Here is a 72,089-nt window from a genome sequence, read left to right as displayed (position 1 = left end):
TCTCAACATTAGCAAAACCAGGGATTAATCTGGGGAGGGAGGGCTGGCACCAGCTTTGGCAGGGCCCTCCCAGGGGGAGGTGCTCCCCCTGCCTCACCCTCAGGCACTGAGGGGGAAGCAAGAAGCTGCTTCAGCTGCTTCACCTTCTATCCTCTTCCCTTGCCAAATCTGGCATGAGCTGCAGCAAAAAAGCTGCCACAGTGCCTGGTATTTTAACGTCCCAAAACACATCTGGGGTGCCAAAGAGTGTCACTCAGAAGGGATCTCTCCTGGGACAATGTTGCACATTTAAACTGTTGCACCGGTGGGCAGGATAGTGATCAGCGGGATGCGGGGGTAGTTCTAGTGGGCACCTAATTCAAGAAGATGAGGGGAGGGGAGGGGAAATGGGGCACTGGACTTTTGAGCGCCTCAGAGAGGTTTGGCCCAGGGTAAAGCACAATGCTCTGGCTTCTCTTTTTCTGATTGGGCAACTGAGAGTTGGCTTGTAATTCCTCCACATCCATATTTGCAGAAATAAATCAAGATGGCCAGTGACATATAAAAAGTGCTTCAGTGTACCATCGAGGATTTATTGCAAGACAGCATGTCCCCTTAGCTCTGCTTGCACAATTCAGCCTGGACATAGTGAGTGATGTGGCTGATTAAGTATCTACACATTCCATAGATCTCTTACTGGGATTTATATTGCACCAAGGCATTTCATATATGTACAAATAACACAGAGTCAAGTCACAAAATGATTTGTTCTTCTTGCTCCGTCCCCAGCAACTTTGGCTGGCTTCATAAATTCTCTTTTATCCCTTACCCATAAAAATGCATTTGCTCACCTCTTCATTGCAAAGAACTTACAAACCTATCCAAACAAACTTTGGCTACAGTGCTAAACACAGTTTCCTGGAAGTCCCATTAGACTCACTGGATCTACTTCCAAGTAAATACTTTTAGGATTACACTCCAAAGTCTTTCCTTGCTTAACCAGCTTATTTTCCATTTTATATTCAAAATCAGGGTTGGCATCATGCTCCTGGGTGCCTCCTGGCATGGTGACACGGAAAGCACCCTCTTCTTCTGTTTGTGTTGCTGCCTATCTTTCCCATTTCTTTTGCTGTCGCCTCCTTGCCAGGTCCCCCACTCACCTCCCTGCTTGTGCACCCCTCCAATTTGCCCTCCCCACTTGGCCAGTCACCCCCAACCCCCCTCTCACTGCCATCCACCACAAAAATTCCTGACTGTGATGGGTCCTTCCTCAGAGCCAGGCATTGTGGAGTCTGGAGAGGAGTCCCAAAAGATCCACTCTGCCGCAGGAGATTCCCTAGGACACCTCTCCTCTGGGCGACCACCTGTTCCCTGTTAGCTAAACTAGGGATGTGGAGAGCCCGGAAGAGCACCCATGGCCCAAGCAACACCTCTCCAGTCCTAGCAAAGCCTGGCTCAGAGGAAGCCACCAGGCATTTTGGTCTGTCTGACTCTAAAGTACCTTACTGGCCTCTTCCTCCCACCAAGAGTGCTTCAGGGGGTGGGACTCAGCAGAGGCTGGGTTCTGAGGCGGCCACTAGACCTGAAGCCCCGAATCTTCCATCTGGAGCCATGAATCTGTGGGAGGTGATCTGTCCTACCTCCCTGCTGTCCATGGACACTTGTTGAAGCAAAGGTACAGGAGCCCAGATCATCTCTGCTGCATCTGGTCCCCCTGGGTTAGCTGGCTGTTTGCCCACATGTGCTTTACCTCCTGTGGCCATCTCTTCTGCCCAAGTTTTTGTTCTGTTTGAAGTGCACAAGGACCCTTTTGGAACACAGTTACATAAATATACAGAATACAAGCTTGCCAGTAAAGCATGACATTTCCACCCACTCCAGCTGATCCTGTGCACAGCTTTGTAATATGACTCAGTGCACCTTGATACAAAGGAAATACCCTTCCACACAGAAAACTGGATATTAGGGGGAAGATTTCTATGTGTAATAAGTTGGATCTGTACTGGCCCTGAGGGCCAAAGAACATGTGCATTCCTGTGTAAAACAATGAATTCAGCATTGATTAAAGACCTAGGATGGAATGTATTAAGATGATGCAGACTTAGCTAATAGGCAATGGTAGGTGCTATATAGTTTTCAGGTGACTAAGACTAAGGAACGCAAAAAATGGCCGATTCGCCATTTTTCTGCATGGCAAAGCATATCTTTAGCATTCACCTTTCTTAGTATCATATAAATCAAGAACAGGGAGCTCTGAACAGATTGGGCCTGCAAAGTGGGCAAGAAGGGAGAGTCTAACCCATTCCTCCTGTCATGGACCCACTGAAACTTGTTCCTCCAAAGCTGCTGTTTGAATTAGGGATGAAGCATTCTCATCCCTGTGCCACAACAGGTGCATTATTCACAAGAACTGTGCGTTCTTTTTATATATTATTCATAGAACTATCTGCCATTTAGGTTGTTTTCCAAGAGGGTGTATGCTCACTTGCCGAGCAGCCAGGAGTCCTACAGGGCAACTTTGAGGTTTGCTGCTCTAACTTTTATTTTTACTGCCTCCATTTTGTCTCTGCATTGAGAAAGAAAAGAGAGAATCCACAGGCAGAACATGCTGACATTGTCCAGGATGATCAAAAGACTGCTGAGATCAGCAACACTTTTTCCCACTAACTACACTGGGTTTGGAGTGAAGGCCAAAGGGTGGAAAGTGAAGTTATGGTTCATTTCCATTGTCTTCTGCTTTTGTGCTTGTGTTCAATTGCATTTACAACACCAGAATTGGTCATGTATGAGTACATTATACTTGTGCTCACAAGAACTCATGCAATGAAATAACTCGCTGCCAAAATGTGGCTTTGTGAAGCTACATCTAAAGTTCTTACATGTGCCAGCCAAAGCAGTGGTCTGACACCCACCCCCCACCTCATCTCATCTCATCCACTGGCAGTGCTACATTTGACATGCATATCCTTGCTCTTAATGCACCCGCAAGCTACATGTCTTCAGAAGTGCAGAGGATACAGCACACAATCCATCTGAAGTGAGTGGGATAGTTTATGAGCTGGTAAATATAAAGTAGCACCTATTAAATTGTCAGCTGGGTTCATTCTGAAACAAGTGTCAGATGTCAGAAATTTATTTGAAAAAGAAAAACTCGCCTAGAATAGGCCCAAGTGTAAGATGAAGCTATGAAACACTCATAGAGGTTTGGCTGATGAAACAAAAATGACTGAGTGAGAGCAAGTGAAAAGAAACTGGCCAGTAGCTAAGCAGAGGAGAGCTGGCATGCATGGATGACATCCCTGCTAGGCAGCCACAGACCTTGATTTGTTTTACACATATACTGGAGTTCACATATCAAGCCTTGCATCCCATGGAATGCTGCCTGCCAGGAAGACTTATTCCAAGGATGTGTATACTTTCTCTGTCATCTGGCCATATGCCTGGCATATTGTGAATGAGTTCTGTAGAGTAGAGAACTGCCTTTAGCAAATTTGTGGATGGCAGGCACTTTCTGCTATCTTGTTTTAATCTTGGTTTGTTCTAGTTTACCTCTCTGAGTGGCCTTTTTGGGGACAAAGTCAGGATATAAATCAGATAAAAGAACAAACAACTACATTGCTTAAAAATGAGGCAACCATAAAAAATGGAAATAACATTTTGCACAATCGAGAGGTGGTCTCAGACCTGGAAAGAGCCTCTATCATGAAGCTTCTGCATGGCCTTGAGAAAGTTCCAGCAGCTTGTTCCCCATTCCCACATGATAAATGTCTTCAGCAATAGCCTAAGTGAGTTGTTTGTGAGTGATGCCTGAAAACCACTGGGCAAACAAGGCACATCTGCACTGGCAGAGCAGAACCACTGGTTTAATGTCTGTCTGTCTGTCTGTCTGTCTGTCTGTCTGTCTGTGTGCGGCTAACTAGGTGAATGTGAATACAAGGTACAACGAGTAAGTTTCTGTTAAAACGGTCTGGATGATGTTTGGGGGGCTCAGGGGATGTCTTCATAGGATGAGGATGACTAATACCCACTCCCCTGGTGCTGAATTGGCCGCTGGTGGTGCTGCTGGTGGTGAGACCACAGCAAGAATAGCCCTGGTGATGTGTGCTTCCAAAGTCAGCACCCTGTGTTTTGTTCCTGGGTGGATGGATCATTCCAATGCACCACTGGGTAAATTACAGGTCCCTGCTCTTCCCCATAGTAGTAGGGTCTGATGAAGTGTCTGGAGAGAAGAGAAGGAGGATGGGAACTGTCCACTCCCTGAGCGGTTTTCAGAAGGTGCCGAGAAGGCTTGCAGAGATTCCTAACCTTTTCCAAGAGACTGGAATGGTAGGATCATAGCTCGTTGGTAGACCATGTGAAGAAGGTCCTACGTTCAATCCCTGACAACTCCAGTTTTGTGGTTGTTTTGAGCATCAGATTGTTTTAGGCATGATAAGGAAAGATCTGCTTCTGCCTGAAATCCCAGTGAGCCCCTGTAAGTCAGATTTATAGTACAGGCGTGCCATTGAAGTGCTGTAGCACTGGATAGGGGTCAGTTTCCCCTGTAAACTGCCTCTAATTGGGTGCGTGCGTGCATGCGTGTGTGTGTGTGAGTGGGTCTGTGCATGCATGTTCATGTACGTGCTGGCTTTGTTATCACAACAAAATATAAGGTCTTTTTCAAAGAAAGGAAAGCAAGCCCAGAACTGTTTTGTTTCTTTAATCTCAGCAGTGTTCTGCATCTTTATCAGTCTCATTATGTACGTATCCAATGGACTTTTAGCTAAAATATAGCATCTGGTTTATGTCAAAATCAAATGCTTAAAAAAAAAAACCTTTAATCTTGCAACTAGGACAACTAGACCAGCACTTTTGATGATTCACACAAGGCAGGCGGAGGGGAGGGGGTGTTTCTTTTGGAAAAGAAGAGAAAGAGGTCCCATTAATATATTTCTAAATAAACTGGGAGTTGTAATAAGTGCTTTAATCTGAAGGGGAAAGTTCCTGGGCTGGAAAAGAACCCCTATGCGCCGGCCAAGCCCTTTGAACCCTGAAAATAGTTAATATGATTATTTATTGAAATTCTGGCTGCCAGCCAAAATAAAGCCCCAAACCTGTCACAACCTTATTCGTTTTAAAACAGGATTTTAATAATCACTTAAATGATACAAAGGAAGGATGTACTTGGAATCACCTTTGTCTTTGAAAAGAAGGCTGACAATGAAATCCTATTCCCACTTACCTGACAGGAAGCCCAGCACATTCTGCTGGGCAGACATGTAAAGATTGCACTGTAATGGCACCTGACATGGAGGACGGACTAGGGGTGGACTTTAATCAGGACAGCTCTGGAGCAGAAGATACACACTGTGGTCTCAGGGTTTTCTGCATAAAGCTTTTAGCTGCCACTTCACCTGGACCTCTGCTTCTGGATTCTCTCTGGGATTAAGACTGGCTCCTTTATCCCATTTTCCCCTGGGGTTTTTATTTCTCTGCAGCTCCCATGATGGGACAACAGAGAGGAACCTCATATGCAACATCCTCTATAGTGGGGCTGCGTTTGGAGCTTTTCCACACAGAAACCTATGAATCATTTAGGAGACTAAGCAGTCAGGAAACGAGACAAAAACTTTATGTTATCTCTCTTAAAGAAGCACATAACAGTAATAGGAAAACTCCTGACACCACAAGAAAATAGGTCCAGTGCCACCTAGTGACTAAACCATTAAATGGCATCATCCACTTTATTGAACATAAATGGTAGTTTTTAAAAAATCAGTTTGATATCAGAATACCATCATTTGCTACCATTATTTGCTAAAATAGCAATTGTACTGACTGCATATTCACTACTAGGTTTCTAGAATTTGGTTTATTTTGTCCAATATTAAAAGATAATACTAATAATTCCAGTTAAATGAGACTTTGAATTTGTGCTTTCAAATAGCAACCGTTCATGTCACACAGCAAGGTGCTTTTGAACCTGAGGGGATTCAAAAGCAGTTTGTGATCTGGCATTGTCTAGAACTTTGAACCCTCCTCCTCAGAAGAAGGGACCCCTGAATTAATATTCTAGGGACAGGACTCATACAGAAATGCATCCAGGGACTTTCCCGGGAAAACCCCAGAGACCTGCCCCAGAGATGGTCCCCTGCCCCCCCTTGAACCCTGAGGACTCCAGCCATGAAGGCATCGGCACACCACAGCCACACCTACATCATTATGGACTCAGCCTGCTAAAATCGCTAAGTCCCTTGATGAGAAAAGGCCTTCATGTGCAGGCAGGCAGGGCTAACTGACCTTAAAAGAGTTGTAGGGTTCAGGCCAACTTTTCACAAAGTATAGCATTGCAAGATGAAATATTCAGTCTCAGAAAGTTTACACAAAGGAGAGGATGGTTTGGTATGTATTGTTGCAAAATCAAGGTTAATCAAGGAGTTTAGTTAAGTGACTGGTGAGAATCAAACTGCCTCTGGTTTGTGGAAGGGGACACACACTGAAGAACAAGGAGGGTCTGAGAGTGAGAATGTGAGTTCATCAACTCAGTGATCCATTATCAAGCCAAATGAGCAGACCAATTAAGTAATGTCCAGAGTTCCTACTATCTGGCTCTCAAGCAGCATGAACCTCCTTGAGGGTGGAGCATAGTCTTTTTTGGGATAGAGGAGGGAGTCTTCAGTTTTGGAATCAACTTCTAACATGGGCAGAAGCTTCTCCCTTAAAGCACAGGGAATATTACTTTGGTTTATGTTACCTGTCAACAGCTTCTTTATTACTTTCTCTCTACAGCATTGAGTAGGCTAGCTTGAATACAAGACTGTGCTTTTAGAAGCCTTTCATCTTGAACTGCTGGAAAAGGGAAAGTGGGGAAAGCAACAAAGCCAAACCTTTTTTCAGTTTTTCACACATACACAGAGAACAAAGAATGAGCATCTTACATAAGAAAGAGGAAGCTGATCTTCAAAACAAAATGAAACAAAACAAAACCAGGCAATTCTTATTATCTAAAACACCATTCCCAAAAAATGCTCTATTAATAATGTCAGCAGGTTTTGGTTAAAATTCTCTTATATTGTCCTGAGAAATTAGACATTTAGAACAGCTGACTTAGCAGGCCTCAGACAATGCATGCTGAAAATGTAATCGTTGCCCTGAAAGCATACCATGCTCTGCTAACCTCTTGGTACTCCCTTCCCAACCCCCGCCCCCGCTAGTTAGGAATATAAATTAGTTTCAGATTGGTCAGTGCAATTGATCCACTTGGTTAATATATGTAGGAGTCATCCAAGTGAATTACGGATGGGCTATTCCTTTGGGGCTTATTATGTTTTGGTTGATGTATCAGAAGTACATATCACACGCAACTCTATAGTAATGCAATGTATAGTAGTACAATATATATTGAAAGGGTGACTACACTTCAGCTTACTATGCAATCCTATGGCATCCCAAGATTGTTTGGGGATCCTGTGATCTCAGATCCCACCAGCTTTGTAGAAGGAAATGCACCAGCTTGCTCCCCGCCCGCCCCACAAGGTTGCAACTGGCCTTCGGGGGTTGAAGGAGCTGTGCATGGACGGGGAAGGGAGAAGACTGGGACCAAGATTTATGGCCATACCTATTGGCATCTCAGCTTCCTTCCCTTCCTGGTGCTTTAATAGGATGACCAAAAATAGCAATCTAAATAAAATACCTCGTACAAGGCACAGTGGTGACAGAAAATTCACATAAGCCTCCAAATCCATCACAGGCATGGGGCATAGGGTTGCTCCCTTAACCAGGTAAGATAGAGGTGGTGGTGGTGCAGGTGGTTTTCTGGAGCACATCTCCCCCTTTTCCCTTTCCAGCAGATCAAGACAAAGGGTTTTTTAAAGGAGGAAGATTGGCTATGCAATACAGAGTGAAATAATGAAATGTTGTTAACAAGTAGTATTTATCTAAGTTATGATCACTCCGATTGATAGAGTTATTATGTCAGAGGGCTGAACTAGCTCTTGCCCTTGTCAGTTGTTGTTGTTGTTAGTCACGAAGTCATGTCCGACCCATCGCAACCCCACGGACAACATTCCTCCAGGCCTTCCTGTCCTCCACCATCCCCCAGAGTCCACTTAAGCTCACACCAACTGCTTCAGTGACTCCATCTAGCCACCTCATCCTCTGCCGTCCCCTTCTTCTTTTGCCATCTATTGTTTCCAGCATTAAACTCTTCTCCAGGGAGTCCTTCCTTCTCATTAGGTGGCCAAAGTATTTGAGTTTCATCTTCAGTATCTGGCCTTCTAAAGAGCAGTCAGGGTTGATATCCTCTAAGACTGACCGGTTTGATCGCCTTGCGGTCCAAGGGACTTGCAAGAGTCTTCTCCAGCACCACAATTCAAAGGCCTCAATTCTTTGTCGCTCAGCCTTCCTTATGGTCCAGCTTTCACAGCCATACATTGCAACTGGGAAAACCATAGCCTTGACTATACACACTTTTGTTGGCAGGGTGATGTCTCTGCTTTTTAGTATGCTGTCTAGATTTGCCATAGCTTTCCTCCCCAGGAGCAAGCGTCTTTTAATTTCTTGGCTGCAGTCCCCGTCTGCGGTGATCTTGGAGCCCAGGAAAATAAAATCTGTCACTACCTCCATTTCTTCCCCATCTATTTGCCAGGAAGTGAGAGGACCAGATGCCATGATCTTAGTTTTCTTACTGTTGAGTGTCAAGCCCTTTTGCACTCTCCTCCTTCCCCTGAACCAAAGGCAGTCCCATTCTCTTCAGCCACTTGGCTAGTCTCACCTTCATGAACCTTGGCATTTCAATAACACATGTCAACTCCTCCTCCTCTTGGTCTAGCTTACCTTCCAAGTGAGAGCTTTCTACAGATAATGATGTATTTTGAGAAAAGCAGACCCAAACACTGCAGCAGTGGTGGTGAACTCAGTAAATTGTCTAGCTAAAAATATCTGGTCAGGAAATATTAGTCCTTAAGGAAAAATGTGCTTCCAATGGCTTTATTTTGACAGCTGTCTAAAGGAAATGGCTCCTTAAACTCAAAATCTCAAGAAATGATGAAAAAGCTGGAGGACACTGAGAACTACCAAGTCCACATTTCACAACTAAAGAGTATCACTGTAAAGAGAGTGATGTACTTGGCACCCCCTTTGCCATACACAGATTTTTGTGGGTTTGCTTTTTGATTGACAGATCACCACTTAACAGCTGTCAAGTAAGAAGCAAAGTATTTTATTTATTTATTTATTGAAAGCGTTTATATGCCTTCCTATTATATTAAAATCTCAAAATAACTTATTTGCAGCCTTGCTTGGTCAACGTGTACGGCTTGTACCTACTGCTCTTTGACAGTTAACACCTATTCTGACACTAAGCAGGCAAAACTTTTCATTTCAGTCACCATCAACTCTGTATTTGTGCACTTCCAAACTACTGCTCCCCCCCAAAAAAAAACTTTAAAAGGAACTGAAAACTATTTTTGCACAAAGGACACTCGTATATAAGTAAAAATAGGTTGGGAACCAGTCACAGCAATTCCAATGTATCATTTGGGCACTTTTGAGGGGCTGTCCTTGGCTATCACTGGCAGAGATCACAGTAAGATCACAAAAGGAAGGGAAAGGGGGAAAGTTGCAACAGTGTCTAAAAGGGAAGCACATGCAGAGCAGGTAGAGGAGACCAGATGCCTTCAGCTTCCTACTCCCTGGCATACCAATGAAAGGTCTGCAGGGAGTGATGGGACACAATCCATAGTAAGCCTAATCATACTATGATCAACACACACAGCATAAGTTATTTGGTGGATTGATGTGTCATGTAAACTTATTCAGTGAGTTAGCAAGCCATGTTCATGATGGTATTATTGACATACAAAACCATATTTGGGACCAAGAAACCTGAGGGCTTACTTCTTCCATATCCTTCTGCCCTTTCATTGAAATGTACAGATCGGAATTTCCTGGGTATTTTGTTGCCTGAACATGCACATCAGATGCAACTAAGGGGAGGGTCTTTTCTGCTGTGGCACCCCACCTTGAGAGCTCTCTGTCTCCTACAGTGTGACAAGCACCAACCCTGACAATGTTTCAGCCTTTGTTGAAGGCATGTTTGTTTAACCAAGAATGTGCTCATTTTACTCACCCACTTGGTTAGATTTTCCAGTTTAGACTTTCCATCTTAGTGTTAAACAGTTTAGTAAATATTGCATGCAACCCTGTAATTTGTTAATGAAGGCCACACTATATACATATTTTAGATAAAAACTATTAGAAGGAACAAATTAATTATGAGCTTGCAGTATTGACCTGAATTTTATCTCAGTTATTCAACTTTAAACAGAAGTTCGCAACTGAATATCAGAGACATTGCAACAGCTTTATGGTGTCTAAACACTCTTTGCCAAGGGAATGCATGCATAAGGCTGTACAGGGAATTTTCCCCTCCCCCACTCCTCTACTGAACAAACTGCTAAAAGATAATATAAAGCTCCTCCAGAGATAAGACGCCCTAAAGGAGCTGCAGCAGGTGTTGACTATTACAGTACCATCTGGACCTGTCCAATTCCAGTCAAAACAATTTCCGCAGCACTTCACTGAATTGGATAACCAGGATGAAGGTGAAAGAATAAGTTCAGATTCAAGACTAAAGACTGCTGGTTTGTTCGTATTTACAAATGTCTATACAGGCTTCCCTTCAGCAAAATAAATGAAAATTCCAGGATAATTCATAATAATATATGACAAACCTATCATAACATAATCTTAAAACAATAAGCCAAAAAGGCAGTGGTATAAAGAACACTGATTTTTTCCCAAAATGACAGGTTATTAGTTGTTTATTTCTATCAGAAATGGGCATAATATAGATCAGAATCTGCTGGTAGATCCCTGAGTGATTGGAAGTAGATCAGCCAGAGTTTCTGGCTCCCCATCATTTAGAAATAACCAAAGCTCTTCCTTCCTTTGCCACACTATCATTGTGGATGACTTTGGGGTTCTTTGAAAGCAAAGAAGATTCCACAAACATAAAGTCCTCCCACCCCAACTGACATGATTAAATGTGGAGTCCTGTTCATGCTGCCAGAAAGGCGATTGTGCCATGGGATCACTGTCCTCCACCTTCATGCTTTCAGTAGAACATATGGCAGTTGAGACAAGACCTCCTCCTGCAGCCAAAATCCGCTTTCCCTCCTGTACCCACACAGTCATTATATCCTGCTTGATCCTATGAACATGGGCATATGGCAAAGTATCCTAAGTTACAGAAGAAGTTCTCTACTTGGAAGGCCCAGCTCTTTACCTACAAATAAACAGAATCCAATTGTTTATTTGTAGGTAAAGACCTGGGCCTTCCAAGTCCACCTTAAAGTCAAAGAACCCTAAGGAGGAAGAGAAGGGACTTTTGCTTTACCCATCCACATCCAGACCAGATGGCAGATGGAGCAGACAGACAGGTCACCTGATCAGCCTGCTTTCCCTGGTGTTGGGCTGCCTGCAACTTCTCCAGCTGTTGGATCTGAATTCTGCCATTGCCTAAATACTGAGTGACTGACTAATACACACCTCACCTTGCAACGTAATCTAAACTGCTTCTGTCAATATTATTGCATGACAGTATATCCCTTTGGATCACATTTCCTTGTGTATGTTATTACATGAGCTGCAGGAAATCTGGGGAAAGACCAAGGGCATCTTCATCAGTCTGTGAAATTTCCTTACAATATATGTCTTGACAGCCCTTTCCTGCTTGATTGTAAATAACATGCTTGTTCCCTACAGTTTTCCTTCCCTCATTTTCCCATGAATTCCTAAATTTTGTGCCAATACCTCCACACTGTCAAACTGGATTAGACAGTAATCACCAGCTATTATGGAGTATCCTAGCTTGTATAAATCGTGGGATGAATCTGACTGAACACGCTTACGCGCTCACTATCGAGCCTATGCTGTGGCGATGAGGGTGGCAAAGAAGAAATTCTTCTCCACTTCCACTGCCTCCTCACAGTGCCATCCAGCAGAGCTTTTCTGAGTGGTACATGGGCTAATACATCCAGGCCCTTAAAAAGAACCTGTGCCACCATCGATTGCCTGCTGTGACAACTTTGCTCGGCACTTTAAGGAGAAAATTGCTGATTTGTCACGAGCTGGACTCCACAGTTGATACAGTTCCTTTAGGGGAGGTGTCCAGAACTCCATCTGGTCCAGCTTTATTGGATGAATTTGAGTTAATGAGGCCTGATGATGTGGACAAGGTGCTTGGACAAGGTGCTTGACCCCTGCCCTTCATGGTTACTTACCAAAGCCAAATATGGGATCGGTTCCTGGATCCAGGAGGTTATTAATGCCTCACTGAAGGAGGGACGGGTCCCCGCTTCTTTAAAGGAGGCGGTGATCAGGCCTGTCCTAAAGAAGGCATCCCTGGATCCAGAGATGGCCACTAATTATAGACCAGTGGCCAACATCCCGTTTCTGGGCAAGGTGTTGGAGCGGGTGATGGCAGGACAACTCCCAGCACTCTTGGATGAAACTGATTATCTGGACCCATTTCAGTCCGGTTTCAGACCTGGTTACAGTACTAAATCTGCCTTGGTCACCCTGTATGATGGCCTGTGCAGGTAGAGGGACAGGGGGAGTGCATCCCTGTTGGTTCTCCTGGACGTCTCAGCGGCTTTCGATACCATCGACCATGTATGCTTCTGGATAGGCTGTTGGGTCTGGGAGTAGGAGGCACTGTTTGGCAGTGGTTCTGCTCTTACCTTGCTGGCCGATTCCAGAAGGTGGTGCTGGGGGACTTTGACTCTGCACCATGGCAACTCTGCCATGGAGTACCACAGGACTCCATTTTGTCCCCCTTGCCATTTAACATCTACATGAAACTGCTGGGAGAGGTCATCAGGAGGTTTGGGATGAGCAGTCATCAGTATGCTGATGACACCCAGCTCTACCTCTCCTTTTCAACTAATCCAGGTGAGGCAGTGGCTGTCCTGAACCAGTGCCTGGCCAAGGTAATGGGCTGGATGAGGGCCAATAAACTGAAGCTCAATCCAGAGAAGAAGGCATTCCTGTTGGTAGGTGATTTGAGTTTCCGGGTAAGTGACCTGGGCCCTGCCCTGTACAGGGTTGCACTCCCTCTAAAGGACAGGGTCTGCAGCTTAGGAGTGCTCCTTGACCCGGAACTGTCCCTGGAAGCCCAGGTGATGGTGGTGGCGAGGAGCACTTTCCTTCAACTCCGGCTGATCCATCAGCTGTGTCCTTACCTGGAGGAGAACTGCCTGGCAACAGTGACACATGCACTGGTTACCTGCTGTTTGGACTACTGTAACACACTCTATGTGGGGCTGCCCTTGAAGATGGTCCGGATACTTCAGATGGTGCAAAATAGAGCTGCCAGGATGGTGTTGGGGACTGGTCATTATTCTCACATAACTCCAGTCCTCTATCAGCTCCATTGGCTTCCCATTGAAGTTCGGGCTCAATTCAAGGTGCTGGTTATTACCTATAAAGCCCTAAATGGCTTGGGACCAGAATACCTAAAGGAACGCCTTTTTTCCTATATGCCCTCCTGCCCCCTAAGATCAGCAGCAGAGACCCTCCTCTGGGAACACTCTTTGAAAGAGGTTAGGAGACAGAGTACTCGGAGGAGAGCTTTCTGCAGTGGTGCCCTGACTATGGAGTACGCTCCCTAAAGAGGTCCGCCTGGTGCTGTCATTATATGCTTTTCAGTGCCAGGTCAAAACCTTTTTATTTAACCAATATTTTAAAGTTACTTAATTTTAATGGCATATTTATTTATTTAATTTTAACTATGTTATTTTATGCTGTTGTGGTATAGCCAATTTATTTATTTGTTTAGGATTGGTGGGTTTTAATGTTTGTAAACCACCCGGAGAGCCCTCTTGACTATTAGGGTGGTATATAAATAATAAATAAATAATATATTCATGTCCAGGGACTTCCACTGCTACATTGCCACACCCCTCCCATCTGGAGTTCTACGGTAGGAGTGCAGAACCTCAGGCCAGATCTGGTCCCCTCCGGATCCCAGTCCTGCCCTCCGAATTTCTCCTTTTTCTTAACCACTTCTCATGTCATGGTTCCTAACACACAATAAATATATACAGTACCATGAAAAAAGTGCAACATATTTTAAAAGTTATGCTATAACTGCCCTGATAAAATCCAAAACATAAGGACAGAAGTAGCATAAGGTTTGGGGTATGCATCATGTGACATACACCTGTGCCAAGCATTACAATGCTCATAGAGATCCATGGTATAGATCTCGCACAGCTGTCTCTCTATTGTCATTGTCTCTTGTGGGATTTGCAGAGGCCCCACCTTCCAGGTTTGAGAAAATACCCTCGAGGGGCTCACTCCCTCAGGGTGCACTCCAAGTGTGCAGTGAAGTCTTCCTGCAAGGCATATTTTGTCAAGTCGGTTCCTCATTTGGCACTGTTAGTTGGCAATGATCTTGGCTAATGGCTGCTCATTTCATTGGGACAATGCAACAGGCAACTAGCTGATTCCCTAAACTAATTCTTGCAAGCTAATTATATAGACTCAGGTCCTCAAGCCCCTCCATGCAAGAACGGTAAGATTCATATAGAAGGTTGCCTTTAGAAGGCTCTGATAAGGGAGCCAAAGAGATCTGGGCTGCAAACCTTCCTTTGCTTTCTCTTGTCCTGTTTCTCTTTTGGCGTGGTCCATAATGCTTGCTCCTGCATGTTGCTCATGGCTAAACTTACCTGATGGTTCTCAGTTCAAATTCTCTGTGTATATTTTGTAGTGAAATAATTTGTTTAGGGTGCGAAAATCACTACTAAATCATGTAGTAATTTATCAAGTAAAATGATAAATCCTGCCTTTATACAAAATGTAGGACCAAATTTCTTCAGCTTCCACTCAGAGCTAAAAGCATTCTATACTAGTTCATTACTGGTAAGGTTTTATTCTTCAAATGATATACCTATCATTACAAATGTAATTAAAATATTTCACGGATGGGGAATCTCTAGCTTGGAGATGAGGAAGTTCTGGCCCAGCTCTCTTTACCCTTGCCGATAGGACATCATTGCCAGCATTTTTGGGTGTGAGGGGTGGCAGGTGCAGGGAAGAAGGAATTTAATCATATCCAGTCTCCAGATATGAAATACTTCAGACATCTGACTAGTGCGATGCTGAAGAAATTATGTTAGAAATTTTTAACATGATTATTTTGCTATAGAAATCCAGACAAAATGATCACCGGTCTTCTGGGTAAAGGAGATAAAGGAAGCATAAATGGATTTAGGGTAAGGAACTATATTAAGCAAGACGGCCTCACATCGCAGATGTGCACTGCATACCATGTGGAGGAAGACAATTGTTTTAGAATTTTCATTCACCATAATCAAAGAATTGTGCTCTGCTGTGCATTACTGAATTCTGTAAACAGACAACAAATGTATCTGTTCAGCTCCCTCTTTAAAACAGCTGAGAAATCATAATCTAGTATTCACACGCGTGACTATTTTTATAGTGATGCAACTGCGGTGTGGTCTAGTGTTGTGTATATTTCAGCAGTGTTTAGACAATTGTGCTGGATTTAAAATTTAGTTTCAGTTTCATGTAACTACTTAACTACAGTCTAGTAGACTGCAAACATGAATACATAGCGTAATGCTGCGTTCTTATTATAAGCCTTTTTGTATATGATAGAAGTGGACAGAGACTACGACAATGATGATGATGATGATGAATATTTAGTTAACATCTTTCTTCCCAAAAACGCATTAAATAAATTTCATAGCATTATCTTTACTCACTCCCTCTTATAGTGAATTTAGTTGGCACAAAAACAACAACCCAGCCCCATGAGATACCTGATGACTACAGAGTGTCTGCTTTTGATCTGAGAAATGGAGCAGAAGAACTGAGACGAGGGCTGTCTGGAACACTGAACAGGAGTGGCCCCTGCTAATATATTTTGTTATAGGCCTAACTTGCGCGGTACAATATATACTCCCCAATTTTTTTAAACTGGTCTCAGGGCTAAGGTTATGCCAGGTCCTCATTCTCTGTTCTCAGTACACTGTAGCCACTTAAAATATATGAAGTAATCATAAAGCAAACCAGTGAATCCAATGTTTGTGATGTTTGATGTTTGTTTGTTTTTTAGTGTTACTTTAAAATTTTTAATAATATATGTATATAAAAAAATAAAGCAAAGTGCCTTTCAGCATATGCAGATATGGGGAGCTGGGTTTCCTTCTTCCTTTCAAACAGACATTTTATTTCCAACATACAACCAGCAAACTAATAGCCAACAGAGCAAGAATCTCTGAGCATACACAGAGTGGTTTGTTGAACCTAAACTAGAAACTACCAAGGGTGCAACAACTGTATTGGCCAAAGAGTCCACTTGTATTGCTGCACATGCCATCTCAATTTCTTCCCGAAGTACCGCCAGTGTAGCCAGTTTTCTATGGCACACCACATCCTTTAAGGTCCCCCATAGGTAGAAGTCAAGGGGTATTAAGTCAGGAGAGTTTCAAATACCACTTCAAAATGGTCTTGTGCTCCTGAAACGACAACTATGCTTCCGCCATTTTCTTTGACTGCCCTGCCTGTCACATGGTGATGCTTGCATTCATTTGATCAATGGCATCTTTCAAGTGAACGTCATACTATACATTGCTACTGTAATTCAATTCAACTTCAAAAAGTAATACATAGATAACATCTCTTAAAATTTGTATACATTTTTGGCACCCCCCATATTTTTAAGAACCCACTTTTCAGTAACTCAGGGCTCCACACCCCTAAGTGTGTCTCACTGGAGTAGGGCTAGATTCCTAGATATACATAGTTGGCTCACCTTTCTCTCCTGACACCACACCATGGGTTCAGGGATTAGACAGGCCCCCCTCGCTCCTCTTCCAAGTCCCTTCTCAGCACTTCCAAACTCTGTCAGTTCTCAGATTCTGTTGGAACACCTGGAGGTGGCAGCCTTGACATAAGCTCTTCCACATCTGCATATCTCATTCCCCATCCCTCATTGTCCTCATCTGAAGAGCTGGTACTCCCTGGCCCTAGAAAGTGTGCCAAGAATAACAGCCTCTTTCATTCCCAACAGCAAACTACTTCTCTTTCATCACTGACCTCAGTCTTTCTCACACAATTTAGTTAAAGATATAAGTTTTTAGGGATGTTGGCATGTCCTCTAACCAGACTGGACTGCCAGCATCTTTCTATTATATGTTAAGCACTGAAAACTCCTAATTGTTCCCAAGCACAGAGGCCTTTCGACCAGGGTACCAAATCTTTTTTGGGTCAGAGATCCCTTTGAGTTTGGGATGACCTACTAGATGGGGAGATTCCAAAAAGTGCCATGGCCAACTCAGGGACAATTACTTTAATATATTTGTTTTAAACACTATGTCTCTATTTTAGGCAATATAGATGAATTTCCTATAATATTTTACTGATAAGAAAACCCATCTTTCCAATGCTAGCCACATATATGTAACAATCAACATGAAGATGAAGATCTCATTTGGTTGCTTTGATAACAGCAAAACTTCGCTGTCAGGAGTTCATAGTAAGGCTAGATAAGGATTTACAGTATGAGGGTTCTTTGCCGGAAATAGAGTTTTTCTGACACCATCTGGCCACTGCAGCATCTGCAGCCGGGGATGTGTGAATAGGTCCAAATATCTCTCCTAAGCCCCTCAGTACAGTGTCTCCTATTCCTCACCATTTCAAAAGATATCCAGAACTAATACTGCACAATTAGTTCTGTCTGATAATCTGTCATCCCAGTTAAGAATAAGAAACCATGTCTTGTTCACATTTGCTCCTGAGGGGATAAACAACATGAAAGATAAACTGTGAAAGTCTTTGCACATAGGGTGCCATGACATGAAAGGAGTATGTTGGGGGGAAGTCAGGATTACACCTGCTGGCCCTTCCCAAGACCTGCAGATTTGCAACAGACTTTAACTATAACTTCCTACGCCAGACTTCCCCAAGGTTGCATCTTTAGATGATTTGGACCTCAACTACCATCAGCCCATGTGAGAAAGTTGAAGTACAAAACATCTGAAGAGCAGCAGGCAGGGCTGACCCAAGACATTCTGCTGCCTTGGATAAAATGACCCCACCACACCATATAAAAGCTGACTGGACTGGCAGTTGAACGTGATTGACACCATTCTGCTTGTTGGCATGAGGCAGAATCCAGGATTGGCTGTATGTGTATCAGGTCTGCATGCATAATTTGGGATGGGGCAACAGGGCACAATTCCATCCTCCCTATCCTGAGCATTCTTTCTAAATGTCATGTCAGGTGAAAAGGACCTATTGTCTTCTTTGAAAGGAAAGTCATTGTTTTGATGTTCAAAAGAAGCAGAAACAAACCATATAGCTTCCTATGTTGCAGATGGAGCCCTTTCATAAAGGTCATTGGTTTTGTCAACACATGACCAAGCATTTCTCTTTAGCCGTGAAAACTAGAAACATTATTTAAAATTAAAAAGGAAATCAGGAATCCCAGAAACTGAGCAAAATACATCAAGTTTCATATTGCATATCACTGCTGCATCTGATTCTTTATAAACAATCTGCTGGCCAGGTGGGTTGCCCGAAACCTTTTCTGGAACATTCTATATCAGCCTCAAGACAAAAGGTACCAGGCATGGAAAGTATGATGACAGACTCCCTCTCAGCTTCAGAATTCACCCATGTGGACATTCAGCTTTGGCCAGCAGTGGCCCAAGGCATTTTGCTGACTACAACAAAATGTGTGATGGCGCCTCCCACCCACACCCCTGCATGTATTAGCAGCTGAATCAGAATTCAGTATGGGCAACCGGTTAGCATCTTCCATTTTGCCTGAGAACTGTACAACTGCAGCAAGGAAGTTTTGCAGTGCAAGAAAAGCCAAGTGATGCATACGGATCTATTCTCCGAGAGGGAGGAATGGTTATTTTTTTTGCGGGGGGGGGGGGGAATATCAAGAAAATACCTGAGGAACTGCCACAGCTTCTTGCCTGTATCTGTCACCTGAGGCTGTTACCTCACTCTGCCTAATAGTTAAATCAGCAGTGTCCTTGATCTTATTTAAAAACAAAAACAGCGTGTTATAATATTCAGGGCAATTGCATGTAAGGCTTTGTTTTATTTATTTATTTAATACATTTCTATGCCACCCCCATCACAACAAAGCCTTGGAGTGGCTCACAACATTCATAAAAAATTAATAATTTAAAAACTGGTACCATCTTGGCTATATATATTAAAATCTATAAATACAATAATAATAAATTAATAGTTAAAATAACTTAAATAAAAAGGTCTTTGCCTGGCACCGAAAAGCAAATAATGACGGTGCCAGGTGGACCTCTCTGGGGAGCACATTCCATAGGTGGGATGCCACCGCAGAGAAGGCCCTCCTCCGGGTGCTCACCCTCCTAATATAATTCATGGAGGGTTCCCGGAGAAGGGCATCTGCTGCCGATCGTGGGGGGCGGGAGGGCATATATGGACGCAAGTGTTCCTTTAGCACCTTTTATTACATCAGAACCAGAGGGTGGCTAATCTATTTTGACAACCTCACCCTGCCCTTTCATTGTTTTGGGGAGGCAGAATTCAACTAAAACTGGGCTAGTGAGTTTTAGCAAGTTTCAAATTATGGAACATGGGGAACTTGAGCATTGCCCACATATGTTTTCACTTAGAAATAAATCCTATGTTGTTCCATATCACTTAAGTCCAAACAAGTGTGCACAGGACTGGAGCATTGTTATTCCAATAAAATCTTTAGATACAATATTTTGCAAATAATAAAAAGAGCATACAGAATCTGGTCCAATTTCATTCATAGGATTCTCAAAAGCATGTTTCAAGGAGGAAATAGAGGAGCATAAGCAATATTGGCAGTTTTCTCGATTTATCATTTATCAAATGTTGAGGCTTAACATACAAGAAACTTGAAAACGTTCGTTTTTGGTTTTTTTTAAATGAAGGTTTTTCACTGTTTAAAATTGCTGTCTGTGTGCATGCGTGCATGTGTACATGTTTATTCTTTGCTATATCTGATGTTTATAGCACTGGCTTTCCTTAATCCTCTGTTTCTCTTTTCTCTTAGTGTATGCTACCATTATACTGAGTCACAAACAAAAGACTGGTCCAGCAACTGCAGATTCTCTTAATCCTTTGAAATGATTTAATGTAACAGTAACATTACTCTGAGCAATTCATAGGACCATTGTTACAACATGCAGACTGAAAACTTGGGCTGATTGAATTCTGCCATCTCGTGGAATTCTAAGAACATTACATACCATTCAAAGAAGCCAAAGCATGGCTGATCGAGTCCACGGGGCTGAGCAAAGCTTTGCAAGCACCTGCAACAAAATGACCTACACTGAAACCCCTAGACAAAATCACTTTGGGGCAGTTATATTTGTAAAATAACTTTGGATTTGGTGCATCGATAGCCAAGCATTTGCTTGATTAGTATCATTTGACAACTTAAGCCAGCTTGATTATTTAACTAATAACTCTAATGTAAGTGACATTTGTGGGGTGCAATACAGAAATAGCAAATCTGGAAGCTTTTTTTTCCCTAGAATAAACTTCTTAATGCTAAGCTCTCCAATTTCTGCTCCTGCAGTGCTGTACTGCCATGTGGATGATAAACATGAACGTGGGTTTCCTAGAAGAACTCTGAGAAACCTATAAAAAACCCCATCATGGTGGAACTTTCCTTAGCACTGTCAGAGGAAAAGGACATCAATGAGGTGAGGAAGAAGTCAACTAGAAGCAGGGGGTTGACTCCAGATAGTGAATTATCTGTTCCCTCCAAGACCAAAAATCCTATGCACATTAATTGTATACAAGTCCTATTATGTTCAGCTCCAGACAAGCGTGCATCAGATTGTGTTCCTAGAATTCTGATATAGTCCTTAGCAACTTTGAAAATAAAATGGTGTGAAATGTTTGGTTCTAATTTGGTTGGCATTAGGCTTAACCAGGATTTAGATTTACATATAGCATGCATATGCTAATATACAGATGGAATTCCACAGGATAATGGAGAAAACTGGAACCAAGTGAGCTGTGTGCCTGCTCCATCTACAGTCCAGGCATTAACTGTGGATAGGCTATTACATGGCCTTTGCCCTCCTTTCTGATAGTTCTTCATCGTGAAACCGAAACCAGCCACGGACTAGGATGCCTTCAAACAGAAGACTGCCCTCTGGCAGTTCTTCAAATACGGGGAAGTTTCTGCAATAGAGGCATATCACCACCTTGGCCCCAGGCCTAGTGTAGCTGTTGATCTGATCATGCAGGAATTTTATTTAGGTGATGTGTATCCCCAGCTGCTGGATTAAAAGATACATTGAAAGAGGTCAGTGGTGACTCAGTGAGCTCCATGATGGGTGCTTATCTATCACTCACAGAGTTGTGCTCTACCTGTTTCCCAGTATCGCACCTCATCCTGTGGAACAGACAGAAATAATTTCAGTTGGCTTTACAAGCTGCCATAATTCTTTTTTTTCCATCAATGAACTTTCAGAAGCCTTTGGTAATATCATAACACAGCGTAACCATAGTCCTTTGCTAGGATAGGGTCCACTTTATGACAATGTTGCAATACCGTCTGGGGTTACAAAATCTTAGAAATTCAAGAGTCCAGATGCATCCGTTTAACATTTTGCAAACTAATGTTGAAAAACTAGGAAGTGAAATACAAAACAGCTGAAGGTCAAGTTTCATTACAATGAGCCTCTTCCCTCAATGAATCTACTTTAAGAACATCTGAAAAGCCCTGCTGGACCAGACTGTGGTCCATCTAGTTCAGCACTCTGTTCAGAAAGTGGTCAACCAGCTGCCCAGGCAAAACCCACAAGCAGGACATGGCTGCAATCCATTTCTCCTATGGACATGAGCATATTGCCTCTGTCACTGGAGCTGGCATGAATTAGCCATCAGGACTAGTAGGCATTAATAGCCATACCTGTTGTGATTTTGTCTAACTCCCCCTTTTAAAGCCACAAATTGTTGGCCATCACTGAATCTTGTGGTAGCAAATCCCTATGCAGTGTGTGGAGATGTACTTCCTTTTATCTATATCTCTCGCAATCAGCTTCATGGGATGGTCCCATGTTCTAATATTAAAGAAAGGGAGAAAAATAATCACGTTATCCACCTTCTCTGCACCATGCAGGCTTTTTGCATCTACATCATGTCTCCCCTCAATGATATACTCACTGTAATGAGCTCTTGGCTCTACAAGGCAAGTTCATTCTCTCGAAGCTAAGATAGCTGATCTGGAAGAATCAGGCATACTGGCTGAGAGCTTCAGAGCCCTAACAAAGGTATCCCCATTCCTGCAGGACAGCCCCTCTGCTGTCTCCAAGGAGCATAGCATCATTATCAGGAAGAGGAAAATTGTCCCTTCGAAGGAACCCATTGCTTGGGAGACACCAAGGGTCTGCCCCTGGGGGCTTGCAGTCATGGAAAATCAATCATGAAATCCATACCACTATAGATACTTAGTGTGGTTGTCATATGTGATGGCACAATTCACCAAAGTCAGCCCATAGGCCAGAAAGTGAAGCATCATTTCTCTAAATCAAGCCCTTCAGTGAAAGAACTGCTCCGAATGTCAAGATCTCACACTCTCTCTTATGACTCCTAACCAAAAGCATATACTCTGGGCGACTCATCCAGTCATGCCTTTATGTCCATCTTGCTGAAGGTACAGCTCTTGGGTGGTGCCTCAGAGGCATCTTGCAGATGCTGTCGCGGGCCATCCACCTCCTGCCTGCTGCTTCCGCCAGGGCTTCTTGCAGACCAGCGCAGGGGCCACCTGTGCTCTCTTCATCGTCTCCAGCTCAACCTCGCTTAATGTTGCCATTTGTGAGAGAAATGGTGGCATCATCAAGGAGGAGGGGGAGAAGAAAGTTGCTTCAGAAGGAGGCAGCCAGGAGCAGGGAGCAGCACTGCCCTGGCTATTTCTCCTAGGTGGGACTTTGTGGGGGGGATTATGGCTATATCTTAATTATTCACATTATATCTTGTATTATGTATTATATTGCATTATATATTGATATTATGTATTGCATTATGTAAGTCCGGGCTCAATTCAAGGTGCTGGTTATTACCTATAAAGCCCTAAATGGCTTGGGACCAGGACACCTGAAGGAACGCCTTTTTCCCTATTTGTTGTCCCGTCCACTGAGATCGGCAATAGAAGCCCTCCTCCAGGAACCCTCTGTGAAAAATATTAGGAGACAGAGTACCCAGAGGAGGGCCTTCTCTGCGGAGGCGCCCCGACTATGGAATCCACTCCCCAGAGAGGTCCACCTGGTGCCGTCATTATATGTTTTTTGGCACCAGGTTAAGACCTTTTTATTTAATCAATATTTTCATATGTTTTAATATTGAATTTTATTATTGTATTTGCAGCCAGAGTGGGTTGTCAATTTATTTATGCTGTTAGCCGTCCAGAAACACTGGTAATTGGACAGCATACAAATTTCATAAATAAATAAATGTATTATATTATTGTATTAGGTTTGTTTGATTTTGTTTAGCTTACAGTTAAATATTGTATTGCTTAATTGTACCGCTTTAATGTATTATTGTAATTCTATGGAATCTGTACTTTTTGTTGTTGTTGTTCCGTTGTATGCTGCATACAAATGAAATGAAATGAAATGAAACGAAAATATGACCTAGGGCTTTTTGACAAGAGGCAATTAATCACTGTATTTAATTCCAGTTTTTTTACAGCATTGAGATCTAAGTTCTATACTAATAGCTCTTTCTTTCCTTATGTCCACCTTTAGGTGGCGCTGTGCTATATTAGAATAGTTCAAATACATAAAGAGAAATTGTGCCATTTTCCCTATTCTAAAAGTAGGAAATTGCTCTGGGAAAAGCAAGTGAAACTGGAGGATCACAACATCTTCTAAAGTGTCTGTTTGTGAGAAAGGAATTACAAGCCCCCAAGAAATACCTCATGAAAGAAAGTTATTATCTTTGCTATGCTTAGTCTGAACATAGTATATCCTGTAGTTATTAGGGATGTGCATGGAATCCTTTTTCAGTGGCAAATCCACCAAATTCCCTGGTTTTGGCTTTCCAGGCGTTGGTCCACTTTGTAGCAGCCCAGAGTCCGAGTTCCTGGAGAGTGTCCCCAGGGATTGTGGGGCACTGGCCAGAAATCAAGCGCTCCACATTCCACAAGCAGTACCATCCCTCCACTGGCAACAGCAACCAGAAATGAGGGTTGGCTGCTGGGAAAGTTGGCCAGCCTGCCCGCTTACTGCACCCCTTTTTCTCTCATACCACTGCTGCTGCCCGTGAGCAAGGAAGAAGGTTGACCTGCCAGGATGGCAGCTGGGGTGCCTGCTTCCTGCATCCCCTTTCCCTGCGTGCCACCACTGGCAGTGGCGACAGTGAAGGAGTAAGACGTTTGGCTGCCAGGAGTGGCAGCTGGGGAAGGTTGCCAGCTGCGAAACCAGGGGTCCACACACGTTGGCAGACTTCCTCTTGGCTCAACTCATTTTGCAGGAACAGGCCGAGCATGAGAGTACACGGATTCTTGAGGGACAGATTCTGAAAGGGTTCATCCCAATCCTAGTAGTTATGTTTATAGTAAATGAAATTGCATTGTACTCAAACCGTTGACTCTTAGCTTGTTTCCCATATACCATATTTTTCGCTCTATAAGACGCACTTTCCCCCCCCTCAAAAGTAAAGGGAAATGTCTGTGCGTCTTATAGAGCAAATGTGTGTGTGCCCGACGCTCGGGACGCTGGCAGCCCGCCTGCAGCACATGGCACCACCTGGCCGGCACGTGCTTGGCGTGCCCTGCTCCGCCCCCCCCCCAGCACAGGTGAGAGCTGTGCCGCTCAGGGGGAGCGGTGCGGAGGAGGAGGAGCTGCGGCCTTTAACCTGCCGGCCGCATGGAGAGACGGACTGCTCACCCCCACCGCCCGGGAAGACTTGCCGCTGCCGCGCCGCCCGGAAGACCACCACCGGCACGCTGCCGGCCTGGCTGCACCACACCTGGCTGGCACGCGCTCGGGACGCCCTGCTCCGCCCCCCTCCTCTGGCGCAGGTGAGAGCTGTTAATCACAGGTCGGAGTGTGTTTTCAAATGGCAACCGTCTTTTAATGAAGCTCATGGGCAAGTGATGGGGAATGTGCCTGTGATTATCAGGAAGCTTTCCATGGATCCCTCCTCTAAAAACTAGGTGTGTCTTATGGTCAGGTGCGTCTTATAGAGCGAAAAATACGGTATATGTTTACATGGTCATTCTTTCAATTTTATTCATACAGTCATTAGTTTTTTATATTACTCAATAGCCACGGCATTTTGGACCATTTGCAGTATCCTTCAGCACAATATAAAAACTCTACACATACTCAGTCTTCATTTGGCTTTCTGAGACTGCCTACATCCCTAAAGATGTTTTTTATATTTCTGCAAAGTTTAGGTTTGCACCAGGATGCTGGTAGTGCCTACTTCTTTCTCGGTAGCTCCGTTTTGGCTCTGGAGCCATTGTAACTCTGTTCAAAATTGTGTGGAGAGCCTTCACGGACAGAGGGATGCCCCCTCTCAGAAAGTTGCCCTCTGTGCATCAAGGGCGATGGAAATGGTGACAGGGTGTAGAGCAGGGGTCTCAAACTCGCTGCCCGTGGACCAATTGAGGCCCGTGGGACGATATTTTGTGGCCCCCACTTGATATCAAAGTTTAGTGATAGTGCGGCCCGCGCATTTTTCTCACACGCACCTGTGTGAGTCATTACCCTGGGCGCAATGTTCCCTCTAAGCCGGGAGGGGCGGGGCACAGCGGAGGGGCCCTACGGACTTCAAAGTGCCGGCGGCGCCCGGGCCGGCCTCCGGGAGCCACGCGGGATGAGCGGCCCACCACGTGGGATGAGCAGTGGTCGGCCTTGGGCGGCAGCAGTGGTGGTGGGCCGCTTAAAGCACCGGCAGTTCCGCGCCTTTTTAGAGGAAATAGAGTCAGCATATGAGGATGTGCTCTACTACACCGAGGTATGTTGGATTAGCAGGGGAAACGTCTTGAAGAGGTTTTTTGAGTTGAGAGCAGAGGCGAAAACCTTCATGGAGAAAGGTGGGATGGCTGTTCCTGTACTAAGTGATCCCAAATGGCTCAAGGACTTAGCTTTTCTTGTTGACATCACACAGGAGATGAATGTACTGAACAAGAAATTACAAGGCCAGGGGCAGCTTGTCAGTGCTGCCTATGACAATGTCAGAGCATTCACCACAAAACTTGTGTTACGGAAAACCCAGCTTTCTCAGACAAACCTCTGCCATTTCCCAGCATGCAAGGCACTCATGGATTCTGGCACACCATTCAGTGGTGAGAAGTATGCTGATGCCATTGTAAAGCTACAGGAAGAATTTGATCACAGGTTTGCAGATTTCAAGACACACAGAGCCACTTTTCACATTTTTGCTGACCCCTTCTCCTTCGATGTGGAAGATGCCCCCCCCCCCCTGTGCTTCAAATGGAGCTAATTGACCTGCAGTGCAATTCTGAACTCAAAGTCAAGTTCAGGGAGGTGAGTGGAACAGCAGACAAGCTTGGACAATTTTTGAGAGAATTGCCCCTTACCTTCCCTGAGCTTTCCAGGATGTTCAAGCGGACCATGTGCCTTTTTGGGAGCACCTATCTATGTGAATAGCTCTTCTCCACCATGAACTTTAATAAGGCAAAGTTCAGGTCCAGACTTACTGATGAGCATCTTCAAGCCATACTGAGGGTCTCAGTTGCTTCCTCCCTCAAGCCAAATGTGGCTCAGCTGTGTAAGAGGAAGCGCTGTCAGGTCTCTGGCAGCAAGGAGTAGGAGGAAGTAAGAGAAGCCTATGTTCTGAAGAACCGTTCATGTTCTGAATTATTATTAGTAAAGATTGAGAAGTTTGGATCAGTTGTACTTTTTTTGGAATACTTGAAATCCCTTTTTTGTGGACTACTTGATGTGGCCCAGCCTCACCCAGACTCTACTTCCAGAAGCCCCCAGGTAAGTTGAGTTTGAGACCCCTGGTGTAGAGCTGCAATGGTGCACCTAGGGGAGGTCCAAGGGGCCAAAGTCTAGGGACCCATAGCCCAGAAGGTGGCAAACAACCACGCATAAAGCAACAAGGGAAGAAGCAAATTCCACTTTATTCCAATACTTATGATATTGCTATGACTTAAGAAGGTTAAAATGCAAAAATGCACATGCTCACATTGTACAATACTCTAAAAAAAAAATCAAGACTACCATCAGGTTTGTTTTGTTGTTGTTGTTGTTGTTAAGCGTCACCAAGTCATTTTTGACTTACAGTAACATTATGAATGAAAGTTCTCCATGACAACCCTGCTCAGCTCCTGCACATTCAAGGCTCTTTTCTGGAATCAGCCCATCTCATTGTTTTGTTGTAATGCAGTAATGCAGGAGGAGTTTTAAAGCGTAGAACTGCAATGAGACAAGGAAAGAGAAATATTCCTTATGTACTTCACAACTGAAGTAATAGATGTAGCCGTGATAAAGTAGACCCCCATAAGGCCCTATTAACTAGTGTGTTCCCCCCTTTCACCCATGTATTATACACTGGATTGGAATGGCCAAATAGGGCTTACAATTCTTTCAGAACTAATAAAGGAAGGTAGAAATTCCAGTTTTTTAAAATGGCCTTGCTGGATCAACCCCAGACTTCACTGTCTCAGCCTCAGCCTCCAGTGATGACCAGCTAGAAATGTCACAAGCAGGTGCATCAATGTACAAATGTCAGAAAAAGTGCAACAGATTCAGATGAGTTTGGGTTTTCATGAATTCTGCACCAGACCAGATTTTTATGAGTTATGCAGATTCCACAGATTCTCTTTTTTTTTTTTTTTTGATGAAGGCATTTGTACAAATGTTGATTTGCTCAAGTACACACTCACTGATATCCATTGGTGTATTTACAAGTGGGACAAACATTCTCATTCATTCCGTTAAAAAAAATCCAATTCACTCACAAAGCTGATTATGGGATGAAAGATGCCTGACAATCCCCAGCCCACAGATGGAATGGATTTAACAAAATCCATATATCCTTAGCTCAGTTATTGGTTTCAGACAATATGATAACTCAGGTGTGGAGTAAAGGTTAAGTGTGTCTTGTTGTTGTCTGAACCCAGCTGTACTAAAAAAAATGAGGTCTTCTTAATCATGACCAAGCCAAGAAGAGAAGTCAAGCTTTGTTGTTGGGTTTTGAACTGTGGGTTGTTCGTCAAGGTTTGTTATCTTGGTGAGTAACTGTAAGTTCAAACAATAGGATCATTCATGTTTCAACAACCTAGGGTTAATCCACCCTCAATCCATATGCAATGCTTGAGTGCATGTCATTATGTCATTTGAACCTAATCCATACCTTCTAGCTTCTGAGGATCAGAGGCATCATGAAAGTTCCGCTTAGCCACCAAGACTTAAAGGCACAAGCAGATTTCTCTTCCATGAATTTGGCAGATCCTTAAAATAAAAAATAAAAACCCTGTTATATGTTAGCATGAAATGATAGCAGGAATGCTATAGCCCCAACCCTGTCAACACATGGAGCAAACTCAGGGAACCAAGGTTCAATTTGGATGCCAGGAAGTACTGACAGTCAGGACCCCGAGGGTATGGAGTGGGCTTCCCCGGGAGGTGGTTGAGGCCCCATCTGTGAGGGTGTTCAAGGATTGGCTGGACATGCACATGGTTGTTGTTGTTGTTGCTAGTTGCGAAGTCATGTCTGACCCTTCGCAACCCCATGAACGACACTGCTCCAGGCCTTCCTGTCTTCCACCATCCCCCTGAGTCCACTTAGGCTCACGCCGACTGTTTCAGTGTCTCCATCTATCCACCTCATCCTCTGCCATCCCCTTCTTCCTTTGCCTTCAATTGCCATCAAATATACATGGTAGGCATGTCATAACTGGAGCTGGCTGGAGCCGTGGGTCAGACTAGATGGCCCAGGAGGGTCCTTCTGACTCACTCTGTTTCTATGTTCTATGTAGCATATAGTAGGAGGCACCTATCAAAAGAATCACTGTCAGGTGCTTCTACTTCCACTCAGGCATTGGCCATAATGCCAAACCAGCCTCCCGGTTCCAGAAACTACAAACTAGTCATGGGGGGTTGGTGTGGTGGTTGGTGTCTCCCTATTCTCCCCTGGCCAGTCATTACTCACCCATGTGGATCACTGTTCTATTCATTTGACTAGCAGTCACCATTTCCTTAAATGTGCCAATATTTTGGCAAAGGAACTGCTTGCTGTGCAGCAGTTGCTTGCAGTTACTCAGTGAGGTGGATAATGTAATCCACACTCTCACAGACATTTGCCAGGATCCAGAGTTTCCCAGATTAAGAAGCACAGATTGCAGACCTTTCTGCAGCCCACAGCATAAGCTGGTCAGGTCAGATTTCCTTCTCCAAGGGCAGAGGTCTCTCTTTCTGCTCTTGGAGGGCATGGATCCCATTGCAACCATAAGTCTGAAATGCTAAATACACTTACTAAGGGGTTAGTCTCATTGCTCACAGGGGGGCCTGATTCAGAGGCACACAGGAGACTGGACTGTACATATTTTATGACTAGCACCCAAGCAGTGATCTAAGTTGACCACTGACTATTCACAGACTCTCAGCCTAACCTACCTCACAGGGTTATTGTGATAAAATGGAGCCATGTAAGCCACCTTGGGTTCCTCACAGGAAGAAACAAGGTGAAATATAAATGTAATATAAGAATTATAATCTTTGTATACTTAATGAGTTCAGTGTATTTTCTTGCAGTATTTAGAGAGAGAGAGAGAGAGAGAGAGAGAGAGAGAGAGAGAGAGAGAGAGAGAGAGAGATTGTAGCCTCTTTTCGCCACAGCACATGCTGTTTCATCTATGTAAGGAGAATGTCAGTATCCAAACAGCATTGGAAGCTTTGCACATGCTCCGTCTGGCACTGTGGATTCTCATTCATCCATGGAGATTTCAGTTTAAATACAGCATTCGTGTAGCTGACGCTGCACTTATCAGCAGTGCCCTTCTCAGACAGAGGATCAAAGATGGTTTCTTTTCTCCATGAAATGATGATACATTAGCCTATGTCCAACGATTATTTTCAGCCAGGTCTTTTGCAAATGGTTCCTGTTATGTGGCTGGCAGCCTATTTGCCTTTATGATAACCTGCAGTCATAAAGCAAATTTAATTCAAGCACAAAGACTGGTGACTGCAATATCCAAATGTGCTGTTTACTAGTAAGAATATTGCTCTGGTGACTACAAAGGCTGGTGGAAAATACAATAGAAATTATGGATTTTAGCACTTCATCAGTGTTTGATCAACAGAAAGGTAAGCTGCTTGCCACTGATGTTAAAATTCATTCATGCTCATGTGCTTGTTGCAGTTGCATGCTTAGGAACATTATACAGAACATGTTGCGTGTGGAAAATTTTGGGCCATGTGAATTTCATGCCAAATTGTCAGATTTGGCTATCTGCTCATTTATTTTAAAAAGGCGTTTCCTCCTCAGTCTCTTTTAAGGACAACCATGTAAATCTTCTACATAAAAGGTTAACAGAAAGCTATAAAAACTGGAGAAAGTGACTTTATCTAATATATTTCTCATCTGTGATGAGAGATTTCAATCTATAAGAGGTTGTATGCATATACATTTGAAACCTGATTCCTGCAATTTGTTATAAGTAACTTAATTATACTTCCTGATATTGAAATAAATTTTAATGAAATTGTAGAGTGTAAGGAATTGAAAATTCTGTGGGTGCAGTTGTTATTTTTTTTCCTGCAGTAAGCCTTAAATTGACTGCAAATTCTAAAATACCATATCATAAATACCAATTCCTAAAACAAAGCTGTATTTGCTCCACAAAAGGTTACTATGGAAATAAAATCACCTGGTCTGTTATAAAATAACTGGACTTTTGTTTCTGAATTCCTTATTCATCTACTCTTTGATTTTCTATTCTGCATGCTCAATTAGAAAATGTTAATTTTTCATGATTTAACTTTTATACCCACAGAATCAGTGGGTTTCAGTTATGAAATGAGATCAAGGACCTGGCATTGCAACAAATGTCTTTATGTGTGTGCACCCGCACACACACACTCACACGGTTGATGATTTCCTCTAATATTATGTTTGCACTAATCAGGTTTACACTTGCAAACCAAAGTACCTCAGCTCCATGTTAAGTCTATGAGAAGGTACAAACACAGGACAAATGTTAGCTTCATCACAGTGGTTTTACTGTTTTGTCCATATCTATGTAATTTGCCTCTTATTTTCTATTTCTCTGTTTTCATGGCATGTCCTACCTAGTTGTTTTTTTAAGATTCATTTCAGTTTAATGATCTCTTGCAAATGCTGTTGCTGAGACAGGCCCTCAAGCATTTCTACCCACAACAGCTTCTCCATTTAATTCAATGAAGAAGTGTTTCCGGGTGCAATTTGTTTTGTGAAGGTAGATCTGATCACATCGTTGATATGAAGGGAGACCAACTGTGCATACAAATGGCTGCATCAGACCAAAGGTCCATCTAGTCTAGCACTCTGTTTCCAGCAGGAGCCAGTCAGATATTCAGGTCTTGTCAAGTTCTTAAGCAAAATCTGGTTATTCCACTTGTCCAGAGTCTCTAACGGGAAAAAGTCTTGTAATAAAGAGCGTTCATTCTTTGCTAATAAGACTAATAGATACTGACAGGCCTATCTTTCGTGAATGTGTCTAATCTTTGCATCGCCAGCCTTATCCTTAGGCAGGGCAGATGTTGAGAAGCAGCAAATGCCATTTTCTTGCTGATTCATACATTCTCCAGCTTTCCTCCTCTTTGGAGGACCAAGCAGTGCATGACATACTACTTGTCACACACACCCCCCAAACCACCCTGCTGTGCTACCTCATGTGTGGTAGGAGATGCTCTCCCGTTGTCAGTGCTGGTATAAGATTTGACCACCAGTCCAGTCAGCTTCTATTTGTAGACTGGAGAGGGATGCGTCATCTTGTGCTTTGCTCCAGGAAGTGTCATGGGTTCTCTCTGAATTTCTGTTTCCAGTCTGTAGAAATCTAATGGTAGCAAAGCTCTACAGCTCCATGAGTTGGCCACAGTGAAAACAGAATGGTGGATCCTGGCAAATGCCTCTGAAAATGTGAACATTATCCACAGCACTGTATAATCACAAGGAAATCCTATGCATTTGAAGTTTAAGAGAAGGGCTCCTAGGCCAAGCCATATCCCTTGCAATTAGGCTACATGTTTCATTATTCTAATTCAAGAAATCTTTCATTTTTACCCACCCTTCTGCAATATAAATGTCATACCACAGAAATCTAAAGGAAGCATTTGTTTTAAAAAAAATTCCTTCCCCTCCCCATGAATCTCATGTATTTAACCTTTGTGTGCATTCACATTAAGAGCCCCATGTATGTATATGCATAAGAATTTCTGTATATAATCTTGCCTTCTTACCACTGAATATGCAGCCATATATAGGAGGTCTCTCCTCAGACCTTACAATGAATGCCTGGGGATATCAGGGCCAGTGTGAAGTATGAGGAAGTCCTAGGCATAATACCCTCTGGTAGGGACGCCATGTCAGAAGGGCCACCCCATGAGGGACAGTGACAAAAGAAAGTGGCAACAGTGTTGGTCTGATTAGCATGACAGTTATGAGCCCCATACACATGTCCTCTTTATTTTATTTATTTGTTTATCGTTATACTACTTTTCTGCTCAAAAACTGCTGCTCAGGGAAGCTAACAATAAAATATAGATTAAAACAAAATCTTAATTAAAACATAGCACAAAGAAGATGATTAAAATGCAACAATAAAAGAAATTAGCAATGCCTTTGGCAACAGATCAGAATATCCACAAAAGCTCTGCCTGAATAAAAAGATCTTTGCCTGCTGACAGAAGATCAACAGAGAAGGGGCCAACATGTCCTCCCTCAGCAGGGAGCGGCAGAGTCTCGGAGCAGCTGCTGAGGGGGCCCTCTCTAGTGGATGTTTGGTCTCGACCTCCAGTAATCATGGCAAGAGTCACCATAAAGCCCTTTGACCGCACTTATTCCCTTTGTGAGCTCACATGGTTCTCTGAGAAGCAACCATAATATACAATTTCAGACTGTCAGGGAGACTCTGATTGCCTTTCCAGGCATAGAAACCATAAGTGCCCAGTGCTCAGTTCCCCCAACCCAATTGTACAGTTGCTAACAGGCTCTTGTTCCCACAGGAGGCTGGAAGGACAAACAGAACTTTCCTGTGTATTTATTGTGCATACATCATTCCCTGCTCATGGTCATTTATGGGTTCTTTGGTTGACATCGTGATCCTCCAGTTTCACTTCTTTTTGTAAAATGGGGCAACATTTTGTAAAAGCAAAAGAAAAGGCCACTTCAGCTTGTGTGTTTTGCTATTCTGCTATACCACCTAGAGGTTGGAAAGGAACCCCTGCTCAAGCAGTGTTCAGTTCTCAATTCTGTGAGGAAACCAAAAGCAGATGCAGCAAAGTAACAGCCTTGCACAGGAAATCCCTTAGTTGCTGGGTTGCCGTTTGATTTATCAGCAAGAAAAGCATAACCTACTTGACTGCGCTAGGGTCTGTAATCATGGAAATTGGTAGAAGGGGAGGGAGGGGGATCAGCATAAAATCTCGAAAGCTTCAAGGCCTGCACATGCTCACCAGCCTAGTTGTGGGTTTTCCGTGAGCGCCGGTGTGCCATTTGGGGAATTTCTCATAGGTGGAAATCACAAGCAGGCCAAACCACAGAGTTGCATGCCTCCCTCTGAGCTTCCTCTTCTGCATGGGCCAGTGAAGCGGTTCGAGAAGCAAATGCAGGCACACCGACTTTAAAAGCATGAGGGAAGATGAGAAAGACAGACAGGACCATTCCGCCCATTAGACAGGACAAAGCAGTTGCTTCAGGCCACAGATGCTGCGACGTGACTGTAACGTAAGAAAGACAAGGGCTGTGCATCTTGTGGCCCCCTAAATTAGCCTGTCAGTTTGGGTGCCATGAAGGATGCTATCCCGCCATCAGTGCTGAAGCCTGACAGATTCATCTGCCGATCGGCTTGGCTTTTGCACACAGAGTGGGAAGGCGGGCCGCTTTGTTCTTTGTCTCAGGCAACAAAATAAATTGGGCCAGTCCTGTACTTTTTAAGAATCCTTTTAAATTTTTATTTTCACAGATACAATGAAAAGAAGAAATAAATATATAGGAGAAAAGGGTCAAGCCACAGATATAGCATGTTATATCCATATTTAAAAATTGAAAATCCACAGTCCCATCCAAACCATTCAGTTCTTGGTCAAAATGTGTCCAGATAATAAAATTAGTTATAAATAATAACTTTGCTTTGGATTTAAAATAAGTGTCATTGACTTTTATAAATATTATACTTATTTAACAATTAATTAATTGCTCATAATAAGCTTTCCATCTTTGAGAAAATTCTTTGACTGGGCTTCTATTAATATAATTAGTTAATTTCACCATTGTTACATACTCAGCTAGCTTGTTTTTCCAAACTTCAACAGTTGGACAATCTTCAGCTTTCAACTTGTAAGCAATTATTACTCTTGCCGCTGTTATCATATTTTTAAGTAACTCTATCATAATCTTTTGAATAGTCTCTAGTACAATGCTCAGTAGCTTATTCTTGGCATTCATAAGAAAATCAATGTTGAGTATTTTCTGCATTTCTGTATGTATCTTCTTCCAGAATCTTTTAATTCTATCACATGTCCACCACATATGGTCAAAAGTCCCATCTATCTTTTTACATTTCCAACAGTTTCCATTCTAGTTCTTGTCCATTTTCTGCATATCTTTCAGAGTAATATAACACCAAAAGTACATCTTATGCTAATTTTCTCTCAATGCTTGACTTGCAGTAACTTTTATATCTTTCGTCCATAAAACTTCCCATTGATGGGACAGTATTTCTTCTTCATAATTCTGTATCCAACTCTTCATACATATTTTAAGGGCCAGCCCTGGGCTTGAGAAACACAGAACTATTTTGCTAGCCAGCATTCGAGAAAATATTCTTAAGAGAACAAACGTAGTAGCTAACAGATAAACCATGGAGGTATCACTTTTCTTGGAAATTGTCTGGGTCCAAATTGGTTTGGACTTACTCTGTAGAATAAGTTCCAGTGCTGGAGGGCCATGGGCCAGATTCTCCTCTTTGAGTGATCATGCCTTTGACTCTGCATTGTTACGCCACTGCCGAATTGCTTGCCTCTTCCTCTAAGCTCAAGTGATACTTCTCAGAAAGAGAGGACAAGGCATGGCAAAGTAACTGCTCCTTCTCCCTTGCTCCTCCCCCTGCTCGCTCACTTAGATGGAGCAGCTGAACTGATAAATAACTTCATTGAGGAATAGCAGCACCTAAATGTATGAAAGGAAAAAGGATTCCTTTGGGAGAAGACACCACAGGTTCTAGAAAACAGGATGATCTCCTGCTTCCACCATGGCATAGGTGAATTGGAAGGAAACAGCAAAACAGCTGACTGCAGTTATGTTGAAATTTGATACCTGCTTGTGAAATAACCTTGTAGAATTTTTTGCCTCCAGTAGTCAATAGTTAGGTGGTCACCTTGAATGTAAGGGGGAAACATTGCTCAGTAACATCATTATTTCCTTCCCCATTCACACACCCAAGGTTCTTTGTTTCAGCTCTCCCCAGCATGATTCTGTCCAGATACGTTGAACTAAACTCCCATCTTCCCCAGCAGGCATGGGGAAGGATGCTTAACTATTAGCAACTTTTCTCTCCATAGGCGATTCAGCAGAAGAAATAAACCTGACCCTGGTGTATCAAGCAGCTGCTAATGGAGACATTAATACCTTGACTGCTGTTATCCGTGAAGATCCATCAATATTAGAATGTTGTGACAGTGAGGGTAAAGTAACTCTTTATCTCCATCTTACTGCCAAAAGTTGTGGCTACTTCCTACAGTTTTGCCATGTTTAGCATTACTTTCAACATCTCGGAGTGCCTCATCACTAGAGAGGGATTTGACTTCCCTTTTCATAACTGGAAGGAAGCAGGCAGTGATTTGTTCATTCAAATACAGTTTTCCTCTTCTCTGTCCACAAAATCATTGTATGTGAGTGACTGTGCACAATCACTGGCTTGCAGCTACACAATCTGAATGCTAACACTTCCCCAGCACTGCCATGCCAGGAAAAAGTAGAACTAAAATACTAAATTGCCAGAAGATGCAAAGCAATATGGACTGAAATGCTAAAGATTTAGCACAGGGGTGGAGAAACTCTTTTGGACCCAGGGCTTAATTCAGTTTCTGAGCAGCTCTTTGGGGGGCAAATTCTTGTGGCAGGTAGAGCTGAAAGCAATGAGTGGAGCAAAAATACCCCCCCCCAAATAATAATAACAATATAGCTTAAAACTCATACTGCCAGTAGCTTTCAGAGAAGTATCTAGCTGTTTTAAAATTGGGGAGAAAACAGTACAAAAGCCAAGAAAGCACCGAACAATTGGTTGGTGGAAAAAAAGGAAGAAAGCCCGGCCATCCAAACCCCAGAGGGCTGGATTAGGACCCTGGGAGGCCCAGAGTTGGGCCACAGACCTGAAATCCCCCATCCTTGATTTACCAGGACTGTACTGTTTCTGGATGCAGATAGAAAATAGTGATTGGGTTCAGACAACATGGTAACCACCTTCATGGCCTGAGTATGGGTTGAGTGTGAGCTGTCGTTGAAACACAAGGTGCCATATTGTCTGGGCCTATCAACAAATTATGGTTTGTTAAGCACAAACAACCCAAAATTCATACCCAATTAAAAATGGGTTCTCTTCATGGGTTGTTTATGGTCTGCCACCATGCCTGGGTTCACATTTCAACAACCATTCCCCTAATCAGTGACAACCCATACTTCAACCTTGAAAGTAAGTTCTGTCGTGTGCCTCCAGCTAGCATGTTGGATTTTTTAATGCTCTCTTTTGATATACAACACACACATACACACAATATATATTCAAATTGTATTTGTGCCACTAGTTCCCCCCCCCCATTAGTTCTCTATCAGGTTGTACCCTTTTGCAGCATAAGAACTGCAGTGCCCCACTGCCCAAGCTCCTGTCCATTGTACATCACAAGTACTACTTCCCCAGGGCTCGCACTGGAATCAAACCATGTATGGAAGCCACATACACTGGCAGCAGAAAGGCCAAGGTTAAACCAAATGTGGTGGTAAGGAAGGAAAAGCACTTTCTCATGGGAACTGTGTGGCTAGAGTGACCAAGTTCTCAGCTAACAGCCTCACCAGTCAAGTTCAATGAAAGCTAACTTGGTGAATACCAACACTGGACCCCAGACTAGGTAGTTTTGCTCCTAATGAGGAGCAGAATAAGGATGTCAGAGTAAGGCTGCCGCATTGTAACAGAAGCAAGGGCTTAAATCCAATGTCACCCTGTGCCTCTAGCACAGTGGATTTTCCCCCCTACTTCCTACTGCAGCCCTCCTTGCTGCCCAAACCCTCTTCAGAACGTTTTTCTTTACCACTGAAGCAGGACTGGAGAGTGTGGTGCACTGCGAGGCCTATCCTGGGTCTCCTAGCAAAACTACTTCTGCCAGTGATATTCTAGATCCCACTCAAGTAGAACAAACAGTGAAAATTCATATAATGAACCTGTTGTTGTTGTTGTTTACTTTGCAGCACCAGTAATGCTGTCCCATATAAAAACACCATGCACGTTGGAAGTGTCTATCTTAGTTCTCTCTCACTCTCCCTCCCTCCCTAAAGTTTTCCACATGCACACTCTTTTTAATGAGCTTGAGCAACAATGCAATTCTTTGCCTATTTTTCTGAAATGTCTGAGGAAATCTTGACCCAAGAGGCCTGAAGCATGTGGTTTTTCTGAACACTGATATTAACTGCTCGGTATAAGGCTAACCGTTCATTTTGTGCCCTTCAGAATAACTTTGTGCCCAAGAGGCACACACAGGAAGACTGAAACCCCCACAAAGTGAGAAGTGTAGTATTTTGAAATGACTAATACGTGTCCACAAACAGTTATACTCTTAAGCTTTGCAAGCATTTTTAAAGGAACAGCTTAAAAAGAGAAAGTAATGAGGCCAGTCTTTCCCCACAGGTTTGCTTCTGATTTGTCCATTCATGCAGTTTTTCATGCTGTGGAGCAGAAAAGCTGCATTCTGCATAGGAATAGTGATAAGAGGTGGACAAAAGACAGACCATGCTGAGATTCTACATTATATATAAACAACAAGAGAGGAATTCTGGGTTGCCAAACGGCACAGCTCATGGTGCTCTAGCAACCTTTCTCAGTCTGCCTCCTGCAGAAGAGCCGGGAGTTTTTCCTACTGTAGCTGAGATGCTGGGTATCAAACCCACAACCTTCTGCCTGCAAAGCCTGCACTCTGCCACTGAGCTACAGCCCCTCCCGACTGCACTCTTCTCCAGCTGATTGAGACACGCCTGGGTATAGATGGCAGAGAAGTGCAATAGCCTCCACAGACATAACTGGAGGAAAGAACAGTTCATCCCACATTGACCTGGTTCTTCAGAGGCCCTGCTCTGAGTGTTCCCACCAAATGAAGTGAGCCTCAGGCCCAGGGCTCCAATCCCGCACTCCAGAGTTAGCCAGATGGCAATGCATCCTTCCCCTGGCTCCACCCCACTTCCTTCAATCACCTATCATTTGGTCATTTCCCAGCCTTTGTGCAGTTTTCTCCTATTCTAAAGAGATCCAACTCTCCTTCACGAGGAAGTTCAGTCTTCATTGAGACACCATATTTATACAACAGCTTCCCCAGAATGGTTCACCTTGCTCCAACTTTATGGGGCTTGAATGTGAGGCTAGGACCTTCCCATGCACCCAAGCCTTCTAAATAATTTGTGTAATCTGAGGCTTTCCATTTTAAAATGTTACACCTTTCCGCTTTTCTAGACAAGGCTTTTATTCTACATTCACCATTCCTTATCCACAAGATTTTGCAGATAACATTTGTATCTTCCAAAGCCTTTCCTGTGCTTTTTAAGAATTTAAGCGGGGCCGGGGATCAAGTGGGGAAAGTCTGCCATCTGGGTGCACTGGGGCGGAAGGTTGCACACAATTCCTTTATAGCACAGCACCACATAGAGGCAATGTAGTAGAACATATAGCAAGTTAGAGAAATAACCCCGCCACCAGCACCAGCACAAAAAAAAAAAAAAAGTAGAAACTCTCATCTGAATACCACAAAGAATTCAAAAGCGGAAGCCACTGTAAAGTGGCAAGCAGCATCTAGAAAAGCCCTTTTTGTGCCATAAGACTTGTTTTTCTTCTTGTTCATGGCTACCTTTCTAGTTTGTAAGGAGTCTTAGGAATGGCTTTGCTTCAACTGGGTAACTACTATGTTGGGCACATCTTCAAAGCTTTTGTTGAAACATGGGATAAATATAATTTCAATTATCTTGGCCATGCTTGTGTCATTTTACTTTGGTTTCTGCTTTAGGCTTCAGAGCCCTCCCTTCTTGCTTCTCTCTTTCAAAGCTGACCAAGTGGCTATTGCAAAAATGTAACGAGTTAATCCACATGAAATTAGTGATTCAGTTCTCTGCATGGGCAACAGGATAGCCATGAATGCAGGCTCTCTCATTTAAAAAGATGTTTTCAATTGAAATTATGTGAAGTCCTTGTTTGTAAAACATATAAGTATGAGCACTGAGTACATAACAGTAGTGCATTCTTCGTCCTAAGAAAATGTTTTCTGTTTGTCTCTTGAGCCAAATACTCTTTTGTTTCTTTCCAAGGCTGTACCCCCTTGATGCACGCCATCTCAGGACGCCAACTTGACACCGTAAAATTGCTGCTGAAAATGGGAGCCAATATCAACACTCAGGACGCCTGTGGGCGCACCAGTTTATCTCTGGCAACCTATCTGGTATAGCGGTTCCCTTCTCTTCCATGTCCATGGTAGTTAGGGATGCACTTCAGGACAGATTTCCAGGGTCCTGCAGTCCAGTGGGTGGCCAAATGAAACCCATAGAGCAGCCAGTGATGGGGACGGACTCAGGAGCATCAAGGTCTGGAACAACAGGAGCACGTTGGAACACTTCAGGGTGTGTGTGTGTGGGGGCAGGGGGGATAGCCAGTTGGGCATCTACATGATGTCAGCTGCTCACTGAATAATCTTTATTTTAAATGTATATTCTCCTTTTCTACAGCAAAATGGTGCTTATCTCAACTGCCATTCTCCTTTTCTACAGCAAAATGGTGCTTATCTCAACTGCTAAGCTCAACATTTTTTTTTCTTTTTCAAAGAGGGTTAGCAAACAGGTTTAGTTTGGTTTTTTAGGCTTGGTTTGGTTTTCTAATATATCAGGAATATAGAAGCAGTTGAAACCTATGAAATGGAAGTGGGCAGAGAAAGAAGGGAAAAGTTTGTTGTGTTTTTCAAATAATGCGAATAGCTGTCTAAGGATGGTGTGAACATCAAGTCCTGGTTCTGAAACTACCTATCTGTTCCACTGTTACATTACAGTCTTTTGGCAGAATCTTTGTGGATGAAGTAAAGGGGAAAAGGCATTCTTTCCATATTGGAGCAAGTTATTAGAGTTGCACTTGTATTGTCCAAAAATTCTGCTGAAAGAAACTGAATCTTATTTCAGAGATTATTTAAACAATTACATTTATGAAACTTTTAACATTTTTCAGGAGGAAAAAACCACTTGGCAGAGTTAGGGACACTGGAAGAATCTACAAGGGATTAAAATGACACCAGATTTTCACAAATCCATCCCATGGCATCCTCAAAGGATCAACATTTCAGAGCCACATTTATTTCATGCATTTGCAGATCATTTTTTAGGCTTGCCATAACTGTATGCAACTTTGGTCATACAAAAGTATAGAAGTTAAGTAAAATGCAATAATGTACACATCTTAAAAAAAACCTGAAAGGCATGCTTCAGCCTTTGTTTTGTATGCTCTGCTCATTAATTATACAGCCACCTAAGAAAAGTACGCACATATTTGGCATGAATGGGGGAAAGTCCACATCCATCAATGAGTGGACAATGTAGCTGACAAAACCAAGGTCTTATCTTCAGATCTTTAGTACGCTATTAAAAAGTATCATGGAACCAGTGACGTAAAAGATACATTAGATAGACAATGTGGAAGCTGCTTCCAGTCTACAGGTAGACAACCTTGTTTCCTCCAAGTGTTTTGGACCACAACACCAATAATCCCATAACCATCACCACTGGTCATGATGACTGGGGCTGATGGAGGTTGTTTTGAAAACATTTGGTGGGCACCAGTTTGCCTACACCATAATAATAGGCTTGAGTTTCATCTTAGAAGAAAGATACGATATAAATATACTAAATAAAACAAAACAAGCTGGACTGGACAGATGAGTTGTCTGACTGTACGAGGCAGTTTTCTGTTTGGTACTTTAAAAATTGTGTAAAGCCATAGTTTGCATTTCAAAAGCTTACCCAGGAGGACAAATATCAACTACACCTCCCATAACCAATGTACTAAGACGTAAGCCCCACAGAAGTCAATGAGATTCACTTCTGGACTGGATAGAACTTCAACAAGTTTTATTCTCTGAGTTGTTTATTTTCTTTGAATTCACATCAGGATCTCTCCATCCTAATTCTTAGGGTTTTCTTTCTTTCTTCTGTGTTGCAACTCTAGCTGTACTTCCTCCTCTTGAAAATCTGGGCATTATGCAAGTGTGTTTGTGATACAAAAGGAAATGTGTAGTTCTATAGTGTTATTATTGCTGTCAGTGTCTGTAAATTGCCAAAATAATCTCAACACATCTCTGCAGGGTTACAAAATGACCCTATGCATGTTAATGTGGGGAAGCAGGGCAGTATGAAAAAATAGCAGAAGTGAAAAGGGGTGTTTCACAGTTGAATAAGTGGGCATATGCACAATTCATATTTTTAAAGTATGGAGAAACTTAATTTTACAACAGCTCGGCCTGTTTGCTGAATGCAGGTTCCAGTGAATTCCTTTCAGGGCTGAGTAAAAACATTCTGCAGCAAAAGGTGCACACACCTTGAGCTGGTTTGCAGTACCCTAGGCGAGCCAAATTATTTTGGCACCTGAGGCAAAAAAATCCCACAGATGCTTCTTCCTCTGCCTGGCAGTAAAAATACAATGCTAATAAATCAAATAACTAAGAATTTACTGCTCCTGGATATTATATATCATGACTTGAGGGTGGGAGGGCAAAGAGAGACAGAGAGTCTCTCTTCTGCCTCAGGCAGGAAACTATCTAGGGTTGGCCATGTCTCTCCCATCCCCGGGGAGCACAGATAGAGCTATCCTGATCAGTTAAAATAACTGTATTTTGCTGCTTCGAAATGAATTAAGAGCTCACTGAAGAGCATTGCAATGCATTGCTTTGCCTTCTTTGGGGCAAATCCAACACAGAGTTGCTGGTTCAGCTATAAAGCAGTAAGAGGGAATTGACTTTTAATATTAAAGGAGTACACGGGCCAGGCTGGTCGAAGACATTTTGCTGCTTGAGGACGAGAAAAGTATTGTGTCCCTGGGCACTCAAGGCCCACAAACTGATTAGACCGCCAGCTGAATCATTCTTTAACACTGATGGTGGGTCACTTAGCTTCACCCAAGCTCCCTAAGGGGGTGAAGGGCAGGCCAGGTGGCACATGCTTGTTTCCTCCAGCACCTTGTTGCTGCTTGCAAGCATCTGCCTCCTGAAACAACTGGCCCACCTTGCCTAATGCTAGAGCTGGCCCTGCATATGGAACATACAGCATAACCAACTCCACGCCTACGGCATTTCATAAGATCCTAAAAAGAACAATGCCGTATCAGACCAATGGTCCATCTAGTTCAGCTTTCTGTTCACACAGAGGCCAACCAGCGGCTCTCCAGTTCCTATAAGTAGAATATTGAGTACAATTAATTTCCCCAGCAACTGGTGTACATACAGCCATAAGGACTAGTAGCCACTGATAGCCTTATCCTCCATGAATTTGTGCAATGACACCCCACTATGGTGGCCATCACTAAATTTCATAGAAGTTTAACTATGCACTGTGTGGAAAAGGCCTTCCTTTTATCTGTCCTGAATCTCCCACCAATCAGCTTCACAGGATGAATCCAGGTTCTAGTATTATGCGAAGGGGAAAAATAATGTCTACCTTTCTACTTTCTCCACATCATCCATTATTTTAAATATCTCTTTCATGTCTCCTTTACTCATCTTTTTTCTAAACTCAACCATTTCAGCTGTTATAACCTTTCCTCATAGACTTGTTCTATCCCCTTGATCATTTTAGTTGCCCTTTTCTAAAATGACTTTACAAAACCCTTTCTTAAGAACTGTACACGATATTCTAAGTGTTGCTGCATCATAGATTCATATAAGGGCAGTATGACATTGACAGTTTTATTTTCAAGACTTTCCTAATTATGCCTTCCAACACTTGACACTTTGAGACTTTTTCTCATTGCCTGGCTTGATATGGGAAATGAGCTTGCTAAAGGGAAGTCTTTAAGCATCCAAGCCTGTACAAGAAGGTAAGGTGGGGTAAATTTTGCTCTGTCCTCTGAGCATTTCTTTTAGAGATTAAAGTAAACACCAGCCTTGCTTTGTAGCCAAACCAGCAAGCACATGTTGAATGAAAATACATTTCTGGTTTGACCCTTTATTACCTTCATCTGTAACTACTTTGTTCATGTTGCTAGATAAAGGAGTGTATTACCCAAGACTGTCCTAAAAAATATAGCCCAGAATTTTAAAACTAAAGATATGAATTACTGCCTGTAAAGAAGCAATGGTTTTATGCTTATGTGACCAGAACACAGTGTGTCCATGTGACCTCCTTTACAGAGGGCAGTCCTCTATTTGAGAGGCTGTCTCGTTTCCAGTTTCAGGATAAAAAGCCCTAGGAACCAATGCTAGTAACAATTAGCACCTGGAAGAATATTGAGCTGGCACGTCTGGTCACACTCATCTGTACTATGGTGGGATGAATGGCTTTGTCAGCCTTATGAAGTTAAAATTGTACCCCGCTGCATGTTTTGTTGCACAATTCGCAGAGAAGCAAAAGTGCAATGCTTCTAGGACAAGGGTCAGACATTTGGCTTGCAGCTCCCAGATTAAGTCTGAGGGTCGTGATGGGCCAAAATATTTGAGGAGCCATAAGTTGCCCATCCCCGCTCTAGGATATTGTCACATGCAGAACAATAAGGTATGTAACTAAGGTCTAAAAATCCCAGCTCTTATCATTACATAGCTGCTTTCTGTACACAAAAAGCACCTGCCCTTACCTCCAAAATACCCCAGGCAACCAAATAAATTTTGCATTGAGGTGCGTTTGTCTCAGCCACTACGCCGTTAGGGTAGGGTGATATTTTTCCAACAGCTATGAATCCAGCAATGCTGATTGAAGTGGCCATTCAGTGTTCTGTATAGCACTCTTCAGATGAAGGATGTGATCCCAGCAGGTTGGCGTTCCTTCTTTTGATCTGCTTTCAGGGATGGCTTGAAGGCTGTGTCAGTCTGCTAAGAAATGGTGCCAAACAGAATATCCCAGATAAAAATGGGAGATTACCACTACATGCAGCCACGGCTGATCCCAATGTCAGGTATGTTCCTTGAAATCTTTCACAAATAATGAACTCTTTAATAGTTGTGTATTCTGTAGGTCTTTCATTACTAATGATATGAAAATAGTAGTCTTCTCTACTATAGCAGTCTTCTCCTTCATAGGTAGCAGGAACAGGTTAGAATTACATTAGAATCTCAGACTCCTTGCATGAACAGTGATGCTTTTCTGCTAGCCAAGACAGCCCAGAATTGCTTGTTTAGAGCTTCAGAGTTGTGGGATTGTTTGTTTAGTAGGAGACTGGAGCTTCTAGTGTCAGTTCACAATCATCAGCAATTAGATACGTAGAATGCTGTATTATTTTCCATTATATTTCATTTGCTAGAATGGTGAAGTACAATCAAACAAATAAATCAGCGGCTACACGCACACACCACAGAGAAGTATGTGAAACTGTTGCTGACTTTGTGACTACGAAATGTTTACATGGAGCTTTCATTGGTACCAGAAGGTGCCCCAAAGTTAGGACTTCACATAAAGCTTCCCTAGTATGTAGAAGTGCACAGCTACTAGTTCAGCTTGACACCCATGTGTACAGTCCTCATACAGAAACACAGATTCACACTAATATTGTTCACATTTCAAATGCCTCTTCTTTGCTTTCTTGGCCAGACAATGATCTGTAATTACCATAAACAGAGGGAAAGAGGATCAAACAAGGTTTATGCCTCACATGTCAAACAAACCAAAACCATTGCTTCTTCAGCATTGCTCCAGGTTTTGGGCAGGGGTCTTGAACCTGAGTCCCAGTCCAGCCCCCCAGGGTTCCCTAGATGGTCATGCCCCCTTCCCTTTCCTTTTTCCACAGCCACCTATCCTTTGGTTGTTTCCCAGCTTTTTTCCTCATCCTAGAAGGTTAAAATGCCTCTCCTAAAGCTTAGTTTCTAGCAGTAAAGAGCTCTAAACTAAATACACTAGAATTTTGTGCATAGTTGTTGGGTATTTTGTCCACCTTTTGCCTTTAGACAAGCCCAGCACTGGAATGGAGGTCCCAAGATCTTCTCTGAAATGGAATTGGATCTCTGGGCTTGACACTCCTGGTTTAGGGTAGCCAGGTCACCTAGCTACCACCTTCTCCACTATAGTGAGAGGTACTGCCTTTCTATTTAAATGGAAGCACATATTTCCAAACTAGCATCTATACACATAATTTGGGCAAACATGTGTCCTCTTTTCTATGTAATGTGTTTCCTCTTTTTTGTCAACACCTTTTCTATGGTGAATGAGAAGCAGTCACAGTTCCCAATAGCCAAATCCAACACAATTCTCTGTGGAAAGGCATTGATTTAAGAATAAGTTTTACTAAGTAGTAAGGATTTGCAATGTGACTGTCTTTGTTGAGAATGAACAGAACATTTAAAGATTTATGCACAAAATATGTTAAAAGTACCATTAAGAAATCACTTAACACAGATTGTCATTTTATCAAGACAATCACTGGAGTTATTGTTACTCTTATTAGCCAAAATTCTGTACCCAATTCCATGCAGACAACTCCTGTTAATTTCAGTGGGGCTCTGATATGCATAACTGTGCAGAACTACAGTCAATATCATTGTTACTCCATAGCATTATTGACTGATTTCTTTGAAACTGGCAAGAAGCTGCATCATCAAGTATTCGTTGTTTCACTGTAAAAATCATGATTTGATTTAGATATCTGTATGCAAATACAAGAACAAAAAATGTTGCATGTGTATTTGATGCATTGGATATTAGCGGTGGATCTTCCACTTCAGCTGAAAAAATGGTACATGATGCTGCCATAAGTGTTTCATGCACCCATTACACTGGGTACCCCGTGTGTCCACTTTTCTTTAACCACCGTGCTGGCAGTTGCTTAATTAATTTTCTGCCATCTTCATTCTTCTTTACACATCATTTGAACAATACACTCTGAAGGTTTCAAGGCAACCAAGAGGGCATTATCATTAAATAAAGCATCCATAGAAAATGGGACTATGTTCGTATTTGGAAAAGGAAGAGTAATTTATTTTAACAACAACACACAAAGATCCCTGCAAAATAAAAATTTCTACAGTCCCCATGGAAACAGGCAGACCTTTGATCAAAACAGAAGCATGGCAGCTGCTAGTTCCTTTTCATCTGTATCTGTCCTATCAGCACAAGTCAACAAAATTAGTACTTCTGACTATGATAACTGCAAAAGGCACTAAAGTACCACAGATTTTCAGCTTCCGCATTAATTTTCTCTTTAACTTTTCTCAGTCTGGCTGTTGCAAAGATCACACACCCTCATGCCTAGAGAAGAAATCTATCTGCAGCCACAACAAAATTGTAACAAGAGCTGTGTAAAATATTTTAAAGTTACCCTTTCATCAAATAGATCTACAAAGCAGGATACAAAATATAAAATATTGCAATTGTAAAAATAAAATGATAAAAGGATGCAAATAGGTAGAATTGGTGTTATATGTCAAACCTTCTGGTCCCAGCAATCAGGCTGCTACATTTTGCACAAGGTGCAGCTTCCAAACAGACCTATTATATTTATTTGTTTATTTGGGGCATTTCTACCCCATCTAATACAAAAGTTTCAGGATGGCAATACAGAACAGTAAGTAACAACATACAAATATAGAATATAAATATCTAATAAAACTAATATTAAACAACACAATTACTTAATCTGTAAAATGCAGGGAAAGGGCAGCCACAGATAGAGTGCACTGCAGTACTCCAACTTGAAGGTTACTAGGTGTATCAGTCTCTGGTTGAGCCGGTGAACTTTACTTTAGATTTGAAGGTATTCAGGAAGGAACTCAAGCTCTTGGGTCAATGATGATATGTGATTTACTGAATATAATGATGCCATATGCAGGCAAGATATAAACATGTGAAAGAAAGTTTACATTCCCTTTCTCAGTGACTGTACTGATTTCCCAAATAGGTCAGGGGATGTTTGCATGGATCTCCAAATTGGCAAAAGTGCATTAGTTTCCCTCCTCTGAGCTGAGATCAAAAGACAATGCCTCTTGCTATGGGTTTTATGAAGTTCTGCTCTCCCATTGCTCCAGAATCTTTCCATACTGCATGGTTCTCACCCTCTTCCTGAGAGACAGGGCATGGTGGGTCGGATGAAGCTGTTTCAGTAAAGGGAAGGAAGAGTCCATTGCTTCATAATGCTACCCTACTCTGTTTTGAGGCCCTCTGGACTGTTCTGCAGAGCAAGGCCTGCATGTCTGCCCCAAAGCCTTACCCTCACAGCCCCACTGACCCAATGGGAGCATCACATGTGTTCTCACAGCTTTTATCTAGGGAATATATATGAGGAAAGCAGCTTCAAGGCAATTATTTCTCATGCTCTTCCTAGCAGGCAGAAGGCCATAAGGCCTTGGTATGGCTCCAAAAATTATCCCGGCTTTTGGGCACTGGGAAAGTTCACTGCATGACTTGCTGAACCTTAATAACCTCCATGCCATTCTTCCAGCAGCACCCCTCCAACATACCAGTGCACAGATTACTGAAACCGATCTGGAAAAAACCTGGCATAGAGGAGTTTCAAAGAGACTGCAGCCTGAACTTCAGTTCATTAAGGGGTTTGGTCCTATTACATATGGCTTAAATTAGAATAAAGGTTTCTTATTACACTACATGAGTTAATTGGCTTAGCAGTTCCAGGATGTCTGTTCCAAGTTACTTTTTTTGTGACTGGACACAGTCAATAACATAATGGTCACTGTCAGTATTTTCTGTGTTTCATGTGCTTCTGACCTCACCATTTACAATCCCATCCACCCAGGTACCTTTAACTTAGAAACGACACTTGAGTATGGTAGGACTTTTTTTTGGTCTAAACATTTGATAGATTGTACGTTTACAGGAAATCCTATTTATGTTTACTCATTTAAGTCCCATTCAATTCAATACTGCTTATCCCCAAGTAAGTGTACATGGGATTTACAGTTCCTAGATTCTACAAAGCTAAAGTCATAAAGTCTCTTGGATCAACAGTCTCACTGAAATCAATGGAATAGAAAAGGGTTTGGTACGATTTCCCCCCTGAATTTAAATATCACTTTGTTCTCCACAGGCTTTTAACTGTGCTGCTGCAGCAGTCTGATCTGAGTGAAATTAACCACCAGGACAATGAGGTTAGCAAACCAGTTCCCCTAAAATGTACATCCTGTGTAGACAAGAAAGATTCCCACAGATTAAAGATGGTGATCTCTGAGAGAGTGGGTGCTTTCAGGCGGAGGGTCCTGGCACAGCCGATGAGAAAGCATTGCGCAAGCATTGCATCCTTTCTTCCTTAGTGGATTTTCTGTGGTAAGAAAAAAGTTGAAGAAGTAGTGGCAGAAAGCAGGAAAGTTAGCAATAGAAGAAGACATGCGGATAAGATGGGGCAATGATTCAATAAAAGTCTCACTGGGATGCACCCAACTCTAAAGTGCCAGGACCATTTTACTTATTATACGGATCTCACCTTTTCTTCCTGCAAGGAGCCCTAAGTGGCTTACACAGTCCTCCTGCCCATTCTCCATGTTATCCTCACAACAACTCTGTGAAGTGGCTTAGGGAGCGTGTCAGCGATTGGCCCTAAGTCACCCAGTGAACACTAGAACCTGGATCTCTGGATCAGAACCAGTCTAAAATTTTAACTACTATGCCACACTGGCTCTCACATTTCATATCATTATTTTGCATACAATTGGGGATTATTGCTCTTCATTCATTCTGCATTGTGCAACCAGCAAACAAGCAACTTCATTGTTTTGCAATAAGTGCAAAGTGGGATTATGCACGCTATTACTCTCTGAATGTGAGACATAGTGTAAAAACTTCCATTGTTGCTTGTATAAAACTGCTGATGCAATCTATGCAGTCATTAAACGCATATAATTCTTAGTTTTATATTTACGTCTTGCCTTTTTTCCCTCTTGCAAAAAACCCAAGGTGGCTTACATGGTCTTCATTTTTTCCCTGCAGCTACCCTATGAAGTATGTTAGGCAAAGAACCAGTGACTGACCCAAACTTATCCAGTGAGCTTCATGTGTGAGGACTAGAATGCAGATCTTCCCAGTCCCAGCCCACATTCTAACTAGCATACTGCACTGACATGCTGCCCTTTTAAAATATTCTACTATTCTGGGGGTGGGGGGAGAGCAAGATACTTCCAAGGGAAGATTAAATGCCAGGTCCTGTAGGATGGCAGTACTGACCTGATATCAATGCTAATTTCCCTGGCCTGATACAGGCAGTCCCTGAATGACGAAACCCAAGTTATGAACAACCCATACTTATGACCTAACTGCCATAAAGCCTATTACTTTTTTTAAAAAACTGCAGGAATTCATCACTACAGTAGGAAAGTGGAAGTGACAGGGTAGAGGGGGAGGCCTCCAAAACACACCTTTCTGACCCACCCATCTGGGGAGGGAAATCAGTCTGCATTTCCTTGCTGCAAAGAGGAGGTGCTGGTGAGTTTGGTAAGGGTGCTAGAGATATTTTCCACTTTCACAGGGCTCCTGTGCCCCTAACTCCTGCTTATCCCATTTACATACAAATTCAACTTAAAAGCAAATTTCCATTTTCTCAGGAACAAAACTCCTTTGTAACCCCAGGGCTGCTTGTACTTTCAATTCTTCCTAAACCAGATGAGTGGAAGTGGAGTGGAGTAACTTAGTGGGTGGCTGTGTGGTTCTGGGAAAAAGCAGGACGAGAGACGTTCAAAGTTGGACATGAGCATCTCTGCATATGCATATAGAACTGATGGTTGGCAATTGGTTAAGGTGGGGTACTGGGCACAGAGTCAGTTTTAAAGGTGGGGCTAAGTTCAACAAGTGTCAGAAATGCTAGCCCACACAGAAGGTTTCTTCCTACTACTGCAAAGATTGGGTATCCCCCCCAGACTACATGTGGTTCCTGAGCTTTTCCCACAGACCAGTGCCCTGTTCAGCGGCAGCCCTTTGCCAGAAACCTCACTCTTACCAGATAAGAACTAAGGTTTCCTTGCTCAGCAGGGAAGAAAGACAGCTTTTCTTCCTCAGGAAAAGCCCAGTGGTCAGAGATAAGAAGGAATTATACTCTAAATACCCTTCTGTTTAAATACCATTACATGTTAAAGCCATTTAAAAAGTAAGGTATCTGTGCTGGTCTTGTAAGAGAAGGTGAATATGCTTGCATATCAAAAGTAGTCCCTTTCTGGCCTTCACTGAAGGCATGTACTTTGCATGCATGCCTTAAAACCATTGTGCTGAGGGCTTACTCCTAACTCTGAGTAGACTTGCTTGGAACTGAGCTGTGCTTTGTAAGCTTACTGGGAAAATGTCAAAATTGATACAAATATACAATCAATACAAATAATTGATGCAAAATATACATTCAATACAACATCAATGCAAGTACATAAAATCAAAACAAACAAGTAGAGTTCCCATATAGATTGAAGTGCCTGATCCTGCCTAATCTTGGCTGCTAAGCAGCATCTGCCCTGGTTGAAATCCGGATGTCTGATTTAATGTTGTGATTGGCCCAGAAAGCGTCAGCAGTATAGAAACATAATTAGTAGTAGTAGTAATAATAAATCACATCTGCCTCCTCCTACTTTGCCTTTACTCTGACCTTGGCCCTACTTCCTGTGCCCTTCCCCCCTCCCAGACTGTTCTCAAATTGGGATTTGGGCCCTGGACCACTCCTGTGCTGAATAAGAAACACATGCTTCTTAGTCAGCTAAGAAATACCTCCAATTCAAATTACTGTCAACTCTCCGCTAAGCTACTGCTGTGCCAAGACAGGAACTTCTGGCTTGCTTTTGTTTTTCGTGTTCTTATTATAGACAAGCCTTCTCTTTCATCGCTTAATCATGCCTGCTTTCAAGGAAGGAATACCTTGCGGACAGTTCTGATGCTCTGGGTTGTGCTTTTCAGGGAATGGCCTCTCTTCATTGGGCTGCATTCCACAATCGACCTCAGCATGTCCAGACACTGCTGCATAAAGGAGCTGATCCAACCTTGGTAGACAAAGATTTTAAAACGGCTCTTCACTGGGCAGTTCAGGTATGGAATGGCTGTGAGCAATTTAACAGTAACTATGTCTCTTCACTGGAGCCTTTTGTTTACATAGTTTGACACATCGAAGTTTATAAAAAGTAAAAAAGGTATTCCTAATGGAAACATGGGCTGTGCAGGTTTCCAAATTGCTGGGAGGGCCACAGAATATATTGCACGACTGTTAGTTCAGCTCTGTTTCTCAGATACACAGACCAGCGTTTATAACTAAGGGAGAGAAAATGACAAGTAGTATTTGGCCATCAGATAAATGTGGTTACAATATATAAAACCAATTACTGGGGCAGCTAAACTCACAACATTATGTCACAATTTGGTTTGAATATTACATTACCCACAGTTCATACACCCAAAGTTAGCTACAGAATTCTAAGAAGTGATTCAGCTCTGTAAGAAATGCCTAACCACAAAGCTGCCTAAAGCTAGAAGTATAAAAACTCTGGCTTGGAATTGAAAGAAGAAAGGAAGTTGAATGTATTGCTGACTGAAGGCACATTGGCAGAGAACAAAGGCTGTCTTCAGTATGCCCAGGCTTAGGCCAGCCCGGTGCCAGAACACTGGGTGACTGGGCAAATGCCACACCCTGTTTGGGCAAGACTGGAGCACAGGGGTGTTGCTATGTACCTAAGACATCAGGTACCCAGGACACAAATCTACCTAAAATTTGCATATGGTGTTTTATTTATTAATGTGTTTTATTTATAGTATTTGTGTACCACTCCATTTTCAAGCAGATTCCAAAGCTGCAAACAGTACAGACTTAAAATAAATGTAAGAATAAAAGAGATATTTTGTTTTTTATCTGTATCTGCAAATGAATAATTACCAAGTTTTATTTGAATTTCACAGGTGGCAAAGTCAGCCTATTACTGAATTTATTACCGTAACCTATTATGGTACTGAATCTGCCTTGGTTGCCCTGTACGATGACCTGTGCAGGGAGAAGGACAGGGGGAGTGTATCCCTGTTGGTTCTTCTGGACCTCTCAGCGGCTTTCAATACCATCGACCATGGTATCCTTCTGGATAGGCTAGCAGGATTGGGGGTCGGAGGCACTGCTTTGCAGTGGTTCCGCTCCTATCTCAATGGCCAATTCCAGAAGGTGGTGCTGGGGGACTATGGCTCTGCGCCATGGCAGCTATGCCATGGAGTACCGCAGGGATCCATTTTGTCCCCTTTGCTGTTTAATGTCTACATGAAACCGCTGGGAGAGGTCATCAGGAGGTGTGGGCTGTGGAATCATCAGTATGCTGATGATACCCAGTTCTACCTCTTGTCCTCCACCAATCCAGGTGAGGCAGTGCCGGTGCTGAACCGGTGCCTGGCTGAGGTAATGGGCTGGATGAGGGCCAATAAACTGAAGCTCAATCCAGACAAGACGGAGGTCCTGTTGGTTGGCGGATTGGGCTTCGGGGAGGGTGAATTGAACCTAGTCCTGAATGGGGTTGCACTCCCTCTTAGGGACAAGGTCCGCAGCTTGGGAGTGCTCCTCAACCCAGAGCTTTCACTGGAAGCTCAGGTGACAGCGGTGGTGAGGAGCGCTTTCTTTCAGCTTCGGCTGATCCATCAGCTGCACCCCTACCTGGAGAACAACTGCCTGGCGACAGTGACACACACGTTGGTGACTTCCCAACTTGACGCGCTCTACGTGGGGCTGCCCTTGAAGACGGTCCGGATACTTCAATTGGTTCAAAATAGAGCTGCCAAGCTGCTGACGGGGACTGGGCATTATGTTCACATGACTCCAGTTCTCCGTCAGCTTCACTGGCTTCCCATTGAAGTCCGGGCCAATTCAAGGTGTTGGTGATGACCTATAAAGCCCTTAACGGCTTGGGTCCTGGTTACCTGAAGGAGTGCTTACGTCCTTATATGCCCGCCCGCCCCTTGAGATCAGCAGGAGAGGCTCTTCTCCGGGAACCCTCTGTGAATGATATTAGGAGGGTGAGTACTCAGAGGAGGGCTTTCTCTGCGGTGGCGCCCCATCTATGGAATGCGCTCCCCAGAGAGGTCTGCCTGGTGCCATCATTATTTGTTTTTCGGCGCCAGGCGAAGACCTTTTTTTTCAAACATTATTTTAATTGTTAATGTTATTTATTTATTTATTTAATTCTTTGGCCAGGGCGACTTAATTTATACTGTTAAATTATATTGTTTTATATGATGTTATTTATTTATGTTGTGAGCTGCCCCGAGGCTTCGGTGAATGGGGCGGCATAGAAGTTCCCTAAATAAATAAATAAATAAATAAATATTAATTTTTCATGCAAATCATCTCAAAGCAGAGGAAAGTTTTCCTAGACTTAAATGCCATGCCAGGAGAGATGGGAGGGTAGTCTTCCCTACCCAGCTGCAATACCTCTTGCAAATCACCCCTTGCATGACAATTAAGCTAGGGAAAAGGCAGAACTCAACACCATCCATTGGCACCAGAACTCAGAGTCAGAACTCTGAGGAATAGATTCAGAGTGCTAGGGAATAAGAAATGGATTAGCAGTGCCCCTGCCGGGCTATGGGAGGATAACTTTCTTTTTTTGCTCTTTGCATGGCCAAGTTCTGTGCCATAAAACAAGTCAGTTTCCCACATCTGCTCAGCTGTTGTCATGCCCTGCTCAAATAATCCTCTAAGGAAGAGCTAGAACTCCAAGAATGAGTGATACGGGGAGTGACCCATGTCAGAAGATCTGGGGGAGCCTGGGTCCTCAGAAGAAATCACTGTTGGTCTATTCCCAGAGGAGGATGGTGTGACTACCAATACCCTGAAAGTGTCATTACCTTAAAAGAAAAAACAGTAGGGCTCTTTCGAAAAGATGTTCTTGAATGCAATAGAGTACTCAGCAGCAGCAAGGACCTCCTCCCACAGGGATCTTTGCCCAAGGGCCTGCCTGTAACACAACTTAAGCTGAGCCCTGGCTATGGAGCTTAGACATCCAGTGCGAGAACAACATCATTTCTTCAGGTTCTGTGCCTTGTACTTTGTTTTGTGGACTTTTCCTTATGTGCCACTGACACTTGCAAGGGCTTCTGGTTGATTCTGCTTCTGAACTGTTTATTGCAGAGGTCTCAAACTCAACTTACCTGGGGGCCGCTGGAAGTAGAGTCTGGGTGAGGCTGGGCTGCATCAAGTGGTGGTGGTGGGCCGCTCATCCCGCATTGCTCCCAGAGGCTGGCCCGGGCGCCACCGGCGCTTTGAAGGCCACAGGGCCCCTGCCCCGTGCCCCACCCAACCCGGCAATTGGCCCACAGGCCGCGAGTTTGAGATCCCTGGTTTATTGGTTTGCTTAGAGTGCTTTGACTTTTGTATCTTGATTGTTCTTGTCTGAGCCTGACCAATTGCCTGTTTTATTGCCTTGCATTTTGGATTGCCCTGTAATTTTCTCTAACAGAGAGTCCAATTCAAATCATAACAGGACAACTTTGTTGTATAGAGGGTTGTTTTTCTGAGTAACTCAAGCCAAAGCCCTTTTGTGACCCAAAATGACTGGAACTGAGTTCATTAGTAGATTATGACCATCATTTACCATCGGTCCATGAGAAAATGTTGTTTAGTTAAAAATTTATATGTCATCCTTCAGGCCTATGCAACCTTTTCAAAACAGTGCACAAAACAAACATTATAAGACAAAAATTAAATTAATAACAACAACTAACAATTCAATCAAAGCCAGCAAACAGTTTTGGATTTTCTTAAGAGCTGCTATAAGCAACCAGGTCTCTAGAGTATATTTAAAAGCAATCATCAAGGTGCAGTTCCCATGAGAGGAAGATCTGTAAAGTTGGGGCCTCCACAGAAAAAGCTGTCTCCCGTCTCAAAGCATAGAATAATTCAGTATTTTTAAACAATAAAATAGTCCTCAGCTATATTTTAAACTGAAATTTTAATTATAAAGCATTTCAAAGTGTATTCATTTGGTATTGTACCGCATAACCTGAGGGTCCTTTGGAGTGGAAATGGGATATATAATCATGATTCTTTAAAAAATACAGAATATTGAAAACAAAGTAAATTTGTGAAACTACCGGCACATTCTAGCAATGGATCATGCCTGCATGAAAGCAGGCAAGCTGTATAAGGAACTGCCCTTGCAAAGTCAAGAGCTTCATGTAGAGCCCTTCTTTGTGTAGTACTGTAACACCCACCCTGTGTTGTACAGGAAGGTTGCTGTGTAAACTACCAGTGTAGTCTTCTTAAGCCATATATATTTGGTCTTCTTAAGCTCTATGCATTCAGCTTTCCATATGAGGGGCTGAATAGGAGCTAGCTATTTATCCTAGCATTTGTGGTTTATTAATTGCAGCTTAATTTAGTTGTGTGCTTTTATTCCGACAGTATTTGTGATGATACTATATGTTATTTATAGCTTTTGCTGAATTGTTCACTTGATTTATGTTGAGTTGTTTTCTTGATTGCATCCTACCCTAAGATCTATCATTACAGGAATAGTTAAAATATTTAAAGAAATATTTCAGTGAATAATGTATCTTAGTTCTATTCTGCTGCTTACTTCAAGAGAAATGTGCTTGGAATTGCAGCCTAAGTAATATGTGAAATATAACCTACCTCATATGGTTGTTGTGAGGATAAAATGGAGGGAGAGAGGACTATTTAAACCATGTTGGTTCCTTGCCAGCAGAGAAAAGGCAGCCTGTGCATGTAATGCAATAATAATAATTTCCATCAGCCTCTGCCAGCCTGGCCAATGAACGAAGATAATGTGAGTTGTGGTCCAGAAATCTGAATAACATGATGACCTAGATGACATTGGCTTGTGCTTTGTTTATTTGTTTTTATTTTTTAATATATTTAAGACTTTTCTAACCTGTCCAACTACTGATGTCTCTTTGTTCTCTGCTCTCCATAAGGCTGTGATCCTTCCTATATGTACTTGAGAGTAGGTCCCATTGAACTCAGTGGAATTTGTGAATAAACACCCACTGGCTTTACACTGGGACCATAGCAACCCCACTGATGAGGAAGACTGTAGGTCTTTGCTTGCATGTGCAGCCCTTTTAGAGTACTGTTAACACTCTAAAGTGAAACAGCAAAGCTATTTCCTCAAATTGGGAGGAAGGGGGAAAGTCAAAAGATTTTTTTTTCTTAATGACTTGTAGATTATGTGTCAGAGAAGGTAGTGTCCTAATTGAAGCTTAACATTGTATAAATCGATTTAAATTTAATGAATTAATGAACTGTTTGATGAAAAGCAACAACTTAATTAACGATCCTTTTACTACTGGATAGCTTTAATGGAAGTATATTTACATTAAGTGCCTTTTGTAGGGAGGAACTTAACACTAATCCGTAAATTTGGCTTCTTTTGAACACTGCTGTTTTTCAGAGTGGGAACCGGATACTGTGTTCTATCATCCTGAGCCACCATCAGGGCCCATCCATAATAAACTATGATGATGAGAATGGGAAGACTTGCATTCACATTGCTGCTGCTGCAGGATACAGTGACATTATCAGTGAGCTGGCTGAAGTCCCAGAATGCAACCTGCAGGCCCTTGACGTGGATGACAGGTGACCATGGAAACCAACGGAAAAGAGCTGCAGAGCTCTGGCCAAGGTCCTTCTTGTTTTGACTGGCAGTGAAAGCAAAGACATTCTGCTGCTTTCTAACGAAACACAGCCCCTAATGAAATGATTAGGGGCTCCCCAATGGCTCCCTCTTGCTAAGCAACGACTCAGCAAGTGGGTCTCCTAACCTTCATTGTTATAATTCACATTCATGCAAAGCAAAATCAAGTTATTCAGATGGTTTCTTAGAACATTGTTTATGTAAAAGGTAATCTGTGTTTACTAGGAGTGAGTTCTACAGTGTATATATAACCTGACAGTAAAGAATTATGATAGTTGGGATTAAAGGGAATGTTTACAGGTCAGAAGATTCAGTTTCTACATTAGTTTCAGCCCCCTGAGCTCTCATTTACAAATTAAGACTTGTCCTGATTTGAAGGTAAAAACCTACAATAGGCTCACATCCATACAAAAACACCCTTCCATGTCCATCTTTCTGTATTTTGGGAGAAGCCATTCCTTTCATGGCACAAATTCATTTAAGTTTTGTAAAATAAAGAATAACTGAAGTTAAAACAGGCCCTAATTATCTGGGAACGCAGTAGGTCCAGAAGTAGTTGATACAGATGATATATAATAATATATATATTGCTGCTGCCTGTCTGTTCTCCATAGTCAGACAACAAGTCCTGACATATTCATTCTCCTGGATGGGAGTTGGTCCTCTTATGTAATACTGCCATTCAGGAACAATAAATAAATAAATAAATAAATAAATAAATAAATCTAAAGCCTCAAATTAAGTTCAAACTGGAAAGTACTTGCTCTGGAATACAAATATATTGAGATAAAGTCTTATCAGCAGAATTGCACAGAGCATGAGATATGCAAACATAATTAAGGGTTTACTACTGAAATTCAAGCTTCTGGCTTTGCTGAATATTGAAGTACAATTTCTTTGAACTGGAGTCTGAGAACAACTGAGAAGACTCTAACAGGTAAGTGACAAGAACATGGATTAAATTTCACAGCTCCAGGAAATTTAGCAAAAGGATGCTTTACAGGAAGTGATGAGCTGTGATCAAGCCATTCGCCTCTGGCATATCATGCGATTCTGCAGGGTTTTCAACAGCTCAGTCTATTGCCTTACTTTTACCCTAAATTTAAACAACACAAGGTTATAACTTAGATTCCTTTTCTGCTCTCTAGGACACCTCTGCACTGGGCTGCAGCAGCAGGAAAAGCTGACTGTGTAAAGGCCTTGCTAGAGCTGGGGGTAGATAGCAGCCCAAGGGACATCCATGAGAACATCCCACTGACCTATGCTATGTACTGTGGTCACACTGCATGTGTCCAGCTACTCTCACAAGAGAAAAGGTAATGTCTTCCCTTTTGACATACTCTTCAAGCCAGCCCATCAAAAATCATGACACCAAGTAGGAACAGTTTTAACCTTAGAGCAAAACTATCAAGAGGTTGTTCCATGTGCTGCTTTTCTCTGAGAGCCTTTCCAGACAGTTGGGGGTTTTTTCCATGCAATAATCAAATAACGCTACACTGAATGTGTTCCCATTTTCTATTTGTGAGTCGAAACCAGTCATTTCTGGTTGAAAATAGATTTCCCCTACCCACACCCCCATCATAGGTTATATGATTATTCAAAATTCTAAAAATCTGGTCTGATGGCATTGTTTCTTCTGACAGCTGTAGTGCCAGTTCCATATCATGAGTTGTATATTATGCAGACATCCAGATGACCAGACACCCCTCTACAAACATGCCTACCCAACACTCAGACAATAGGGGTGAAGCTGATAGCATGCTCAGATTTCAGACCAGACCAGACCAGACCAGAGTTTATTATAAGTAATTAGCTGCCAGTCATGTTAAATGTATTACATTTGTCCCCTTGGCCTTAGCTCATGAATGCAAGGCTAGAACAAGAAGTTTCACAGTTCTAAAAGTTACATATTTGAGTCACTTAATAAAAAACATATTTTCATGATCATCTGTCCTTCCAGCTCAGCAATGGAAGGATGCATATTTTTCCTAATGTCAGAATAGACATGACATTCTAAAATAAAATGGGTAATGTCTTCCAGTAAGAAGGAATTACAAAAACAAAGTCTCTTCTTTGGAACTGGTAGGGTGCAATATAACCTTGCTCTCCTCTACATTTGATTGTTAAACACATGTGCAAGGAAGCCCCTGACAGTGGCTAAGAAGTATGGAAATGTTTATTTATTAAAATTGTGGGGCATTTTTCAAAATTGCCAAATCTTTGCAAAAAAACAAACAAAAAATCCGCTTCTTTATGATCAGCTCTAGTTATTACTCATTTGTGCATGAGAACCAGATGTTATTTATCCAAGTAGCACTTTTATTACAAGAATGTTGTATTTCTCCAATTCTCAAACTGCACTTTGGTGAAATCTATTTTCCACTCCCTAACCCTAGCTGGTGGGTCAGCAGTAACAGAAAACTTTAATGTGATTATGTGAACATCACAAGCTTTAAGTTGCTAGAACTGCAGGAATATTTCTGATGATCCAAAAAGAAAAATAATCCTCATTATAATAGTATCATTTTGAAAACTATTTTCACATTTTTATTATTGGAGTTTTAGAGCCAGGGAATGGTGCTTGTTATAGTTTTCACCTTGGGAAGCTTAATAAAAAAGGAGAAGAAGCTGGAGGTGGCAGAGTTGGATTAAAATTGTGATATGGGGAGCAGAATTTTAAGTCTGCTCCTACCTCAGCCCCAGTTGAAATTCCATACCTGCTGTATGCGACTGGGAGGAAAGCTCCCAATGGCACATTTAGTTTGATCCTTGGAGTTTTCAGATCAGTCTTTAATAGGGCAATTGCTTTTTTTTCCCCATCCAACCATGGTATTTGGTCAAACAGGTTTTAGTACTTCAGCAGTCTGCAAAACCTGCTCAAAAAGGCAGGCCAGAAAGAAAATTGTACATATCTTTAGGCTCTGCTCATTAGAACTGGCTCAATAGTGATGTGATTTCCATTTCTTCTAGCTTGTAGCCACTTACTACTACTAATTTATCATAACTTTTCCCAGTCTTCTGAGTGTTACATTTTTCTATCTTGCCCCTCACTTCAGTTGATTATTAGAATTAGCATTATTTCCTGTGTTGTAGAGTGGAAATACTTAAGCCATTTTTCTGATAAAACTGCAACAAGCTACACTTCCTGTAAGTTTACTAGAAGTTGATTACTTAGAGGATGATCTCAAGCCTTTGCTCCAAGGGCACACAATTAATTATATTGACAGATTCAGAAAACAAAGATAAAACTGGAACTTCCTCCAGCTGTTACTGAGTGCTATATTACTTGTCAGCTGAAATCCTATTATAGTTCTAAATCTGCTATGCAAAATATCTGAACCTTTCTGGTTCTGTTTCATTCATTCTGTTTAATTTCAAGTTTGTGGGATTTTGCCATTACCTGGGTAAGATACTTTATCAAGAACAGTTTTCTTGAAAAACAGAAGATTGCATTTTTCCTTAACTTGGTTTTTTTTTTAAAGACCTGCACTGATACAACAAGTTTCCTCCCAGAGCAACAAATTCCTAAAGAAGGAAGGTAGATTTAGTGTGCTTAACCAAATCTTCTGCAAAAAGAAAAGGGAAGAGGATAAGAAGGGAAACCCAAAGGACAAGAATAGAGAAAAATCTCGGAGGGAAGAGACTTCAGAAGTAGATGAGATCATCACCACATTTGACTGCATTATGGATACCAGCTGCAAAGGCTCTTCTGAGGGAAATGTCACAGCTATTGACTTTAAAAGAAGAAGTACAGATACCCAGAAGTATCTTATTTCTGAAAATAATATGCCGGACTGCAATGGCCTTCCGCCAATAAGAACACAAAGTCTCCCACCAATTACCGTTGGTCATTCATTTTTAACAGCTTCTCACACAGCAAGCTCTAGCCTGAGTTTGGGGACTGACACTCAACATTTTGCACACTGGTCTCAAAAAAGCAGAAGTGAACATGACTTGTCAGATCAAAGGAGTAACTGTCAAACTCTGGGCAATCCTTGGAAAGTTAACACTAACCAAATACTCACCTGTAAAGTCTGGACAACAATGCCTTCTGATAATAAACGGATAGATGGATTGTTCTCAGACAGATCCCGTCACGTACTATTGTGTCCCCCCCATCTTCCACAACTGCCTAATTATCCGTCAGGTAATTTTTTCCCTCCTTTATTTCTTGGGCGTGTCTAAAGAAGACTTATACTTGCTATAAAAGACTTGCATGCCATGATGTCCTGTCAATGGAACTTATCCCCCTGTCTAGGTATCTGTCTGGCACTAAACTGCATAGTAGCAGACTAAGCTGGGAGGATTTTTAACTGAGGTTTTTAATTATCTCTATTGTGACTGAATTGTTACTGCTGCTGGAAAAAGATAGATATGCAAGGGAGCAGTTTTAATGTTTATACTTTAAAAGAAATATTTATGTCCTATGATTGAGGAAGCTGCCTTGTACCAGGTCAACCATTTTGTCCACTTAACTTGGAGTGGTTCTGTAGGGTTTCCATGAAAGGTCTTTCACTTTATGTGTGCATGTATTTATTTCTATATTGCCCAATAGCGAAAGCAACTATCAGTTGTGTTTAACTGAAAACAGCAGGAAGTACACAATGCAGCTTATGCACAATGCAGCTTATGCAACACTCTGTCCCTGAGATGTGGTCTTTTCCCTTTCCTCCTTTTCAATCACTAATCCTCAAGATGGTTTCCATTACTTATTTAATTTTTATCCTTTTAAATAATAATGGCCAGTAAGAATATCCATATATTGGTCATTAAAAATAATAAACATTTTTTGAGTTAGTATGCATATGTGTTATAGCCTTTCCAAGCTGGTACCCTTCAGATATGTTAGACAATTCCCATAATCCTATTACCTATAGTCTCTGATGAGGTGGGAGCTGTAGTTAAGCCTGTCTAAATCTGGTGTTTGGGTAATACAGGGAAAGTACATCTGGAATGGCATTTGGCTTATACTTTTAGAAATTCTGGATTAGAATTGTCATTTGTTCAAATGGCTATCTTTGTTGGGGTTAGCAACTGTAGAGTTGATCTACCATATCACGGGAGGAAACCATTTGTGTCTCAAACCATGAATGTTGTGTCTCAAACCTGTGTTATCTGTAATGTTTCAATTGCTACTTGGTCAAAGTTGTAATTAAAAAGTAGCAAACAAGCTACACCAATGAGTTCTGCAATACTGGGATACCTGCAGACCTGAGCCCATGGGACCCCAGCCTCAAATCTAAATCTGTTTCTCAGGGCCCTGGACTTACTTACCAAAGCTTTAAGTGTTCATTGGTACCAATGAAAGACAGGGTTTTTTCCTTAGCTTAGACACTGTGAAGGGTAGAATTTTCAAGGGGGATTACAGTGGGGGAGGAAAGGGTTAACTCCCATCCATATCTCAGGCTTCATACCCTTTCAAAACAAGCACAATTTATAAATCTACATATGTTTTTGCTATTTTAGGGAAAACATTTCAACAGGCTGCTCTAGAACAACACAAAGTAAAAGATCCAACACCCATGAGGAACAACTTGGCTCCCATACTGAATCACTGTGTTGAGAAAGGTAAGAATCTTATCAGTGTGGGATCTGTTTAAAAAAGTATTATTCCTTTAATATACTTCCTAAATCCCATATCATGCTTTGTGCATCATAGGGCTGCATTTTTTTTCCTGTATGTATAAAAGGAAAGGCCTACTACTGTATGAGGCCTTGCATGTTGCTATTACGATTAACCATAATTCCATTCAAGCCTCATATTACATTCTCTTAAGAGGGGCTAATATGCAACTTGCAAAAGGAAGTTCACTATTTGCAAACCAAAGCCAATGCTAGCAGGAGTTAATGGAAGCTGCATCCCCAAACAACTGGAGGGTACCTGATTGGGTAAAGCTGGTGTAGAATGTAGACTACATTAGATGGAAAGGCAGGGTATAACCATTTGATGAGGAAAATACATAAATAATTGTTGGTATTTTTGTGTGACTTAAAGTCTTGCAGGCAAAGTGGTTTCCCTAGTAGCTGACCACAAGTTCACAGCTTTACCAAACAGACAATGCATTGCTTTACTGGTAACTGCAGATGCAGCATATCAAAATCTACCTAGTAGATGCACTCTGCTCAGTATGTCATGTTTTCATGGCTTTTCTGGACTGGAAACACAAGTTTCCTGATCTATTCTAATAATTCTCCGGTCAAAGAGAAAGCTGTCTCTAGCTAGTGAAGCCAAAGCCATTAACTGTGCTCGTTCAGAGAGAGACTAGGCAGTATTTGCTGTTGAAATGGTACATGGTGAGAATGGTACATTTTAAGCAGCTTCACCATAAGCAATAAAAAGTCTCAAAGAAAAAAAAGTTCAGTTATTTTAATTAATTGATTAGAGAACTTGAGAAGGCAAAACCGAACAAGCTTTCAGTTACCAAACACTATGGGGGAAAGGGGCTTGCCAAGATTAGAAGAATATAAAAGAAATAAAATTGACAGCACAAACCAACCCATGCTTGGTTGGAAGTAACCCTCAAGTAAACTCCTAAGTAAATGACTTTAAAATTTCTCTAATATTAAAATAGAACTCCACAAAACATTAGCAAGTAAAAATTGCAAATGAAGTAAATTTTAGAAAGCTGCATACATTAAGAGAAATCTTCAAACTTCATAACTGGAAAAAATGAAGAAAACCAAAAGCAGAGTGAAGGAGCAAAACAGATGCACTTAAAAATAGTACTGCAGAAAAGAAGTGGCTTATTCGATGTTTATAAAAACTAAGTAGCACTGTCAGAAAACCAAAGCACAACTAAATCTAAACTTGCAATGCAAGCCAAGACTTTAGACAAAACTAAGACCCACTAATTTCAGTGTAATTTACCCCAATGGAAATGTAAATAAGATTTGAGCCCTAGGCTGCAATATTCTGCATATTTCATTGGGCATAACCCTAATTATACTGAAGGGAATTATTCCCAAGTAGATGTGCTGTTAAACAGATCACACTGTTAATATTCAAAAATTTTATTTAGCTACTATATTGTATTGGTTGTTTTAATATATACCTTGCTGATCTCTTGTTCTTCAATAATTATTAAACATTACTATAATATTTAACTATATAGTTAATAACACATTGTATAGTAATACATTAATAGATGTAAAATACAATAAAATGCAGTGCAAAATACAACAGCATGTAATTGCAATACAAAATACAACACAGAATGCAAAACAATTTAAATAGCTAGGATAATTTCAATACAGCAAGCCTGCTACAAGGAAAAACAGCTGACATAAGCCCCTCCTTCCAAAAATCATGGCATGCTGTTAATTGCCTCTGCATTTTGGACCAACTTAACCTGGTGCTGAAGGGATAGCCGAGCTGGTGCCAGGTGGACCTCATAAGGAGTTGTTCTATAATCAGGACCACCACTTGAGAAGGACCTTTTCCTTGGCGTCTTCTTCCAAGCCTCCCTCAGAGGTGGCACTCAGAGAAAGGCCTCAGATGTTGAACACTATAGCTGGACACATCCTTGTGTATATCAGTGATTAAACACAGAAAGGGAAATGACAAAGGAAAATGAATGTATAAATACATAGCAGAATTACAGATACATCCATTATATCTCTAAAACCTTATAATCTTTCCTGCTTCATATGGAAACCTGTGTATGTTAAAAATGCCCTGATGGACATTCATGTATAATGGGAAGCAATCCCACGCACAAATACAATGCTAATTTCTAAAACAATAGTCACAGTACTTGGATCCTATCTCACCATTGTTTTTAGCAAAATTATTGCATTCAAGGGGAAACCCAAAAGAATTTAGATTTACTTTTCAGCTACATGTCATCAAATTTATTGGAACAAACTTCAGTTTAACCACTAGATACTATCCTATGCCAAGTAATTGTATTAACCTGTCTAATATTTGTATTCTTATGTGGCAATCCTGTGGCCCATACCTCATAGAAAGCCACATTGAACTCCGTGGACCTTACTTCTGAGTAGACATGTACATGATTGCACTGTAATTTAATTTCTGCTACGTTCACTTCTTCCATTTTGCTGCCTATCAGCCACTTTCTAGGATCCCAAGAATAATGTCTTCTTTATACCACCTTTTTTCAGGCAATCTCTTAATCCTCTGGTTTATAACACATGACTATAAGGGGCTGTCATGTTATGCAAACCTAGACCATTCCCTGAGGTCACTCATTTGAGGTCAAGAAGCCATCCTGAAACCCACAGTTTGTACTAACACCTGTTGCTCCCACTGTGGATTGTTGTTATCCAAATATGGGCGACAAACCCCATCATAGGTCCAGAGAAGTGGGTAAAGCAATGGTCAACAAGAGAAACAAACACCTCTTGCCAAGCAAGCCTGGGTCACTGCCAGTTGTCCCACCAATGCCCAAAAGCCATAATGGGGGCCAGCATCAACTTAGTTCCCCTCCACACCATATATGTGAGCCCCTTGGTGTTCACCACGGCCTCTCCCCCCCGCACTTACACATGACGGCAGCGGTGGCGGCTGCGTCTTCTATTGTTTTTCTCACTTTCTAGTTTGATGGCTAGTGAAAGTGACTTCAAAGCACTGAGGGGCTGACACTTGTTTATCACCCTCTTTTTGTCTCTCCAAATGTGCACAATTTTTAAAAAGTTTTTAAAATTTATTTTTCAAGCATGCATTCGCACACTCCTCTTGGCCCAAAATGGCATGCGTTGTGTGGACAGTATACTGGAGGCTACCTGCTGTCAAACTGGAACAGGGACATTTCATGGGCAGTGACCCAGAGATGCTGCCAGGAGCTTTACTTTGCATTTTCATTTCTCTTCATCGCTGAGAAATGAAAAGCCATGAGTCAGCTTTACTTGTGGAAAGGGAATAGCCAGTAGATCACTTTGAGGCAAGATCCTTCAGAAGTGGTTTTGGAGGATTTTCTGGGGGGCGGGCTCCCTTAGAGCAGGGGGTCCTCAAACTTTTTAAACAGGAGGCCAGTTCATTGTACCTCAGACTGTTGGGGGGCCAGACTATAGTTTGAAAAAAATATGAACGAATTCTTATGCACACTGCACATTAAAAATTAATTACAATTAAAAATAATTAAAAATTAATTAAAATTGAAAATCATTAAAACATTAAAAAATGTTTGCTCTGTTCACTCGGGCTGCAGCAGAAGCCCAAGATGAGGTGGGGAAGAGCTTGTCCATATACAAGTGACATAGCTACAACACAAGGCACTAAATATAGTATTTTGCATAATGCAGCTGATGACTTCAACTGGCATTTACAAAGAATGAAGGAAAAATACTAAGGATAAATATTGTTAATGCCAGTCTTAGTATTTGATGCAAGTTAGCCCAGAACAATTCCCACAATACACAATGGCTATATTTGGATGCAGAGCTAATGACTACCATATTTTAAGTACAACCTTGCCAAAACTGGTACTGTCCAGATGAGTTGGACTGCAACCAGTCCTCACCACCACCCCAGTTCCAAGGGAGCGGGAGGCCAGAGAGGCGAGCACAGGGCGGCTCCGAAGTAAGGGCTTCTTTCAGAGCTGAGGGGAGGCAAGGGACTGGCTGAGCGGGGCACCTCCCGCCTCTCCCTGCCACAGGGGGAAGAAGCATGGTGGCCGCTCGATGGCAGTGGGGGCTTGGTCATAGAAAGCCACGGATCCCGTGCCTTTGCCGCAGCCTTCTCTGGGCAAGCTGTGGCCATCATCGAGCAGCAGCCCCCGGGCTCGGCAAGGCGGCCGCAGCTTGGCCCACAGCCCAGGGACATGGCTCACATACTTTAAAATGTATTTTAAAAGTTGTATTTTGATTACCTCCAGTCCTTTTTTAGTGTCTTCGTCATTCTCTCGCTCTTCTGCCCTCCTCTCTTCTGTTTCCTGCTCTATATTCCCACTCTTATATGCATGCAATGTGGGGGGAAGAGCCGGCACATGCACAGTTGAGCTGTTACATTTGGCGTGTGCGCTGGCTTTCTGCTCAGTTTGAAAGAATGCCTGTGCCAGCTTAGAGCTTTTGGACTCACTTGGAGATCGTTTTCTCCGAGCAAGTCCAAAAGCTCTGAGGTGGGCCAGATAAATGAGCATGGCAGGCCATATCCGGCTCGTGGGCCTTAGTTTGAGGACCCATGCCTTAGAGGCTATGTGTTTGGGAAAGTGGAAAACCGTGAGCCACCTCCTTTACAGAAGTATAGAGTAGTAACAGCTACCTGTGGAAACTTTGATTCCTTTTCAGAGGGGTTTCAGGAGTAGGCTCCCCATGTTTGCTTGCTTGTTTTACCCCCAGAGGAACATATCCATTCATGATTGCATGTGTCCTTTTGAAAAACCCTGGGGAGTTCTGTCAAAACAAAACCCTTTAAAAGGAACTAAGTTTTGACAGCTAGCTGTCAAACCTCCAGGCTCCCATGAAAGGGAGTGGTTCATATTCTTTCACATTTTCCAAGAACATGAAGACATAGTTAGATGTTCAGGGCTGTTGCCCTAAGCACAGCAGTGGGGAACTTCTGACCTTCTAGATGATGCTAGACTGTAACTCCCAACATCCTAGATTGTTGGCCAGGCTCACCAAGGCTGATCAGAAATGGACATCTAGAGGCCATATGTTCCCAACCCTGCTCTAACAAGCTCCTGAAAGTGCTTTTTTCTAGCAGAGTTTGGGGAGCATATAGCATGTGACATTGTTCTTACATGGGTTTAGGCAAAATAGTGTACAGCTGTCCTGTATGAAATTCTTGCTTTTTTGCTACATGCACGTGTATTTGAAAGTGGAAGCTTGTCTGCTCAGAAAAACTACCTATTTGGTCAGTCTGACTCTACCCATTTTATTGATGGGCAGCTCCTGCATGAATGCGTAAAGAAGCTGTGCATGTAAACGTAGCTGTTCCCATGTCATTGTTTTCCTCTTCCAAATGGAGAAGGATTTTGGATTGAACAGAAATAAGCAACATCCATAGAAGATGTCTTTAATCTGCTCCATGATTTCAGCTGAAGATTCATAAGCAGTTTTCAAGAGAAACAAGATTAGATAACAATCACAGATGCATGTCGTATGGTTGGGCATATGAGAAAACAAACACATAACTTATTTCCAGGACAAATTCTCAGCTAACTCAAGAATTCCAGTGCTACAGAAAAGTCTCTGTAATTTATCTTTTTAAAAAATAGATTTCCCTTCAGTATTTTCCCCTAGCCAATTGCTGCTAATGTGCATGACAGTAAGTGTTATACCTAGGTTGGGCCTAATTTTAACTGGAAGTAAACTGCTTTAGTTTCAACTGCATTTATTGCAAAGTAGTTGAAAATAAACCAGACTCAAATGCCTTATACTCCCCAGTAAAGGGAACTTGCTTATGCAACTGTAGGCAGTATTCATAGGAGGAATGGCATACTCAGCAAATAAAGTATTTATCAGTTGTTGTGCATGTGTTTGGAGGATATGAAAAGATGCAAGAAGCACTTGCTAGTGATTACAGGCAGGCAAAGCTAGTCATTCAAGAGGAAAATACAGTCAATAAATGGCTGTAATGACAAAATAGAAAAAACAAAAAACAGCAGAATTAAGGACTGAAATAAGATGAGAAGGTGGATGCCCAAGAAGAAGAAAGACACTCAAGACGAGAAATATTCAGAACCTGAATTAGGATCTTAGCTACATCAAAGTCAATGAGATCTCTGCAATATTGATTAAAACACACACAGAGAAATTCTTTCTGAGAGGGTTAAATGTGTACATAAAAAGATGGAGCCAAAGAATGCTTGTGTTTCTCTGTTTTGCAGTGAAAACAGTAACAGAGCAATCAAAAGGGACAGGGGAAGGAGAATCCATGATTGATGTATCAGCTGGTTTTTTTTTTTTTTTTTTTAAGAAAAAGCCACATTGGGCAGACAAAGCAGCAGCAAACTGGAAGTTGTAAGATCTTTTTTACTGCTAGAGCCTGCATAGAGTTGCACTCTTAAAAATCAAAAAACCCAAATAGGCTGTATCCAAGAATATTTAACCCTTCAAAATGAGTTCACTAACTGCAGTGAAACAATACAAAAAAGAGAGCTAAAATCTTAAGGACAGACACTCCAGTGCACAGATTCCTTTGTTTTTATTTTTATTAAGATATACCCAGCATCTCCCCAAAAGGTAAAAACTGGAGACAAAATAAGGGTAGCGGTTAGGAAAATGGGTACAGCTGGAGTGTATATGGTACAACATGACTGCAGATGGGACAATTCTTGAACTACGATGGTGCAACTGAAAGGGTAAGACAGTACAGTGCACCATCCCTTTTGTTTTCAGTGGACTGCAGTACCCTGAAAATTAAGCACTGATCTCTTGGTTTGTTTCTGACTTCTCTCTTCCAGGCCAGCTACCACCCAGCGAAGCTTCTCAGGGTGTCAAGGAATCAAAGCCGCCATCTTTAAACTCCTTAAGGACTGGCACCTCTGTTCTTCCACCAGCTCTTACAACCAAAGCCTCCAAAGTGGGCCTTTCTCAGAGTCACTTGCTGTACTCTTTCTTACCCATGCCATCAGCAGAGCCTCTCCGGACAAACAGAGTCCTGCCTGCTATTCCAAGCCAGAAAGGATGCAGCTTCCCAGGAGAAGTACTTAACCAGTCTCACTGCAAATCAAACACTGACAATTAGGTCATGAGGCCCAGGTGGTCCAAGAGCTGTTGGATAAGAAAACCACTCAACATTTGCTTTTCAATCCATTGTTAGAGAGTTGGCAAACAGACAGTTTTAAAAGGCAAACAGCATTTATCACAGCAATCTATTTGGTGCATTAATTTAACTTAATAGATTGGGAAAGTGCTAACAAATGTACAGTGGAAGCAGAAGAAAAAGATGTCAAAGGGCAACATTAACTTTGCTATCTAGTTGTGGAAGCTGAGTGAGAATGCCAATTTGCTGTAGTGAAGGTGCTGGACCCAAGCTAATGGGCCTAATAATGTGGTACACTTGCATCTCTTTCAGGGCGCCATCTGAAGGCCAATCAAAAGGATTTACCTAGCACACCAGGCATATTTAATAGGCTCTCTGCTCATACATGTCTAGCATTTATATGCTATTAATTATCTGACCCAAGCAGCAGATATTTTTGTGTGCAATTTGTTACAGGCTAATTAGGCAGCGCACAGTCTAAAGCCATTTAAATATGATGGGCCCCACACAGAGTCCCTCCCCAGCACTATCCTCATGGCAGCTGTCATATTCAAATCAACTCAGTATGACTTAACTTCCCTCTTAAGATATTATTGACTTCAGTAGGTGTTAGGCACCCTTCTTATTCTCTGGGTTGTCTCCTAAGCATTGGCAAGGTTTTTCTGTATCTTAAAATAACAAATAAAGCAAAGATATAATAGGCTGGAAATTAATGTAGCCATTTCTCAGGGACAAGCCAAAACCAACTGAAATATTTTTGATATGGTTTGTTAGGATGTATGCATTCCCTTGTGTTGGGGAAATTATTTCCATATGTTGAAAATAGTATAAACAAAGAAAGCCTTTTGGGTTGACCACAAACTAGAGTATATTTAACTACAAAGAAATATGTAAAATACAGGATTTGCACATAGGCATACCAACTTCTGCAAACCTGTTTAGAGATTTTCCACTCAGTCCATTCAATGAGTCCTGACAGTACTTTTTTTCAACCACTGTAGTAGTGCTGCTATCAGAGCTAATGATTGGGACTGTATCTAGGAAGCTGCATTATCCTGCCTTATATTTGGTCAACCCTGATTGGTAGTGGTTCTCCAGGACTTCAAGCAGGAGTCTTCCTGCAACATTCTTCTTTACCACTTACTTCCTCTAACCCAGACTATGGTGCGGGTGTGGAGGAGGAGCTGTAGGTACCACTGTTTACTTGCTCACTGGTTCTTTGCATGCCAAGTAAGTAAGTGGTGGCACTAATGGGAAAGAGGATAAGGAGCAAGGTCAGGTGGTAACAATGCTGGTGAGAAGATAGACTCACTCAGGGAGGGGACCAATTAAGAGTACCTTGCCAAGGGCCCTCAAAACCCTGAAATAAACTGGCTGCTGTGTCAAAAAATGAAATTCTCGATCTTATTGACAAACTGAAAGTTAATAAATCACCAGACCCAGATGGTTTGCCTCCTAGAGTTGTTAAAGAGCTCACATGTGAAATTGCTGATCTTCTTACAAAGGTTTGTAATATGTCCCTAATATCAGCCTCTGTACCAAAGGACTGGAGAATGTCCAGCATAACAAATTTAAAAAATGGATCCAGCAGGAATTACAGACTAGTTTGTCTGGGTAAATTGGTTGAAGCATTATTAAAGATAGAATCAGTAAGCACATAGAGGGAGAAGCCCTCTGAAAAAGAATCAACATGGCTTCCACAAAGGTAAGTCGTGTCACACTAACCTATTAGAGTTCTTTTAGAATGTCAATAAGCACATGGACAAGGGTGATCTAGTAGACGTTATGTACTTGGACTCCAAAAGGCTTTGATAAAACCCCTCAACAAAGAGTCATGATCACTGAAGAGGCTCCTCTTGCAGATCAGTAAACAGAGTAGAAAGGGAAGGGTTCCATAGCATTCTGTATTAGAAGGATCAACTTATTCATACATGATTCAGAATTAGGAGTAAGCAGTGAAGTAGCCACGTTTGCTGAAGGTTTGGTTAAAACCAAAAGGGATTGTGAGGAGCTTCAAAGGGATCTCTCCTGGTTGGAAGAATGGGCACAAAAATGGCAAATGCAGTTCAATGTTAACGAGTGTAAAGTAATGCATGTTGTGGCAGAAAAACCCTCTACAAGTATAGGCTAATGGGATTTGAGCTAGCAATGACTTCTCAAGAATGGGATTGTAGTTGATAGCA

The 72,089-nt window shown here is 42.2% G+C and overlaps 1 protein-coding gene across 1 annotated transcript; it reads left to right on the top strand.

The window, feature by feature from the left end:
* Positions 1-30,283: 30,283 nt before the first annotated feature.
* ANKRD55 (ankyrin repeat domain 55) lies at positions 30,284-69,888 on the top strand. Its single transcript, XM_044446725.1, has 11 exons — positions 30,284-30,323; positions 35,778-35,900; positions 39,775-39,905; positions 44,496-44,605; positions 48,680-48,740; positions 51,517-51,645; positions 56,994-57,178; positions 58,385-58,552; positions 60,719-61,383; positions 62,703-62,804; positions 69,605-69,888. The coding sequence occupies exons 1-11, from the start codon at positions 30,284-30,286 to the stop codon at positions 69,886-69,888; spliced, it is 1,998 nt and encodes a 665-aa protein (XP_044302660.1).
* The last annotated feature ends 2,201 nt before the right edge of the window (positions 69,889-72,089 follow it).

This window comes from Varanus komodoensis, unplaced genomic scaffold (genome assembly GCF_004798865.1).
Source record: "Varanus komodoensis strain SLA01 unplaced genomic scaffold, ASM479886v1 scaffold5, whole genome shotgun sequence".
NCBI classification, from domain to species: domain Eukaryota; kingdom Metazoa; phylum Chordata; class Lepidosauria; order Squamata; family Varanidae; genus Varanus; species Varanus komodoensis.
Note: the sequence above shows the minus strand (reverse complement) of the source record. Positions and strands in the feature narration are given on the sequence as shown.

Bases quoted from the DNA above. Each gene is read 5' to 3' on its own strand.
- ANKRD55 (XM_044446725.1), top strand. From the start codon at position 30,284: ATGGATTTTAGCACTTCATCAGTGTTTGATCAACAGAAAG. The intron at 39,906-44,495 runs GTATAGCGGTTC...ATCTGCTTTCAG, and splicing joins TATCTCTGGCAACCTATCTG to GGATGGCTTGAAGGCTGTGT. The intron at 61,384-62,702 runs GTAATTTTTTCC...TTGCTATTTTAG, and splicing joins ACTGCCTAATTATCCGTCAG to GGAAAACATTTCAACAGGCT.